Source organism: Rhamphochromis longiceps, linkage group LG12 (assembly GCF_057381845.1).
Source record: "Rhamphochromis longiceps isolate RC_006_pf linkage group LG12, R_longiceps_female_GT1.1, whole genome shotgun sequence".
Lineage (NCBI taxonomy): Eukaryota > Metazoa > Chordata > Actinopteri > Cichliformes > Cichlidae > Rhamphochromis > Rhamphochromis longiceps.
This window is the reverse complement of record NC_140568.1, coordinates 19,730,379-19,797,617: the sequence shown is the minus strand read 5'-3', so window position 1 is coordinate 19,797,617 and position 67,239 is coordinate 19,730,379. Positions and strand designations below refer to the sequence as shown.

The window sequence follows — 67,239 nt, the reverse complement described above, 5'->3', positions numbered from 1 at the left end:
TGAGTGATCTCCCAGAGCAGCTCTCCTCGCCGCTCCCTCTGCCGTGGTCGGCCAGCCCATGTGAGTCAAATTATTGTAATTGAGCAGGGGTGTAGTCGGGTGTGAGGTGATCTCTCTCTTCACCCCCTCCCAGCCTCTTTTCTCTCTCTTTTTTTTTCTCTCAGTTATTTCGGCACATGTTGTGAAATGACCAGAAAGCATCTTTTTTTCTCTCCCCCCTCCCTTTCCTCTAACGCTGCCTGTAACACAGAAATCAATTAGCTCTTTTCAAGTCAGATCAAAGGCTCAATACACCGTCCAGAGCTTTCCAAAACCTCCCCGGGACAATTAAGTCTCCCTTTGGACAAGGACCAGACTGGACAGATGAAGGGAGGCTGCTGCCACTGTTCGTGTCAAGTAGACATAAACGGGCGGTTCTCTGGCCCTATTTCAATGAGCTTTCCTCTAATTGACCAGTTCGTTGTGCATTATTGTGGCAGTATGATGGTTTTAATTCTTCGTGGCAGAAGAAACACTTCATTTTAACATACTTGTGCTGTTTTTTGCCACGTGGCCAACACGGTACAGCCTCTTCATCCTGCATGGAGGCGAGGCACCCTGACTGGCTTTGACTGGGTCTCATTTGTAGTCATTTTGAGTCTGAAGACATTGCAAGGGATTATGATCATTATCTATCTTTTTGCATCTGTTTTGCACTTGGTTTTGTATCTGTTTGCTGCATTTTTTGGTCACTCTTTGCAGCACTTTTGAGTCGTCTTGCAGTTGCTTGCATCTCTTTGTGGTCGTCTGTTTGCCTTTCCGACAAGGAATGTTAAACCTCTGGGCCTGCGTCCCCCCCACCCCTCTACCCTGCGGGCCCAGTACTCTCACTCAGTAAACCACCGGTGCTGTGATGGCACAACATGCGACATCTAACTGATTGGACAAGGCAAAGTGGATGGAGTTTTCATCCACAGACAGGTGCACTGACCCTGTCCACCCTCGAAGGTGCCACTTGCATTTTATTGGACATTTATGGCCAGCCAGCATTTTTTAACAGCCACCTGGATGCAATAAAAGGCCAGCTCCTGAGCTCTGTGGCTGCCCAGAGGATTTCCCAGCAGCTCCCGCGGGACCTCTGGCTAGTTAAGATGTTTATTAAGCTGAAAGTGGTCCAGTGGGAAAACACAGCACTTCTGAGAGATTCGGGCCAGCAGTTTTCTTGTTAGTCGGAGCGCTCCCTGGAGGATTGGGTTTCTTTTCCTTTCAAACCTCGCAGGGAGGACAGGGTCAGTTCACAGGGCACGAGGTTGACCAACTGGTAACTAGGCACATGAACCCAGGAATGGAAATATCTAGAGAGCATCAAGGTCAGCTTGGAGTGATTCCCACAGTTCCAAACACCAAGTATGTCAGCTAAAAGCATCCGTGTTGTGTTTCTAGAAAGTTCAGCGAAAATACAAAGGGCTGCATCTATCTGTAACAGGTCTTAGCCTTATTGGCTGGATGAAGTTAAACTGCAAATGGCAAAGTGCACTGTACTTAAATATTAAAAAGAAAAAGCTTATATATGGCTTTTACAATGCACAACTGGGGTTATTGGACCAAATCCTCTTTCCAGAAGAGCACGGTGAAATTAGTTGTGCTTGCTGTTTGACAGATCTTGACCTCACTAAGCTCTGCTGGATCTCTAGTTCAAAGCCCCGGTCTTTAGCCTCAGGCACTCTGCCCTAATAACTTCATTTTGCCTCTGTTTTGCTTTTTGAAAATTTTTCAGCCAAATACACACACACACACACACACACACACACACACACACACACACACACACACACACACACACACACACACACACACACACACACAGGAGTTTATAATAACCCATACAGGAAAAGTAGTAGTTAAAATTTCTCCTTTACCACTCGCCTTGATAAATATATGTTTGGCTCATCTAATTTCAACTTTCTCTTCAGAGTCTCGGGTGAACACGTTGTGAACTGAGCCGCACAAGCAGGCAGTGATGGGTTTTTAGTGCTCTCTGCCTAATGTTCAAGACAGATTAGAAATGTTCGCCCGTGACAGATGCTGTCTAGATCTTCACTACCAGATCCACCCAGCTGCAAAACATCTGGCGGATTTCTACCTTTTTCTCTGAAGTGCAGCCTATTAATGACACACCCGCAATCATACATGTGCACGTGCACACACACGCGCACAGCGAACACATCCACCATGTTTGATTGTGACAGGGAAATAATCACACATATACAGATGTGTGATTGTAGGGAGTTTTTTATGGCTGCTGGCCTCGCCTGGAAGATTTCCTGCATATTTTGTTGCCATTGCTGTTTTTCACATTTTAGGTATCATTTCTTTGTATCTATTGTTGCTCATGCAGCAAAACATGGATGGAGTTCTCAAACTGTTGCCATTTAAAAAGGAGCCATTCATATGTAGGTCTATATCATGAGACAGTATCTTAGCCTAGTTTAGCCACAAAGTCTGCAGTTTATTTAACAGACACAGACTTTTTTAATATTCCACATGAAGTGCTATGGTTGCTGTTAATGGCACACATTCTAAAGTCATGCCCAAACATTTTTACGAAGACAATTCCACTGAATAACACGATGAAAGGAGCTGCAGTTCTTGCTTGGGCTGAGACGCTTCTGCAATAAAGATGAAAACAACCACGTGACAACAAATACCATGCATCCTGCTCCACCACGACAATATAACATCTGTTGCTTATGTTTTAAAGCCAAACTTTTAAAGTGTTTTTTTAAAGTGTTCTCATTGTTTTGTTCTGGTACTGCACACACTCTGCACCTCTGCATGGGAAATTTAATGGCCCTCGTTGGACGAAGGCTTAAGATTCTTTAGGAACTCATCAACAGAGAAAGTCACAAATACATGTGTGTGTGTGTGTGTGTGTGTGTGTGTGTGTGTGTGTGTGCGTCAGATGGAGACATTTGGAGACCATGGTTTAATTTAGTTTGAAATTGCTATGCAGTAAGTTGTTCCTCATGTGTCTCAACAGCTTAGGCTCACATGAAGACTTTTTGGCCATCGCCTGTGTGTGAAGTTAAACAGAAAGGGAAGAGGGAGATCCCCACATCACAGAATAGAAAGATGTTGTTATTGCTGGGCTTCATAATGTTCATCTGTTGCCATCTGTGGTCCAACTTTGACCAGCCTTTTAAAATGTTTTGGAGGTAATCCGTTCGAAAATGAAAAGTAATCATTAGGCTTTCATGAAACATTTTGATATTTGTTTTTTATTATTTTGCATAACCCAGTGCAGAAGAGGCCTTATTCAATTTGCATTTTTGTAAAAGAAAAGAAGAAAAACTATGAATCTATGATGTGCAAGTGATAGTAATTATATTGATGTTGAAAGGAAACGTTTATTTTCTTCTTTACTTTGGCATCAATGCAGCCAAATTACAATAAGTTTAAAAAAAATATATATTAATTATATTTAGAAAAGAAAAAGATGATCACAGAAATTTTAATGGAAATAATTCAATAACTTTATGTAAATTCATGAATTAATTACATATAGTTATATGCTCCTATTATACTCTTAATCTTTAGAGAAGATTGCCATTTTTGCTTTGGTAATTAAATGCTCGGTGCGACATTAACTCGCAAGTGAGAGGTCCTTGACTTCTGCAAAAGTACACAGAAGGTGTGCATGCTTTTTGTTGTGTCTCGTGAACTGTGATTGAATAATACAAACAAAAACTCTATCAAAACAATATGTAGGATGAGGCAAAATTTGAAAAGTAATGCATAAAACACAAATAATACAATAATATGGTAATAATACAATAAGAAACATGCTTTCAGTACTTATTTATAATATATAAGTAGTAAAATAGTTTAAAAAATTATATTTATTGTTAAAACAAACAAAAAAACAGCTGGCTTTCTTTGCTGTTATAGTTATATAGTTATAGTTATAAGTTACATGTTTTTTATTCAGACTGAACTGAATAATATATTTTAGATTTGTTTTTAAAATGATGATGTTATATTATATATATATATATATATATATATATATATATATATATATATATATATATATATATATATATATATATATATATATATATATATATATATATAAAACACCCAGCACGCCCCTGCGGGCGGTTTATCCTTCAAGCTCGGGTCCTCTACCAGAGGCCTGGGAGCTTGAGGGTCCTGCGCAGTATCTTAGCTGTTCCCAGGACTGCGCTCTTCTGGACAGAGATCTCCGATGTTGTTCCTGGGATCTGCTGGAGCCACTCGCCTAGCTTGGGAGTCACCGCACCTAGTGCTCCGATTACCACGGGGACCACTGTTACCTTCACCCTCCACATCCTCTCGAGCTCTTCTCTGAGCCCTTGGTATTTCTCCAGCTTCTCGTGTTCCTTCTTCCTGATATTGCTGTCATTCGGAACCGCTACATCGATCACTACGGCCGTCTTCTTCTGTTTGTCTACCACCACTATGTCCGGTTGGTTAGCCACCACCATATATATATATATATATATATATATATATATATATATATATATATATATATATATATATATATATAAATTGATAGAAACAAAAGAAATGCAGAAATAATAATATAAGACATTGTAATTTTATTATTAGAAGTACGGACATTGAACTATACATTTAAATTTCTTTGTAAGAATTAAAGCAAGGACTTTTTAAACATTTTGGACGCCCATAATAAGTAAATAAATACATAAATAGAATAGAGTATACGGGTGAGAGTTCTTGTAGGACAAACATAAAGTTAAATAAATAAATAAATAAATAAATAAATAAATAAATAAATAAAAACTATATGTATATACTTCACTGAAAGCCAGACACAGTAATAACAAAATTAGTTAAAGCAAAATTAAAACGCTGTGCTCACTTGGTTTTACAGAAAACATTACATCACATTATCTTTTATTACTGTAGTGTATTTACAGTACATAAATAAATAATGTGTATTAACCTGTTCTTTTGCGTTCTCGTGTTAATGTACCTTTAAGAGACGATAAAACGTTGCCGTGGATGAGCAGCCACTGTTGTACTTGTTAGTTTTGTCCAGCAGGGGGTGCTGTTGTCATTGGGATAGTGTGTATTGTGGCTCTCTCTCCAGCGTCGCCTTATAGCTGTGAATTAATATGTGTCCGGACTGAGTCAGGAGACCAGGTGCATAAATCTGACTCGATCGTGGATCACTGTCATCAGATGAGCCGGTCCGTCACGAAAACCGACAGCGCTGCGTGTAAGTGCGCCTTAAAAATGACGGTGACTTATTAAAACGTTCTTAAACGATGCTTTTTGGCTAGCAGCGTACTTTTCACAAGATTTGCTTCCTATTTTAGGAAATGTAGACAAATACAGATAGTAATAATCTCAACTTTGAATTACTGTTCATAAAAATTACATCCAGTATATCATTAGAAGTGCTACAGGTATACGCGTGTGGCTAGAAAGTGGGACTATATTTTTTACATATTAGCTTAATTCGATTACAGCTTTAATTTGCTCACTGCGTCATAGCAAATGTAGCCTAAACGCAGGTAAACAGATTTCTACCGTAGTTTTTTGTTTTTTTGGGGGGGGGGGGGGGGGGTTTTAAGAAAGAAAGAAAAAAAAGTTGTATGTCAGCTTGCTGCCACGCGGGCCTGTCAGGCCATTTGTCAGGAACTCAATAAATTTGTCAGTGGAGGAGGAAGAGAAAAAAAGCAGAATTCAATAAATCATAACATAAACAAATCTAGCCATGAGTTGACAGTGCTGTATTATACTTTGGCTTAATCCTCGGGGAGCTGGGATTATCCTGCACTGGGCTATCATTTTTTGGGGGTGGTGGTGATGGCGGGGCTGCCTCAATAAAATAAGAAAGGCCGTGTGGTTCAATGTGGAGTAAAAAGCGGGAAAATGTGACAGAGTGGGTAGAAAGACAGTTCAAATGACTCCTTTGTTATCCTGCATGGTAACATATATGTAACTACACCAACGATTTGAAGAATAGTATTTAAAATAATGGCATGTAAAATACAAATAAATAACTAAATAAATATTTAAAAGCGAGGTAAATTTAGTAGTCCTATATCCCGGCTCTCACAGGCCGATGGGGCCCTGGGCTGTCTCACTGTTTGTTGTTGCAGTGGTTCACTGACTGTTCACTGTCTGAAATCACATTATAGCTGCATGAATTTTTTTAGCCCGTGAAACCAACGAAGAAGTGCAGAAAACATTCAGTATCCCAAATTAATTTACCGCTGATTGATCGGAAATTGACGCTCAAACCTTTATAATAATCCTCCCTGTTGATCCACGAGGCTCAGCCTGTCCGTTGACTTGATGGGGAGAAAAAACAACAATTTTTTTTAAGTGATCTCCCTCTGAAACTCTGTCACAGCCACAGTAATGGCCAAAAAGACAAAAGAAGAATATGACACATTTCTTCCCCAAGTTCGCTGAATCTCTCTAGGCTCAGAAACTGCCCGCTGCTGCTCAATGTGAAGGTTTTGTAGGTGTTGAAGTGCAGATCGGCAGCAACAACAAAAAAAATAAAGGAAGTGTGTGTGTGAGCGTTTGTTTTTTTCATTCGAGTTTAAAAAAAAAGGGGGCATCGTGGAGAGCTTAGACTCATTAAAAGATCAAAGTGAGTTAACTATCAAAGTCTTCAAGCCCTGCAATTTAGGGAGCCATTATGGCTTTGGTTTGCTACCTCTGAGGATGTGAAATGCTCGTCCCAATTTCGCTGAGGTGTTTTATTTATTTTTCTAAAGAAAAAAAAAATCTTATCGGCGAGCTTTGTTTTAGGAATAATTAATAATATGAGCGTTTTAGTATAAATGAGCCTATAATGGTAAAGAAAAGGGGGGATTAGATGAGGTGCAGCGCAGTATTACCGGCCCACACATGCGGGGTGATATGGATTATAGTTTTACGTTTTAAAGGTGAGACTTTGCGTCGCTGCATTGATTGTAGCCTCCGGGTTTAAGCAGAGCAGGCCGGGCACTGCTGGAGTTATCCTCTGAGCTGGAAACTGAATGAATTGTGAGCGCCTCCCAAAAACACACCGCAGTGTAAATGTAATTAAAGCAGAACGATTGTCCGTATTTTTTGTGCCCATATTTCATTTTTATTAAATTTAAAACGGTGTTTTAATTTAATGAAATTATCGTAATTATTTCGTTCCCTTTCCTGCAGTAGGCTTTCTCTTCTCTTTTTTTTAATCGGCCTACACTGATTAATTATGATACATTAATTTTACTCCTGCGAGTGGGCTGTATTTATTTCCTTTCTTCCTTATGCACTTTCCTTATATATATTTTTTAAATTCTGCCTTAATGAAATTGAAAAGTTTGACTTTAAAGAAGGCAAAAGTTTGCGCAAAAACCGCAGTTTTATTTTGCTTCAAAGAAGAAAAAAAACTTTCCTTCCGCGATAATTCCAGTGTGGAATCACGTTTTTGCTACTTCCCCAATTGAAATGAAAATTATTATTAAAATTATTATTTATTTATTTTTAATGTTTTTACTTTCAGAATTATTAAGTGAAGCCTGAAACCAGAATTACAGCGAACTCCTGCAGGAACGTTAGCCTCTCTGAGGGCGCATTATAATGATCTCTTACCTTTCCGATGGACGTAACAGTTCTGCTTAGCTTAAAGTAAATTGCCTAACTTTAGGGACCATTGCTTTCTGTTCTGCACACCTGCTGCAACGTTTTTTTCCGCCCTGGAAGGCGAGGGAGGGCTTGTCATGTAGTGCCTCATTAAAACACCGCAGGCTGAAAGTCGGCGGATTGATTTATTGAATGAATGTTTGATGTCCTCATTCACGCGAGTGACCTGGCCGATAACTGCTAAATGAATGGAGGGAGGAGAGGTATCACATGCTTTTCTTCCTTTCCTTTTCTTTAAATGTATTGATTATATTGTATTGGTAGTCCTCCGCTCCTAATGCTGCTTAGTGGTAAGATAATCCAATATAGTGGGCGGAGGTAATTGACCCCATGTTGATAGAAGCGCTGGAAGGAAACCAAGCAAACCGGGGGTGGATGACTTCATGAGTGGCAGGTATGTCCTCATTTTAGCAAGAACACGAGTCCTCCGATGAGAAATGCAACGAATTTAAATATTTATATTAGATTTCGGTGTGCTGTAAACATTTCTGCGATGGTTAAATCCATCTAAAACTGCCACTGTTGGTGAAATCTCCTCTCTGCGCCTGTGTTTTAGTGATCGGCAGCTGTTCTCTTGTTGAACAGCAGAGGGCAACGCCAACAATCTCTTCTCTGTTTCACCAAACTGGGCTACAGGTCATCGCCTTGATGCTTCACAAAGGCTGTAAGAAACAACACACAGCAGGCCTTTGGACTGAAGGTAAACACTGGCTGTGGAGATGTGATATACTGACATATGATTTTTTTTTTTAAGGGTCCATTTTTTTTTCCTGAGAGGAAATATTGCATTAAATTATGTAAAAACAAATACCTGTTTATTTGCACAGTTTACTTAAAAATATATTGTTATTATTATTATTACGTGGAACCGTTATGACACTTTAAATAAAGTCCACAAAAAGCTATAGCTCACCCCAGTATAATATAAATATAATATTTACTATAATATAATATTTACTGTTCCCCGGCCTTCTCCATGTGTCCACTCTTTTTTTTGCCTACCCGGGGTGTGTAGCTATAGAAGTATATTACATTGTGCCACGCAGCGTGTCACGGGACACAGTGGACGATCTCATTAGCAGCCCTGTAATTTCAGGCAGGCCTCAGTGCATTAGGGTACCCCTCCGCAGATTTTTAAACATCTTGATCGCACCTTGGATTTTTTTTCTGATAATGTCTGATTTTTTTTCTATTTGTGAAATCTGAATTCATGGGTTTTTATTAATGTACCTTAAAAAGCACGTGGATTTTTTTTTTAACTGATAATTTCAAGTATTTGTAATATGGGGGTTTGTTTTGTTTTGCTGTGGGATCCTCACATTAAATAATAATATTAATAATAATAAAATTAAAATAAAGATCAGTTCTTAAATAAGAAGGTTGTATTTATTGTCAGGAAGATCGTGTCAGTTATTATTTATTTATTTATTTATTATTTTTCCTCTCTGACCTTCCTTAAGATGAATAGCTGTGGTTGGCAGAGGCGACCTCCGTGCCGGACAGCCCGCTGTTATCGCCACTGATCGCCAGGTGCATCAGCTGAAAGGCAACAGCAGCTTCCACTGGAGACAATACACAAAAGAGCGTGGAAACACAAGCACACACATACACACACTGCCTAAATTCATATGCATTTTTTTTCACAGTATATAACAAATGTCCACTGAGTCCACGGAGGGCATTTTATGGCATCAAAAAGGCGCATTATTTAATCCACCACACAATGTAATAATACTTCAATTGTGTTATTATCTGTATTATTATTGTTGTTGTTGTTGTTATTATTGCTATGATGGCAGGTCAGGCCTCAGTAAAATATCACTTTGGGCTGTCTGCTTTAGGTTGCCTGTCTGTGTGTTGTTATTGGACTGTGTGGAGCTCACTGTACTCTGCTCCAATAGCATCCCAATAGCAGTGAATGGAGGACTGAAAAAAAAAGTGTAGCCATGCATGCAGGAGTGGGAGGATCTACTCGCTTCAATCTCGATCTCAGACTTTTGCAGCGACAGGGGCACAACCAACCAACCGTCTCTGTTACTTCCAAAGAGTTACTGCCGGGACATCCTACACACACACACTCATACACACACGCACACACACACACACACACACACACTCTATACTATCTTTGGATTTGTTCTCAACTTTTACTTCTGCGCTTTTTTCCTTGGCGAGACTGTAATCCCGTGAAGACATTTTTCCAGACTTCTCCCGTCGGCTTAGGGGCGAGAAGATAAAGCTTCCTCGGTCCTCTTATCATAACAGGTGACTGTTCAGAGTTTCCACAGTTTCTTATTAGCTTTGTCTTCCTGCACGCTTCTCTGACACATCAGGGATTTACATAGCCAGCTTTTAACTGCCTTTACCTTTTAGCCATTGCGAGCACAAAGTCGAGTTTTTCCTCCTCACAGTTTAGTTTATTTTCCCCTTTCCTCCTCCGAGCTGCAGGCTGTATCCCACACGGATCTCAGACGGCTTCCTACACAGCATTTTCCCCCCTCCGATCAGCACTGTGTGCCCGGGATTTTCGTGTCACGTCTGACCGTATTCTTATGGATATTGCAACAGGTCTGGTGTCACTGGAGCGCCTCTCCGCGGGTGAACAGTCCGAGACGTGCATCATGCTAGACGGCATTAAAATAGAAGATCACCCCCTGCGATCGGGACAAGCCACACTCGGAGTTATGCTCGGTGAGTCTTCTTTTTCTGTTGTGTAAATTACTGTGATCTGCGCGATCAAACGCTCGCTTGTGTTTGGATGTCATTATAATATTTCATTTTCTTTTCTCTGCATGCGCCCACACTGCTGTTTATTTCCTGATATCAGTTCAAAAGTATGCAAAATCGACGAAAGGTCGCACTCATGTGTGCAAATGGATATAATAACAGATCCAGATAAAGAGAAATAGCCCCTTTAAAAAATGTCTCTCTCTATATATTACTATTATTGTTGCAGTCTGGATGATGGCGTAATTCGGGCCTTATATGAAGAGTAAATAAAACCAATTACAACCCTGTTTCCTTTATAATAATATCTTAAACCTCAGCGGATTTCTTCAAACAGACTGGCAAAATCTGAAGTGATTTGGGGGCTTTTATCAGTTATCACTTATTGCAGTCCTTGATTCAGGCCTATTTCCTTTCTTTCTGACGGGAAACTCTTGTGCCTTTTCCCAGGGACTGAATGTCATCACAGATCCGTGTGTGAAGGATGCCAGCGTCCCATCTCCGACCGCTTCTTGATGAGAGTCAACGATTCCTCGTGGCATGAAGAGTGTTTGCAGTGCACCGTGTGTCAACAGCCCCTCACCAACAGCTGTTACTTCAGAGAAAGGAAACTTTACTGCAAACACGACTACCAACAGTAAGCACAGTTTCCGGGAAGGACTTTTCGCTTTCCCTCCCTCTCTGTCTCACTTTCTCTCTCTCCCTCTCTCTCTTTGTGTGCATTTATTCGCATTGTTTTGGTGATTCAGTGATTTTTTTTAAAATCATTTTTTTCAAAAATGGGTACATTGGGTGGTTTCTGTTGACCTGACCCAGAGGCCTCCTGTGCGCAAAAGTGCACCTGAAACGTCATTCAGCTGTAGTATGAAATGCTATTTGAATTTTTAAAAAGATGTAACCGTGGAAATAAGGAGACTTAAACTAACCTGTTGCCATCGCTTCTTCCTCCGTTGGTTTATATTTACTTCATGTAAAATGCATATTTAAAAAAGAGAAAACGGAATTAAACCAAATGTCTTTTCGTTGTTAAGAAAAAAAATATATATATTTAATATTATAAGAGTGCTCAGACTCGCACTCGGGCTGCTCGCATTAGCGGTCATATATTATTGTCGTGTACTTGGCTTTATTATTGTCACACTGGCCCACGATATTTCCACGTTTGTCTCTTCGCAGCGGATGCATTTATAGCAAAAAGATGCGATCCCACTCAGGCCCGAGAATATGCAGGCGTGGTGCAGTCTTGATTTTTATTTTTTCCGCTTATTGTCATACATTTTCACTTTACCAGCAGCCGCATCAGAGTTTTTCAAATATGGAAAACGTAGTCTGAGACTACGGCGCTCTTACGATTTATTTTCCGATCAGCTCCTTCATTCTTTAAATCACTTTTTTTTCATTGATGTAATCAGATTTTACTAGTTAAAATAATAATATAATAATAATATCATTATTACCGTTTTAAGTTATTCCAGCTCTTCTTATTCGTATTTGGTTTATTAGAAATGCGTGGCAGGCATTTAACAGTTTATTGAAAAGCAATATGCGCAAAATATTGCACAGAATTACACCAACCTGCAAAGCTGAGGTTATAATTAAAAGTTCGGCCATGTGCAAAAGCGCGATTCGAAGTGCATAGATAAAATTATATATAAATGCATGTATAAATCTGGTGTAGTCATTAAATTTTCAGCTTTTCCAAATATCTAAACAATAATGATAATAATAATAATAATAATGATTACAATAAAAAAAATGGCTGTAAGTTAAATTGCTATACTGCGGCATTACATCAGCAGACTGAGTGCAGATTGTTCATCTGGACATTTGCTTGAGAAAATAAAACACCATAATTATTATTACAGCTAATGCTCATATATATATTTTTTAAAACAAAGGAGAATTGTATTTATTTTTTGTGCAATTAGACTAGTACAGTCTTAAAACTACCCATTGTTTTTTTTTAATTAAAAGCTACAATAGCTTTATGTTTTAATTCAGGCATAAGACAGAAATCATTTTAAAAAATGTAAGTTAAATTGCAGGTGTTAAATTTTTCCCATGCAAACACTTAAAGCAGGACGAGCATTCACTGTGAAGCAGAATAAATTAGTGAATGGAATCAGTAAATTATAACAAACCAGCAGAGATGGCAGATATAGGGAAGCAAATAGTGAGCTTAAATAACACAAGTATTACAATAGTGAGGGTTGCTGTTTGGCCTATGAGGACCCTGGGGTGGCCTGTGTTTCTCATTGCATGAGCGCTTTTCATGCTTGTCACTAAATTTTCAGCTTTTTGTGTCCGGCCTTTTTAACAATTCTACTTCGATTACCGGGACATTATGGCTCTCTGTTAGATACCGTGCAAGCAACAAAGAGTTACATCTATTGCCATGCGTGCCATTCATCCAGCTCTGTGACAGGAGTGTAGTCGGCTGATAACAATGGAAAATTCATAGCAGTAACTAGGGGATACCAGAGTCACGGCGTCACGGCTCAGAGGTGCCTGGAAGTTGAGACAGTCCGGCAGGGAGCGAGAGGGAGAGAGAGAGGGAGAAGGGATCTCTTTCTCATGCCTGCTTCAGCGTTGTCCATTTGGAGAATTTCTGAAATGAATTCGGTGTGTGTAAAAAGAAGAGATAAAGACAGACGTGCCAAGACTGGCAGGCTCTGTCTGCCTGCCTGATAGTGTCTACTGCCTGGCGTTTAGTTTCTGATATGCTCTTGAGGAACCATATTTGGAATATAGCTGACCATTTCCCTCTTTTTCCCTCTCTGCCTGGTGAGCTTGTGTGGCAAAGCTGATCACTGCAGCCAAACGCAACAACCTGCTGGGCGCCGTCCTGCTCTCACACGCTATTATTCATCACGTCTTTTATTCTTCTCCCACCTCCTTTTTTGTTTGTTTGTTTGTTTGTTTTAACTCCTCCCAGGTTTGGTTTTGGTCTTTGACACCGACACAAGTATAGTCCCTGCCTTTTTTTTCTTTTTCTTTTTTTAACGTTGTTTATTCCATTTGCATTGATGGGATACTTAAAGATGTAATTGGCACCTTTTTGACTTTTATGACATCCATTTAAGATGCATTTCTCAGCCCACAAACTGCTTTGGGCTGCGAAGAGAGCTCCTAGCCATACAGAGGTCTACGTGCCTAATAACATTCCTACAGCAACTGATTCATGCCCCGTAATCAGCTCTCACTAGCTATAATAAATCAAGGAATTGGCAAGCAGTCTTTTTTCACACCTTTGGAACAGGTTTAAGTGCAGACAGGGGAAAACAATTGTGTACTGTATTATTAAAACTCCCACCAACCCAGTTCAACACAACCTGCTCCATATAGTGCAATTATATAGTAACAAGATTGGATTTTATTAGTCTTTTTCCCATATGTTGGCTTTGAGAGTGTATGCACGAGTGTGTGTAACTGACCTGTGCTCGCCATTATCTGTTTTGTTATTTCTTTTGAATGAGGAATATTTTTGATGGTATTAAAAGTCCTAAAGAGGCTGTCGCCATGTGAGGTAAAATGAAAAATTAAATGTAATGTATTTACGGTAAGAATATTTTGAGGGCAAAGAGCTGTCAGTTGGACGAGAGGTGTAGTCGTGGAGGAGCAACAAGCTCAAACGAGACACGCGGTATGTGAAAGGTAGTGTGGAATCGGGCCAATCCGACCGAGTTTGTTGTGCCCTGGTGTTCGGAAGTCAATTATACATCATTAGAAAGAGAGAGATCTTTTCCCCAAGGGGGGGGGGGGGGGGGGGGGGGGGGGGGGGGGGCTTTTCTTCTAGCCGAGCAGATGCTTTGAAAGCAGCCGTGTAATAAGGCTTATCATTTGAACCCAAGTGTTGGACAACACCCCTGTAATGGACTGTCTTGTTAGAAACTGCCATAGGCTCCATCTACAAAACATAACATTAACTAACTATATTATACACCACGCCGCCTACTTTTGGGTGCCGCTGATGCATAAAAAACCTCTCATTTCATAGTGGATTTTTTTTTCCTCATGCTCTATAAACTTTTATTGTCTAGCAACATGTTATTTTAAAATGTTCCATTTGTAAGCCATCCAAATACATCAGCCTGCATATTTCTTTTTTTTTAATCTTTTACCTCACGTGCTGGAGGCTAAATTTAATTCAGGTCACGGTAGTATGAGCAGTAGAAAAACACAGCGGTGATGAAGCCATAAAAGAAGAGCTCCCAAAACTGGTCTTACCTCCCATGTATTCCAGGACGATCCCCCGGTGTGCTGAGAGGTGCTTTTTAGAACAGTTTGGAGCGCCCTCCTGTGAAATTGTTGTTTTTTAATTAGCCGTGCTTGGGACGCAGCAGCGGCAGCAGTGTGTGTGTGTGTGTGTGTGTGTGTGCCGGATAGATGCTGACGGCTGGGTTTCTGTGTTAGCTCACCCATTTTGTGTGCGTGTGTGTGTTTTACACTCACAAGGACACTCCCGTGTGGCCTGGCACTTGTGAACACTCACTATATGGATAGCAAACATTTAAAAAATAAAGAAATAAAAATAATTTTTTGTGCTGCCAGCGCAGCTGGGTAGTTTTGCAGTTAAAGACTGTCCTTGTGTATTTTAAAGTGCTTCACAGGCAGCTCTGCAGGCAGATGCGAGTGTGTATTACTGTTTTTTGTGTGTGGAAGGCTTCCTTAACTTTCTATTCCTTAATTCTGCCTAAAAAGGATAAAAATGTGTCTTTAGCTGCTGCTCTTGGGTAAATAAGAGAGGACCTCTACGGAGAGACAATTCTAATGTTAGAAACACAAAACTGGATAATATTGCTTCAGCTTGCTGGGATTTTTTAGTGCTCGGCAAGGAGCTAGCTGAAGCTGGCCCGTTCCTCTGCAAGGAAGTATTGGGTTTTATGTCAACATGGCTCGGCCTGTCCCAGCAGCATACTAGGATGCATCATCTGTCATCTCATGGTTTACTAACTGTGCACCCCACCCCGCCCCCGAAACACATTTAGACCATTAAAAAGACCTGTTAAAGTGTGTTTATTTGCATCACTACCAGCATCTGTGGGTTTTTTCTTCTTCTTTTGTTGTCCTTTCTAGTTCCCATAAAGTGTGATATTTAATTTTTCCGTGAGCTCTACATGTTAAAAAACAAAGGTGTTGTACGTTTTTAAGTTACATCCATAAAGAGTTCACTGGCTTTGTCTGCCAGTGGCTTTCTGACATTATCAGTAAATATCAAGTTCAAGTATTTTGTTATCAAATCGAGTGATGTCATTGATCTTCCTGTTTCTAAAGGCATTTCCCCCCAGTGTTTTAGTCCTCCCTGGGTGCAGGGGATGAGTAGTGTGTGTGTATGTGTGTGTGTGTGTGTAGCAACAGTTGGAGCACAAAGCACTTTGCAGGACGCTATGGGAAGCCACAGAGGCTCAGCCACGGTAATGCCCATCACCACTTTAGAGGCCAGACTGGTGGCAAGGGATGTGGAAAGAGGTCTCTGTGGCTTTGTGTGGGGGGGCTGTTGTGCAGGGGAGGAGAAGGATCTGCAGAGGGATCTGCCTGGTGTGCTCACATTACACTGGATGATAGCAGAGGGGTGCAGAGGAACTCAGGCGTGCAATTTGTTGGTAGCCACAATTTAACCTCATCTCCTAAAGCCAGCAGTTAGGCAGCCAGTGGGACATGTCAGTCAGTCGGGAATGCTAATCAGCGACGGTCGAGAGAAAGCCCTCGACTCGGCGATGCAGGGATTTTCATTACCGGTTCCAAGTCCTCGGGCCTTCAGGTTTATTTTCACAGCGTGACAACTCTTCATAACAAAAAGTACGACAACCACGAACCATTAAATGCAATTTACAAATTAGATTTTGGCTAAATCAGTGAAATACTGTAATGGCCTCCTTAAAGTAGCCAGCCGAAAAAATACACACGCTCAGCAAATGTTTTCAATTTTGATTTCCCAGATTACATGTTTAAATCAGGACAGCAAGCATTTTCAGTAGCCGGATTTTTGCAGCTACTATAATGACTTATTTTTAAAGGACGCATCGTTTTCCACGTGCCACTGAGAGGGTGACAGTTCCTAATTATTAGCAACACTTCTGATTACATTTCAGATCTTTTCATCTTTTGTCTGGTTTTATAGCCTGGAAATAGGCCACACTTGTTCCTTCAGGCTGGCAGGTCGAACGGGCATGAGAAATTGAGACATGGCCTCTGCTGCTGGCTCGTGATATTGCCGCTGGCCCCAACTGTGTATATGTGATCCCACTCTGGAATGTTTTTCCAACACGTAGGCTTTTCACAGATACACTAGAGAGGACTGGCATCATAGTGGCAAGTGCTGCATTCAGACTGTTGTGTGCCCAAGGCTTACTCTCACACTCACATCACACATTCTAGCTCTACATGGGAATGGGCAGAGCAGTGTGTTTGTCTACATACACCCCACGTTTTTTTGTTTTTTTTTTGTGAGGGTGTGGGCGCATGTGCATGGGCACTTGCTTCCTCTCTCTCAGCCCCTTTCTGTCTTTTGTCTTTAATCTAAGCAAGATCCACTGCCTCTCATTCACACTGCGTTGTAAAAGACACATTTCAGCACCTCGTCATGTTATGTTGGTCCTTTGAATTACAGCAGTGTAGATTTATTTATTTATTTTTATTTATTTATTTGCACAGATGCATCATAACACATTTCATTGTCTTCTTTTTAACCCTTTTAATCTTCATCAAATGAGATTAGCCCCCAAATACCGGTATTCCTGCCCAAAGTGACTGACAGAGATTTGCACTTTTATCATTAAGTGTGACACTAAGCTGGTCGGAGCTTTGTTTTGAATGGAGGGCCTGACGGAAACGGGGGCTCCTAATCCTTTTATTTGTGTCAGGCCTAGAAAAAGGGAAGAATGGGGCCGGGGTGGGATTGGGCTACAGAATGCCGTGGCCCTTAGTCCCCTCAAGACCCGAGCTACACAGCCAAGTGAGCATGAGAGTCATCTTATGTGGTCTGTGCACTCGAGTAGACACACACTCACACACAGGGGCACGCATTTTTGCATCTGCAGGACAGCATGTTTCAAAGTTTGCACCAGCATCTGCGCACAGTACAAACCACACGCGGGATTTTCTCCTACCTATGCACACAATCAGAGATAGATACACACAGACACGTACCTGCGTGTGTACCTATCTCTGTGAATCTGAGCAGATACACACACGGAGCGTGTACCTGCTCAGATTCACAGCAAGCATGAGTCCTGCCTACAAGTGCATAAATTCCAGTAGCAGGAGGTTCAGTCTAGGATGAGATTAATAAAGTTTGCCAGTTCCCTGGTCGAGGTCCAGTGCAAGGCTTTTGTCTGCAGCTCACATCGGGTTGTGGGGCTTCGGCTCCTTTTGTGTGTGCACCCTTGTGGTAATCCATCTCCAGCAGGAGTCCCCTGGGGCACTTTATTTACTCATTCAACTGTTTGGAAGTCTGTTAGACTGCAGATCAGATGCAGTGAGACCAATGTGATTACTTTAACCAGCACTTGCAGATTCCTGCCCAGCATCTTCTCTCACCCTGAACTGGTTTTGCTCTGCAGGTGGGAGGGAAGGTCCACACTGGCTCATCCTCCCCTGTCTGTCCTGTTTACCGGCATGGTTTTAGGGCCTGTCCAATATCGTCTGTTATGAAAATCCTGCATTAGATATTGAACCTCCTGTGCCCACACACCGTACAGCTGATAAATCCTTTATTATCTTTATGTATCTGACTTTGCTTTTCCTTTTTTTCTCTCCCTTGCATCTCAAAAATACAACCTTTAAAAACTGATGGCTTCCTGAATTTTTTTTGCTCTCTCAGTACGTCGTAATTCAGCACCCATAGCAAGTGTGGTGTCACAGTGTAAAAACTAACATCTATGTTTTATTGCAAACAGTGAAATGGATTTGGTTATCCATCCATCAACATAAACCCAGAGCTATGTATTTGGGGCTAACCCCCATGTTAAACCACTGCAGGCTGTCAGGGCTCTCTGAATTTACTCCTCGTGTCTTCCCCTTGGCGTGGCTGGGGAATATGGTTGCGATCAGCTGCCAGCACCGGCATCTAGAGCGAGAGCTCCCTAAACTTGCTGTTTAGAACCGGCCGCTGATTGGTGATGGCTGTCTTGGCAAGAAAAATAACTCCGTATGAAAACAGTGCAGATTGGATTTCTATGCGTCTGACTCACTCCCGTCCTCTCTGACTGGCCCCCCCACGGCAAGCCAGCATGATTTGTGCATGAGGTCCCGTGACCTATAGAAGCTTCAAAAAGCAGCGAGGGGAAATATTTGGATGATCCTGATGGGGGAGTGGAGACACGGGAGGGAGGCAGAGATGATGGGGGGGCTTGGTAAGAGCAGGGTTAAGCGATGTAAGGCAAGGCAGATGTGGAGAATCTGCAGTGCAGCCGTTATGAAAAGGGAGTGTGTGTGTGTGTGTGGGGGGGGGGGGATGATTCTGGGCTCTTAGCACCCATTAAAATCTCCACTGTCCTTTAGGAGAGAGCCAGTGTGTTCTGCTTAAAAAAACGTGTCAAACAGGGAGGTAAAAGTGCACAGTGGGTTGGAAAGGGCTGAATAGACGAGGCGTTTTATGATCAGGTACCGTGCCGTGATACTGATCGTTTGTAACCCCCCACCCCCCCGCTGTACACCCCCGATCCCTTCTCTTCTCCCTTTACCTTTCCTCTGCTGGTTGGATATTAATATTTCCCAGAAAGTTGCTACAATACATCTTCCTGGGAATTTCCATGTCTCCAAAGCGCTGAAAAATGATCCGGTGTCTATGAAAGAGATGGATAAGGGGATACAACATTTTTTTTTAAAAATAAGATAGTTGTCTTTGTCTTTTTTTTTGCACGTGTGATTTTCTAGTTGTGTCTGAATGGAAATTTCTATATTGCCACCTCGATAAGAAAAATGCGTTGCTGCAGGTGAAGGCCGAGTTGTTTGCTCGATTCATCTAAATTTTCCTCCTCTGGCGCGCGGTATTGTTTGATTCCACCTCTTGGCCTCATAGCACATTATTTATGCGCAGAATTTGCCTCTGGGGGCAGCTCGCTGGAAACCCCGTTGAACAGAAATAGCTGTAGTAGGCTGAGGCTCAAACCCAAACTCAGCAGTTAAAAAAGCAAATCTGTGCTCCAAGGCCGCCCCAATCAGTCTTTGGCCTCTGTGCTTGTCGCTGCCTCCTCCTGAGAGTAGGTGGGTTGACTGACCACCCCCCCCCCCCCCCCCCCCCCCCCCCAGGGTTTCTGTCTGCCTTAACGCTGGCCCTGCAGGCCCAGCATCACAGGGGGAGCGCTGTCCCAGCCCCCAGGCCAGATTTGTGATCTGAAACCAGAGCTCCATCGTTGTGTTGTGATCCCAGCTGGAGAGACAGCGCCGGGTCTGAGTTGGAGCCCTCTCGCAGTGTGCAGCCGGGGTCACTGGTGGCCTCTCGGCCTTCAGCACTCATCAATCCACCGTGCTTCTGCAAAGCACCAAGCGAGACTGAAATATTTATTGACCCCTCGTCTTTCAGTTATTCTAAGTTTCTGTCTCACAACAAATACTGCAGAAAAGAATTATTGATGAGGTCATGTAACTAATTGCATCTAGCTTAAGACAGACTGTGAATAGTAGATGAATGCTGCAAATGACTTGTAGCATCAGTAGCATCACACTGTTAAAATTCCTTCCTTTATGTCCATGTAACCGTAGCTGCTTTCACTCAAAGTCTTTATTATGGGAAGAAACCAGAAAAATTACGACTTAAGAAAAATGCCACTTTGAGTGTTTGTGGTGTGAAATGTTTATCTCATTGTATCTGATGGGTTCCAGCTCTATAGTGCATTTAGTGATGTTTCTTTGTATTCCTGTTTGAAAGTGCTTGCATGTGTGTAGCTGTACGTGCGCATCCCATGCCTGAGTCTGTCTGTCAGCCAATCACCGGACATGCTGTTGGCAGGCGATCCACTCTTTGGATTCTCCTTTTTGGTCGTGCAGCTCTGGAGGTGCAAAAAGTGGTGCATGCCACCCAAACCACCAGCTACTTACGCCCCCCCCCCCCCCCCAATTCTCTATCATCAGCCGAGCAGCCCTCTCTCTGCTCTCCAAGCTCTCCTTTTCCTGGGCCCCAGAATCTGGGCTGTGGCCTGTGGATGAGTGCTACATCCTGGCTGTCAGCACAGGGGTTAGCTGGGGATTGGCCTGTGGTGGAAGTGCAGTATCAGGCCCTGTCTGTCAGCTCCTCGTTCGACTTCCTCCCGCCCCTCGGCACAGGCCGCCGTCAGTGGCACAAACATACGTTGAGCTGTGACTGACTCGGATCTCAGGCTTGAAAATGAAAGCATCACCCTCAGAATAGGCATATTCATAGCCCTGCCAATGAAAAAGGGGCTGTTTAAGTGCTCGGGTGTTGTGTTTTTAAACAGACCACGAAAAGCTTTGACAGATGGTTTACCATTTCACCCAGGATTTGATTTCAGGTACTTTCAACCGTTTCTCTCCGACTTCCGAAGAATGACCGCTCACCCACGGCATGCATGCGAATACAGATGCAACTTCAATGCAACCATTTTCTTCCCAGAAAGGTCCGTTCCCTTTTGTCAGACTGATTTAAGAAAAAAATAAGTTCGCGCTGGATTTTTGTGTAAGTCCTGCGAGTTTTGTGCGTGGACTCTTAACTTCACTCTGTCTTTGCATCCCATTATCTCATACGCACACAGGTACGTGCATGCTTCCACACACATGGACACACATCTGTAGCACACATGGTCGCAGATGGGCCTACACATGTCAGAGGATTTGCGACTATAATCAGATTAATTGGTCCATCTCTCCTTGGAAACATCACATATACACTTTGAGGCTCTGGTAGCTTTCAGCTGGATGCTGCTTACACTAACCAGAAGCCAGGCAGCATGCACAAGGTTAGAGAGGTCACAGCACACTCTCTGGCATCAACATCGCTTTATGGCTTACATGTTAGAAAAATTATTATGGCACTTACAGCCTTGTTCTGTCTGACAGAGAAGGAATTTCTATCTAATACTCTTGAGGGTTCCAGACTTTCTTTACTCTCTTTTAGTTAAATTTGACTCGGAGAAACCTTTTTTTTTTTAACAACATAAACATCAAGGTTTGTGTTGCTTGGCAGAACCTTCAACCTCCACAAAGACAGTGGCAAAACATGTTTGGCCATTGGAACGAATACTATAAGTGCATTAACCATAATCCTTATTAACATTCGCCAAGCTGCATGCAGTTTCACCTCCTCAGTACACTGTGTATGTTTTTCTTGTTTCCCACAAGTATGTCTATGTGAGGGTCTATCTACACACAGCCATTCATGATTTTATTATAGGTTTTAGCTTCACCACAATTTATACATTGGAATAAGTAGTTCTCACTGTGTCTCTTTCTCCATTTCAAATTTCGCCATCTCCTCGGAACTACATAGACTTGTGCTCACGTGTATTTTAGTCGTCATTATTGTGTCTGTGGGCAACTTGGGTCATCTTTCCTGGCAAAAAAATACTGTCATGTCATTGTGCTGTAGGGTGGTGATGTCCATCCAGTGATTAAAAAGATCAACATACTGAATCATCAATACTTAATAGAGGTTTGATGTTAACACAAACACAAAAAAACATATCTTAAGTACGGTGGCCTCAATGTGCAAAACTGACCACAGGATACCATTTTAGAATAAGAATTTGTTTTCCTAACAAAAGATATTTGCAAAACTACACAATGTTTGCATTGCAAGGCTGTTTCACTAAACAAAAACAAAAAAAACAATAAAATTTCGGCATGCCAAAAGGCTTCATCTTTTTTATTTTCTACTTCCTTGCGTTTTCCAAAATGCCAACATTTCTAGATTAACATGTGAGAAAGCTGATTTCATTTCTGTTGTTTTTTAGCTTAAAAATATCAAAATATGTCATTTGTTTGAATCATTGCAGTCTGATGATAATGCAAATGGATACAAATTCACTTGTAGCACTTTTGTAACTGATTAACTTTCACCTGTATCATTGGAAGAGGGCGGGGCAAATTTCCCTGCCTGGATTGGTCGAGTTGAACCACCTCCAGGCATGCATCCTTGTTAGACAGGGATGTGGGGCACAGTATATGCATCAGAAACAGTTTGTTAAACTACATATTATCAGGTATATAATTTTGTCAGATATTCCAGACAGCAAAGTTAAGACAACAAACACTGGGAATACTGGAAATTCCAGCTGTTCTAGATTGCGTCATTGGTGTTTTTGTGCTCAGCTGGGATTCTCAGTCTGTCTTTGGCAGATTTTTCCTGTGCCGAGTCACATATTTTTAAATAAAACAATGATTTTTAGTTTGATGATATTTATTTTTCTTTTTATTTATTTATTTTTATCTGTGTTTTTGTTGTGTTTTGCATCTAAGGGCTGCTGTAGGACAAATGACTAGAATCAGTGATGATGACTGGCACAAATTTCTCAAAGGTATGAATAAATCATTTTAAAGTTAGCTAAAGGTAACCATAAAATTGGTTGGAAAGCTAATGCTAATGGATGCAAAGTCGTAATAGGGAGCTAAAATGGAAAAACGGTTAAAATACTTGGTAAAAGCAGTAATTAAATTGCTGAAATGACCACATATCCAGTTTAAAGGTAATTCAAACGAACATATTTAGAATGGGGCAGGTTCATCTTGAAGTTCATCTAACAGGCTGTGTGAGTAGAACAGAAAACCAGTCATAACTGCTGCTTTTGTAGTAGAAACAGTGTTTATGCACATGCACGCTGACTTCCAGCCAAAAGTCAGAATCGTGCATGAATTTTCTTTCGTGTTATTTATATTATCCAGCCTTAAATATCAGCGGGATGAGGTTAACCAAATCACAAACACAAAGACGGTGTTAGGTAAGCCGTCAGTCACGAACAGAGTAAATTAACCTTCACATACTTCCCTGCAATTGTCCAAATTCTGCCCGTCTGCTCCGCTTTATGTGGTAAACCTAGCTCTGCTGGCACTTAAAATGAGCGAAGCAACCCATAAAAAAAGTATTTTGCAAATTCTGTTTCGCCCGGCTCTGTTTTTTTCACACATTCTGGCATTAATAAGTTCTGACACACCCTAAACAATCACCCTCTCAAAGAGTACATCTAGCGGGGAGCGGTGGTTTGGTGTCCAGGGGAAGCCTGTGGTTCTGGAGCCAGAGAAGGAGTCGTGCCCTGCCGTCCCACAGAGATGACAGGAAGATAAGAAAGAGAGGTGGCCTCTCCACACAAAAACATCCCACCAGGAACTAACCTAACCTGGGGCAGAGATGGAGGGCTTCAGGACTCATGTCAAAATCTATCCATACTGCAAGAAAAGTTGCAGGAAAAAAAAACAAAACATTCACTTCTTTGGCAAAATCAGGATTCCTTGAAGAATGTTGACTCAGACTGTTAGTCATCCAGAAGAATCTGAATCTCCTCTAAGAGCTTCTTGCGGTATCAAAATATCTATTCTACAACAGCATGCCTCTGTATGTCACAACTTTGGCTTTGCGGTATGACTTCCCTTAACCAACAGCCACAGAACTAAAGAGGGGAGAAAAAACTAAGCACAAGCGACAGACTCTTGGCAGACACGGGCCCTGCAGTTATAACTTAGAAAACTGCTTATAGTTTGCAATATTTGAGAAGGTGAAGTGAAGAGGTAGCCGTTTCTCCTAGACGATGCGTAATGAGGGAACCGTAGGGAAGGAGAAGCAGTGAGCGGTTTCTGGAAGCGGCACTAACACAGGGATCAGGAGCATTAAAAGAGATTTACACTCTCAGCTCTTAAACAGTTTTCTTTTGCTCAATGGTTTCTCTTTCACAGATATTTCAAGGAAGTAATAAACTGCACTGACAAGCATTCGAGTGTCTTTGAAACATCCCTCATGGGCAACAGAGCTCTATGACTTCCATCACAGTGACTTGGCTCTGCGTTGTTGTTTCTGTAGCAGTCAGCTTGTTTCTGTCTGTTAACAGCATTTGGCCTCTCTCGGATATTATGATCAGCTTGTTGTTGTTTATATCGAAGAAATGTTGCGACAACCAAGTATGATACCTCAAGCGCCGTGCTTTCCCCCCCGAGGGTAACCCGGTTCAACATTTATCTCATTGTGAGTGGTGCTTTTTTGCCGTGTGGTTTCAGCCTACAGACTGTTTGTCTTGACAGTTAAATTCTTTTGAAGCTGACTGCATGGTCCAGAATGAGGCCCTGCACAGTGTAAGATGTCATACTCCCACTGTGCTGACCAACATGCTCTGTGGGCCTTGATGTGCCCATAACATTTAATGGTACTTTGGCAAATGCTAATGGAAACTCTTACGTTGCAGAGTAATCACATTTCCCTTCACTCTGGTTGTGCTTTTTTTTTTACCATAATTATTTGTTTGCATCTTCGATATAGTTTGAACTCATGGTGGAGAGAGAAAAGTGGGGAAAAATATGAATTATCTGCTAATTATTAAGAATAAAGGTGGGGATGAATAAACTTGCAGCAGGTACGTAGAGCCGCTGTCTTAATGTCGCTCTGGCTTTGATGCTGGGAGCCAGCGAGGCACTGTGAGGGAGGAAGAGCGGGGAAGGTCATGCCGTGGCACGTACATGTCTCAGTTTGGGATGAGGAAACATCTCGACCTCGCACAGGTTCAAGAAGAAAGAGCCTGCTTTTGATTAGTTACTCTGATCTACAGCGATAAACAATTCCTGTGGTCTCCTGCGCACAGAGACATCACTGGCAACAATTGCGTATTCACGGGTGGTTTGTGTTTTTGCATGTATGCTCAGACATGCAGGGTTCAAATGTGTGTGCTTTTGTGTTTAAAATGACCCCCCACGCCCACCCTTGCTTCAACAACGAAAAAATCTGTATCTTACCAAAAATGGCATATAATTTGGTTTTCCTAGTCAGATATGGAAATGGAGTAATGGGATGTTCTGATGGTCTAGAACAGGGATGTCAAAGTCATTGTACAACCCACTGTGATCTTAAGTGGGCAGGGCGAGTGAAATTCCCTTCACTATCAGTGTAAAGTTTGATTACACATTTAATCCCTGGGCTAACACAAAAAGAAGAAGTGCAATTTCAACAACTGTCTTTCATTTATTTTAATGCATGATAAGAAATGCTGCTTTGGGTTTAAAATGTAACAAAAAAGTAAGAAATGTGTAAAATTACAGAAAAGTTTTGTCTGTCCCGTAATTATAAAATGGAATTTTTTTGACAGTATTTTTTTTTTACTGTGAACCCACAGTAAAAGTCATAAAGTTCTATAGTATATAGTAAAAAAACCTAGAAGCCTTCTGTTATTTAATTATATATTACTCACTGATATTGCTGTAGTATGAATGGGAGCTTTTTAACAATAGGAAAAGCTGTAAAATGTATAAAAACACAGTTAAAATTGAAAAGTCTTCAGATATTTCAAAGCCGTCCAGTGGGCCAGATTGGAGTATTTGATGGGCAAATTTTGGCCCCCAGGCCGTATGTTTGACACCCCTGATCTAGAAGGGCATGGGAGCTGTGATTTGCAATCCAGAGGTTTTGTGGTTATTTTGCTAAGTGTATAGATAGTCACATGTTTACATAGTGGGGTAGATTTAAAAAAACAAAACAGAACAAAAACATGCAAGATGTCGTTTAACGCCAGATCTACAGTCCACAAGAATCCAAAGCTATCAGCAGAAACCAGAAGGTTTCAAACATTTCACTAAGAGAGTCTGTTGTCCTCTTTGCCCTTGCTGGTAACTGTCAAGTTTATCTGTTGCTGTACTTCCGCGCAGAGGCCTGGCATCGAGCCTCAGCGTGATAAAAACGTCTTCAGGAGGTAAGTGTTTATGGTGAGAATCCATAAGGTTAGCAGGATCAAAGCTTCGCTGTAAGAACATTAAGCGAAGAAACAAGAATAATAAACAAAACAGTCGGTTAGTCATCCAATCAGATTTATGATATGCAGAAACCATGTCAGTGAGAGGCAGATTTCTATTAGTCTCTTCTTTATTGCTGAGAAAAAAAAACACACAACAAAAACAGGCCGCTCGAGTAAATTGTAGAACAATTGCACCGTGGAGGAGAGGAAAGCATTTGAGATTTCACACCACAAATATACATAAGATCCTTTTTTGGCCATTTATACTGCTCTTGGGTTATTTTCTTTCTCTTTGCCAGGGATTGAAATGAGACACTGATTGGATGAAAACTGTGTTTGACTTTTTCAATCTCTATGAATTTCTGAGTATGCTGGGAGGGAAATGCTCACCAGCCCTCTGCCTGTCTTACGAGGAAGAGTATTTTAGCGTCAGACAAGAACCTTGTGTGTGACTCAGCGCAGGCTCCGGCTCTTTCTTTCGTCGACGGGGAATGGCTGATTGGGTTGACTGTTGTAGCTGGATTTCTTCCCCTTGAATCCCCCACCTCGGTGCACGCTTTAGTGCCAGATTATACTTAGGGTAAAGTAAAAGTAAATAAATATCACTTTTTTTTAGACCTATAGGGAGTTAAATGACAGGGTGTTTTTCTTTTTATGCTTTTTTTTTTTTTTTTTTTACTTGCTCACATTCAAACTGGGTTTTGGAGTTTAGCTGTGTTGCGAGGACTTGCTGCAGTGGCCACGGACACGTCTTTATTTGTGTTCCCTTTGGTAGCTTCTGCCTCACTGAAACCTGTCAGACTCTCGAAGGAATGGGAGTGGTGTACCACTCGGGCCTGCCATTCTCGTCCTGCCGAGTCATTTGCTTGCGGCTAAAGCTTTAAGTGGGAATTATTACAGGGAAGATAAGTATGGAGATAAGCCGGTCCTTGCCTGCAAGATGTATGAGGTGTCTGGACATGGCGAGAGGTGCACCTGACCTGGAAATGAATGGTGCGAAGGTGCAAGTGCAGCACATGAACCTCTTTTTTCACTCAGTCCCTGTTTTGTATGTACATACCCCCAGATCATGACACAGGCACTAGGAGGTGCAGGCAGTTATATTTTGAGGGGATTATGAGACTTTATGTGGTGTTTAGGTTAAAATAATAAAGCTATAGGGAATGTATAATTATTATTAATGTGGAAAAGAAGGAGAAGGGGGTTTAAGCTTCAGAGTCATCATTTTTTTTATTGTTAATATTTTATTAGGATCCTCCCTTTGACTGAGAATAAAACTGCAGTCCTCTCCCTGCAATATCTCCTGTTAATATCAGTACAGCTTGATTCATAAGAGCAGGTTATGAATCAAGCTGAATCAAGAATCAAGAATATTAACTTCAGGAAACAAAGCATAGTAAGTTTGATATGATAGCATTTACCTGACTATAAATAGACTAATGTTTTGGTCAGTACTGAGTTTAATTTAGGGGACACTGGAATAAGATGTGCAGCAAGTAAAAAAAAAAACATTTACATTTCCAGTCCTGGGTGGAACTCACGTCTAAAAATGTATTTTCGCTAAACTCTGAACAAATCACACTCTCACAATTGTAGGTTTCACTCCTCTGCTCGCTCTCTTTTTTCAGAAAAAAAGTGATTAGGTTGCAGCTTCGCAGAGGTGTGTGTGTGTGGGAGAAACATTCCTCCTGCTTGGTATGATAATTCACAGCTCCGGGGTCTCTACCAGCCTTTGTGTTTTCTTTTTTTTTTCTCCCCCCAAGTTTCTATCTAGCGTTGCCTTCCCTCCGTCAGGTGAACCCGCGGCCTCTCACGATTTTTATTTATTAGACGACCCCTCACATGTAAAAAATGACAACGCTGACATGTTACAGTCGGCCGGCGCTTTCACGCATCGAGGAGAGGGCTTTGTTAAACACCCCAGCAAATTTGAGCTTTAAATTTGATGACACTTTACATGCCAGAGGAGCTCGCTCATTGGACAGCTGCCAAGACACTAAAGAGAATCCAGGCCAGATGATTATGATCAAAGCAAAGTACTCAGAGGATGATTTTATATTTACCTATCTCTATCACTTTTTTTTCTTTACAAATCCCTTCAATCCGTGGTGAAACTTGTTGTGTGCAGCACTTCACTACTTGGATCATTTTCTCTTACTCATCTGCCAATATTGCCTTTTTTCTTCTTCTCCGTCTTCTTCTTCTCTAAATCTCTTTGCTAAGAATCATTGTCAGGTAGCCAGCTGATGTCCAGAAGTGATCACCTGCTGTTATGATTGAAGCGAGTAGTAATGGTTGGACTCGCCACACAAAGAGTTATAGGTGGTCGGTCAGCTTGTCAGTCAGGCTGGGTGGTTTTTTAATCATTTCATCTTTGCCGAGGGGCTCTCCCGAGACCCCTGCAACGTTTAGCACACTGCGGCTCAGGACCCGAGGGCTTGTCTAAGCCCTGCCTGTATCCGAGCTGCCATTATTAGCTCTGCTCTCCAGAGCACAGCGCTCATCTCTCCCCTGAGAGGGCGGCTGAGAAATGAAGCGCGCTGGCTAGGCGCGGCAGCGGAGGGCCAATAGCCCGACATGGAACAGTAATTACTCCATTGATATTCCGCACACAATAACACTGTCATCTCTCATTTGCATAACCCCGCTCAGCTCGCCACAGCAGATGAATGCATATGATCTTGTCAGGAGGCTGCAAGAGTTTAGACGCTGTGCGATTGGAGGGGTTTCTTCACATCCTTTTAGGTGCCCGTTTTGTTTCAAACACACAGGATAAACTGTTTGATTATGATTAAGTTTGCAGATTGAAAGAGGAAACCACCTTTCTATCGCTCTGTGTAAACAGAGCTTTGTGGCTCAGCTGTCTTTGTGTTACCAGAACATAAACAACAAAACGGGGAGAAGAGGCAGCGGCGTATCACGTTTGCAACAGTGTGTTCGCGGATGCCAGTCTGCCGGGGGAGAATGAGAGCGTGTCGAGGGGGTGGGGTGTCAGTGGATGTCATAGGGCCCTGTCTCAGTTCTTGGTTAATGGCCATTGGTCATAGGCTGTCTCCCCTTTATTTCTTTTGCTCTCCTGCTCTATCCTCCCAGGTCTCCCACTGGAGCAGCGCCCTCAGGCACCGCATCATTTATTGCTGTCAGGAGTCACAGTGGAGAGGAGGTGGGGGAGAGAAGCGGGGCGAGTGGAAGGGGGGTGGCGGTGGGTTGCAGGAGGAAAGGGAGACAGGGAGAAGATGTGCTGCAGAGAGAATCCAGTGGAGGCAACGGGTAGAGGCAGGCACGCTAGACTGTCAAATCTCAGCCTTTGAATATTTAATGGAGCCTGGAGTGTTTATTTAGTTAGCCTGTCGATTTTTACCGCTCTGTCAATAGCGGCTCCCGTGTAGCCTGCTGATGATCTTTAGTGTCTCTTCCCCCAGGAGAGGCCAGGCACTAAATGCAATTATGGATTTTCCTGCACCGCAATGTGTTTGATATTTTTACTGATCTAATTTGCAATCTGGTAGTTTATTGTTTGGCATTTTAGTGGCGCTCAAGTGGCGAGGCAAATTTGATTTCCCCTCATAATTCTTTATAACTTCATTAATGCTGTTAGCACATTGGCACAGATCTTAAATAAAGCTAGAGAATCATCCCATGGATGAATGCATTCCTCATTTTATTGTCTCCGTGCCCCATTCTTTTTACAGATTCGGGTCCTAATTAAAAATCATCCTAGTGGTGTACTGTCTGTGTGAAATATGAAATCATAATCGGATTTGAATGGCTCCCTTCACAGAGCCCTGCGCGTTCAACCGTGTGCCTAGATCTGTTGTGGGCAGAAGGAAACAGAATCAAAACAACTTACTTTTGGTGGCGTTCAGCATCTTCTGAGACAAATGAGGGTATTAGCTACAGAGCAACAAAACTAACCGAGGCAAAATAATGTGGGTGATTGTCTCCGAGAGACAGTGCGGCTCCGCGGCTTTTCTGTAGAGCCGTAGGATTTCTAGGCCTATGACGGATGTGTTAGTTAGAGGGGGCAGCATTAGCTGTAATGCTGTTAGCATGTAGCCGTGTGAGTGATGTGCTAGTTAGATGCCCAGCAGTAGCGCTAATGGTGTTACCGTGTTGAGCCTTCAGAGGGATGCAATCGGTTAGGCTGTGATGGATGAGTGTCGTGCTGCAGAGGCCTGCAAGCCTCCTCATTCGCCAGCCTGTCAGCTTCTTAAGTGGACGTGCACAATTAGCGCTGAAATCAGAGACTACTTAATCTGATAGCAGGCTTAACGTTCAGTAGGAGAAATTGCTCATCTAGCTCGTGAGTGAATGGTGAGTGAATGATGGGCTCTAAAGGAAAAAAAAAAGAAGAAGACTCAAAGCAGTGTAAGCGAGAAGGGGGCTGATATGCATCTCTCTCATTCAGAATTCCTGCAAATGTACAGTAAGCTGTGCATTGCACTGAAACCCGGTCTCACCCAGGAAAACATTGATACCGGAGAGCTTAGAAGCGCTTCACTTTAGAATTTAGCAATCTGTTATCACTGTTCTTCGTCCCTGTTGATTGACTGACAAACAGACGCCGTTTGGTGTCGTCGGAAGCACAAGACACATTCCACTTCACAGGTAATGAACAGGGCACATATTGTAGTCAAATACACTTAAGCGTGGGACACGGTCATACATCAGTGAGTTTCCAAAACAAACATGGGGAATTATCAAAGGTAGCTCTCCCCCTATCAGTCATTTTATATCAACAGAACTTGTTCTCACTTGGCCCCGTGCTGTGCACAGAAACATATAGCTGTCATTACCGGCCAGATTATTAGCTAGACTCAGCTGTTCCTGTGATTAAAGCAACCGCATATTAGATTATTATATATTTGTTATACAGTATTCGATCTCATTTCAGACAATGACGTCTCAAAAAGAAATGTGTTTGAAAATTTCTTTATTGGATTAGAAAACTGTTGTTTTTGGCCAAGCGCGGCTCTTGCCCTCTCGTCAATCTGCCCGATTTTTTTTTCTCACTTATTTACAAATGTCACATTTATATATATTTACGTGATTTTTTTTCCAGATAACATGAATGTGCTCTACCTGCTAGCTATAAATTGCTGCCAGCGTTTCCTATGATTGACAAAATCATTTGGGTGAAACTCTTAACATGTGTAACCTTTATACACCAACTTAGACACAGTTCTTGTGGAATCACTCCAATTGCACAGACTTTTATTTTGAAAAAGAATTTACCAACCCCCCCCCCCCCCCCCCCCCCCCCCCCCCCAAGTCTCTAACTGAGAATTGTCATCAAATCTATTGTGACTTTTGCACTTCCCCGCTTGCATCACTTGTAGTTTCAGAGGAACACAGACCCCCTCGGCCAGATCTTAATGACACAAGCACACATGAGAGATGTTTGTACTCCAGCCGTGTATAGAATTCATTGTCCTTATCAGCTCAGATGAGACAGGGAGCGAGACTAAGGAGGATTTCTCTCGGAGCAGAAAATGTCATTTCTCTGTAATAGTTTATGATTCATCCTCCACCTTTGACTAAATAATGAGGGATGACAATTAGAGCAGGCCATGGGAGTAGAAATCAAAGGGCTTAGATTCCCCTTGGCAGAGTCAGGCCTGTCTGAGTGTGCTCCGAGCAAACAGGATCCAGATGTCGGCGTCTGTGCTGCCATAGGCTGCTGCTGCTGCTGCCATAGCCACACAACGGGGTCTTTCTGCCAGCTAGCTAGTCGGCCAATCTCTCAACCTCCATGCTTGCAAACATGACAGGAGACTCTCCCAGTGAGAGCCTGGGACAGAGGCCCCCACTCCAAATAAAAGAATTCCAGCTCACAGAGCCAAGGGCTGCAAAGTATCATTTCTTCACGCTGTGATTTATCTAACCTTCAGTTTGTGTCTCTATCCCCTCTTTGTCTTTCCTTGTTCTTTAGTTTGTGTCTCTCCCTGCCTACTGTGCATCAGGGTGGAGGCAAAATTTAAAAAAAGGTCATGGACATAAACAGGCGCATTTTAGTAGGTGCACTTTAGCTGTTGTGAATCTGCTGAAAGAGTGCCAATTTTGTGCTTTAATCCTCAGACTTTTATTTTCCCCCATTCCCTTAAAAAATAATCAAATAAAAGCAAAACAAACAGCCAAGAGATAGTAAGGTGATTTAATGTGTCTGTTTGTGGACAGGAGGGAGTGAAATCAAGGGGCAGCGTGTTGTCACTCAGCGCGGACGCTGAATCAATGGTTCGATGCGGCAGAGAAAAGGCCGGCCGAGCACTATTGATATGTTTAACAAATTAGTCCTGATGACGGCAGGTGTGATTGTGAGCGCGGTCCTGGGGTCAGCTCGTCATATGGTGGCTAACAGACACGATATTGCCGCGTGTCCTGATCTCTCCATTCCCTCACAATGGCATTAGGGGCACCCCAGGGAAATAAAGAGTCCCACTCCCCTATCCCCAGTGCTCTTCAAATTAACTCCCCAGAAGGTTAAGCTCCCTGATTCATAATTATTCAAGCCCACCACCGCCACCAACAGCCCTCTCCACAGCCACTTCACAACCCTTCTCTTTATTTCTCTCTCTCTTTCTCTCCCTGACACTTCTCCTGAGTGGCACTTGGGTTTTTTTTCTTTCTTTTTTTTTGTGGGAAAGCCCAGGAATTAGATTAACTAAGCCTGACCTGTGAAACGCACAGCCAGATGACGGGAGCAGGATTGGACTTGATCTCTGCCTGTCTAGCTGTCTCTCTATTCAATCTAGCTGTCTGTCTCTCATATAGTGTGTTATTGCTTGTGAGCGTCCCTATGGATGAGACATTTTCAGCCGCAGCTTTTCTGCAATTGCATATATGGCTCTCGGAGGAGCGGCCAGTGTCAAGAGTACATCTCACTTGCATGGGCTTGATTTGAATGATGTGAAGTGCGATTGGCTTTCAGCTCTCCCTTTGTGGGCTTGTGACAGTCTCGGCGCTGGTCTGCTCATTAAATAAGTGCCAGCGTAGAGAACAAAACACAGCACAGAAAGGAGGGTGTTTCCACCAACTGGAAATAGAACGGCGAAACCGCCCACTCTATTATTGCAGTTGAAGGTTCTCTGCTCTGAGAGTACTATTTTATTAATATCGGCGATCATGAGAGGAATGTTGGCAGTCAAAAGTGATACACTTCCCCACACACATGCTGATATATATCAATATACACGCAATGAAATTGCTCCATGGTTTTTGATGTATTTGCTTGTTCTGAGTTCACTTAGGCCCCAAAACCCTCAATGTTGTATAGCTAACAAATTTTGTTCCAATGATTCGCCTCACCTCTGCAATTTGATTGGCTCGACACAGCTTCTGAGGCCATGCAGATATCAACTGTTGATAGTTGCCACAGTTCTCAATCAGTGTAGATCCTCTGTGGAGGAGCTGCCTGCCTCTAAAGTCAATTGGGTTCCTGTGGAGGACGAGGTAACGTAATGAGGGACCTCTCTGACTGAGAGCTTTGCTTCTTTTTTCTACAATCACGTAATTAATCTCCTGATTCTACTACTCATCATGTCACGACAGATAGGTTTGTGGCTGGTGTATAATGGTGAAGTGCTTCCTGCGTGCCTTTTGTTTTGGACAGCGGTTAGAAAAACCCATTCTTTTACAGCCTGCAGAGGGTTATGTGCAAAACAACACTCCCTTTGGGCTCTATTAGGAGACAAAAAGGAAACACACACACACACTTCTCAAGCAGGTACCCTAATAATATGTTGGCAATTTAGATAATGACTGGGAGTGAGATAAACTGAAGTGTGTGTTACAGGTAATTGGATCTGTGGTGGTGGCTACCTAAATATCTATGGTGTTCTATACTGTGAGCTGGTTCTTCAGCCTACAAGTGAGCACTAGGTGATAGATTGCCAGTGATAAGTACTATAAGGTTTTCCAGCATACTGTAGGCGCTAATAATGGCTGATTTAGGATATTTTAGTTGCCCACACCTATCGTCATCATGAGAGCCTCAAGAAAATCAGAGCTGACTCTGGAAATCCGGCTCTGAGTGAGGCAGGCTCTACATCATTTCTCCTCAGATCCCCGGCTCTTGTGAGCACTTCCAGTTAGTCGGAGGATGACAAATACAACAACCGGGACTGTCAGAATGATCAAGTTGAGAGAGTTTGTTTCTCCGAGGTGAAGCCTAGAAAAGTTGGAGCCATAATGAGAGTTGTCAAGCTTGTGAGGTGAAGCGTGAGAGTATAGAAGGCGGTGGGAGCGTCACAAGGGTGCCTTTGGGGGAATGGTGGGCTGGATCTCCTTGGCCTTTAAAGAGATTACCTTGGCAGTGTAAGGAGCAAGTCTACCCAAAGGGTTTAGGGAGCGATAGGCCAACCAGCCCATTACCAATACTGCAGAGGACCCTCACAAGCTTCATTAATAATCTGATGATGAATCACTACTTTAATTGGGCATTTATAGCTGTTGCCTGATCCCCAGTCCTATCTTCTCATCTCAGTTCTTAATGGGCTGGTAGTTTGTTTTTATTTCATGCGATATTTTTTTTTTTCAATTCATTCATTAAGTTTTCTTATTTCATGCAAAGCGGGATGGATAAATAGGAGTCATGACTAATGTGATGCCTCTTTATAGAAGCATTCTTTTAGCTCAAAATTGTTCAATTACAACCTTTGTTTGGATACGTCCATATGGTTCAAAGTAGTGTCTGTTTTTAAGACTACACGCAGGGTCAGATTTCTCCCACTCTTAATTAGATGAGGGGATGGTGTAATTAAATCAAATTCATTATCCTCAGCTCTAGAAATCAAGAGGCTCTATTGGAAATAAGGTTAGGCTCCCCCTCATCCATCATGCCCTAACTAACCAATTTACAGGCCAGCCTTTTGCATGAGGCATTATTACCTTGTCATAAACACTTACCTTTAAAATCCTCGAATCAAGCCGTGATATGCTAAGCTTTTATCGCATTAGTTTGTGCTACTGTGTCAGCCTCTTTCTGCCTAAGATAAAGTAGGCTCCCAATAATTGTATTAGCCACATAAGGCGAAGACAGTGCAAACGACTGCTATTTAAAGCTGGCTGATAATTCCGTATAATTAAGACATAGTACAGTTCCTCACTCAGAAGAGGGACTGAGGGCTTTTCTGTGGTGAAACAATGAAAAACAGAACAGGGCTCTTTGTGAGGTGTTTTTTTTTTTTTTTAGGTTTAAAGCAAAAGAGGCTCCACCACCAGAAAAAAAAATCAGTCCAGCCTCACATTTATCTGTGAAGAATTTTACCTTTAGTCGAGTCTGCTGCTTCAGTTGCATGCAGAGTCTAATATTGTTAACTTGGCCACAGCGCCTCACTCCTGCAGCTGCGAGTCGCTCCGCATCCATTGTCTAGAAAACACAAAAAGCCACCATCACGATTATTCCGATGAGCCATACATCATACGGGCCGTCTTTCATAACGCCGATGTGGAAAAATGATTAAAACGCTCTCTTTTAATAAACTGTCGCGGCGCTGTTTCCCGGCTGATGTCTTTGCATATTCACACCAGATTAGCTCAGGTTTAGCATGTGAATGGTATCTTAAGGATGTGAGAATGCTGTTACTTAAAATTTATAACAGTCCACCATAGGGCCACAAGTCCTTTTAAATGCCACTCAGTGGTGGAGCCATATTCTGAAACACATGAGGCCTGTCCTCTGATCTGTGTTGGAAAGTGAATTAGTAAGCTCCATTCTAAAGCTGGTGATAGCAACGGGCTGAGAGCAGTGATTTGTTGGCAGCGTATATTACAGCCCACGGTCAGGGAGGGAGGGATCAGAAAAAGTGTGTGTGTGTGTGTGAAGGATAGGACAGGGGGCCTTATCACTCAGTGTTTACTCACAGTAAATTGAGTTGAAATAATAGTCTTTCTCTGAGGCCAAACAATGGTGCAGGCTGCAGGCCGAGGACCCAGGCTGGTGCAGAGCTGGCCCGCGCCACTTCAAAATGAAAGGCTGAGCCTGGGGCCATGGGGAGAAGAAGGGGTAGGGTGGGTGGCGGGGGGGAAGCAGGGGTGGATCTCCTTTATGTGGACAGCTACACCAGTCGCAGAGCAGGCACCCTCTGACAGGCACCTGGGTAGGACAACAGGGAGAACTGAGAGAAGCGTGGAGCTGGGAGGAGATGTGGAGGGAGGGATGCAGGAGGAAGGGGAGGGTGAAGGTGGAGTGATGAGGCCTCGGGGCTCTGTCATTAGGTCGGTGGCGGAAAGGAAGATGACTGCCCCGAGGACAGAGGAGCGACAGGTCCCGGTGGGACAGCGACCGCGACCTCCCACTCCCCTGGGTCTGTACGGAGACTGGTGGGACGTGTCAGTTCTGTTAGCCCACCCCCCAGCCTCCCCCCTTGCTTCAACACGCTCTCATAACCTCTGGCTATGGCTGAGCTCGAGAGTCTAACCTACAGAGAGAGAGAGTGAATGCGTGTGTGTGGGTAAGCAAGAGTGAAGTTGAGACTGAAAGAGAAAGGCGCACAGAGCATATCCATGTAGCGCACGGGTCTTCCTCCGCCATTGTTTCTGCATGCTTCAGCTGCACCTCAGCTCTGCCTCGTCCCCTTCATTTATCATTCTGCAACATAAAGTGCTGCCACAGCGTTATAGAAACAGCTGCTTTTTTCAGGCAGCCACGGAGAATGGGCTGCTCCCCAGCACACAAAGACACTCCTGGACCCAAAGAGAGTGTAAAATTGGTTGGTGAATGCAAACCTTTTTCCATGCTGAGAGGGCTGACCACGGGTGTCACTGTCGCGGGAGACATTGTCATCACTTCTGAAGACAAATAAGGATCCATATCAGCCGAATTGGGTGTACAATGAGTGGCTGGGGCACCGGTGAGATTGGCCTTGTTCGCAGTCAAATATGCATAACTACAGCTGCTGCGCATCATACTCTCTTGAGAATTCATATCAAGCTGTTTAAGCGGGCCTTATATGTATGAATCATCCGAGTCGAGGCATCTGTAGCTCTGTGCTCTACGGCACAATGCATTGTCAATTTGCCGAGTCCAGAGCCAAAGCAAAGGGAAAATAAACCATGTCAGTGCTCTATTAGGGGTCATAATGCAGTCACTAAGAGGCTGTGGTAAGGCCACTGAGTTGACTCGAGGTAAGCGCCGCGGGGCCATGCAGATACACTGCCGGTCGGTTCAGGGAGAGGACCAGATGTGCCGTGCCATGCTTTGCCATTCCGTTCCATGCCTTAGAGGCTCCACGTGAAGAAAAGGGAATTTTGTAGAACCGGTTCTCTTCCAGCTGGAGAGATGAGATTTTACACTCCACCAACCACATGACAGAGAAATGTTTGTTGTGCGTGTGTGGGTGGGTGGGTGTGTGGGAAAAAAACAGTGGAAAGTAGACAGAAAGAAGCAGTGAGGGCATCAGACAACTCCTCTGCCAGACCTCCCAGGGCAAAATGCATGCTTGAGTACTTTAAGTCATGAACAAAATAGTTTCGCAGTAACATTAGCTGCTACAATGGAGAGAGAATTTCCCTTTCAAGATTAAATACACAAACACCCACGTACACAACGCATGTTGCAGCCTGTACAGACAATTCCTATATTGTTCTTCTAGAGTTATTTGTATCTTGTGTGGAAGGTAGAGCTAAAAAAGAAAGAAAAGAAAATAGCGTAGGGACTAATACTGCAGGATTGCACGCAGGTATACATACTGATTCTCAAAGTAGCTGCTTCAATATGTTTGCTGTAAACTGGCTAATTATATGGCTGGTAGAGGAACTTAGACCCTTAGAATGACTAAAATTAACAAAATCTCTCATATCGGCATGGACAGTTACTTATGATAGTACACTGAAAAAGTTCTGTGACTGTGGTTACATATGCAGCTCGTTTGTTATTTTACTGTAGTCGGTAAAATAAAGGCTTTGTGATGTATTATACAGTGTCCTGATATGTTTTTGTATTCATAAAACATGTCTTTAAAGGTTTGTTTTTAACTGTAGCTCAAATGAATTTAGTTACATTTTGTCCTTTGACACTTTTCTGGATACATTATTTTAATTTTAAGTGCACATTTCGCATGTAATGTCATAAAACATCACACATTTGCATCTTGCATACAGTGAGGAATTTGGTTTCATTTATCTATTTTTTTTTTTACATATTTTAACACACATCTCACCTACTTGACTGATGAACATGAGGTGAAATATGTCACGTGTGTTATGTGGATATGTGTAGCCTTATGCAGAGCAAATAAAGTCTTTTCGCGGGAGGCGTGCAGTGGGCATTTCAATCTACTTTCAGCCTATACAAATGTAAAGTCCACAGAGATTTAGAAAATATTATTAACTGCATTGCTGCTGATAGTGTAGCTCTTGAAATATAACATAAACTGTGGTAACATTACACTGCTTTATATACTGTGATATAAAGGGACATGTGTTAGGGAAAAAGGATAGCAGATTTTGTTTCAGTTCATCTTTCTGTGGAAACCAGACAAGCATGAATTCATCATTTTTCACATCTGACTCCCTTGGCTGGACCAGGCATCCTTAAATCAAACCAATTGGAAAAGAATATATTTTAAAAATATATCTAAATATATTTATATGATGATGCAAAATGACCTTTCTTTCGCTCTCGACCTGAATCTCCTGGGAATTTGTAGGTGGTCTCAATAATGTAGCCGATGGTCTTTAGTGAAACAGCAGGTTTTTGGTTTGCTCTGCGGTGTGTGTGCGCCCCTCTGTCTGTTTGACACATTCCAACACTGCAGCTTTCTCCAGGGCTCCTAACTACCAGTCAGTCGCCATGGTTACAACCATATCCATGCCAGCTCTTCACACTCAAAGACATATTTGTTTGGCTAGTGTAGCTACGTTCCCGACACAAAAAAAAAAAGGAAAAAAAAAAACACAGCTTTTTAGCATAACACCTGCTAATCTTGGGATTTAGCTCTTTGAAGAGGATTGCTGATCAGAAATTCAAATATATTATTTGAATGCTAATCTGAATGCTAATCCGCAGCCCCCGGGTCTTAGAGCATCCTGTCTTTCAATAACAATGTTTATTTTTCATTTGCTTTTTTTTCCTTTCTTTTCTTTTTTATCTCCTCTCACCCCTGCGCCACCTCAATCCCACTGCACGTTTAGCTCTGCAGTCCATTCCCTCAAGGAATACCGCGCTCATCTTTTAAAGTATGTGACAATTTGAGAGTATCAATGATTCGGAGTCCCCTGGAGAGGAGGATTATTATCATTCGTTCTGATGAGAATTTGAGTTGACCGGTAAAGTGCTTGCTATTGATCCTGCTCTGCTGATCTATCCTGCTGCGATCGTTCAGCCGCCACTGTCTTCTGATATCAGTGAACAATGTTATACAGTAATTAAAATCCCCAACTAGCTCTTTAAAAAACACTCTTATGAAATTATGTGAGCCATATTTTCATCCATCTTCCTTTCATTGTGTGTTTTTTGTCTGTGTCTCCCCCCCCCCCCCCCCCCCCCCCCCCTTGCATTTCTTGGCTTTTTTCCTAGATCTTATCTGCATGTCTGTGTATCTGTGAGGCCACATGATAGCACGTAAAGCAGATGAGTGGGCGTTCTTTAAATTATCTTTAAGTTCAGATAAATAAATGCAAAGGAGGAGGAAAAAAACAGAAAAGATAATGAAAGATAGACAAGCCTAAAATGTATACATCCTTATAAAAACTCTCACTGCTTATTGACCCTTCTAAGTAGTTAACATCTTTGCTATCACTGTATACGCTTGTGCAGTCAGCAGACTCATTCATGTTTGGTGTTCTTTAGACATCTGTTTCTATGGTGCTGACTTTTGTCTCGGTTGAGACGCGGACACAGAGAATCAAGGGCAGAGGGATCACAAACACATGGATCCGGATCTTGTGAACGACGTCTAATTCCCGGTTGCCTCACATTCACTCGCTCCAAAGTAATTTTGGGCTTAGGCCGAATCTCTGATAAGTAAACAGAGACCCCCTTATGCAACCATCCTCAGTCACAATGATCTCCAGATCATCTCTGTCCATTAAAACCTGGGCAAACACTTTACTCCACACCAATATACTAAAGACTGGAGGAAGAAAAGGATGGGAAGCACATAAGGGCTTTTTTTTCTAGACTTTCCCAGATTGTCTCTCTTTCTCCTTTTTCTACCTTTTAATCTAGTATCTTTGAGCCCTAGTAAACTCCTCAAGATGGACATTGCTTGGTTTAGGGTGGAAAGGGGTCAAGCTCCACTGGCCTCCGCACAGAGCTGTGGAATTTTTCATTAGTGCACAGCTGGGTCACAAGTGGCTCCAAAGCCGTCTTAATATTGTGTAGGCCCACAGATTAGGAGCCGGAGAAAAGAAGCCGAAGCGCGATGCTCTCCACCAGACCCTGTCTTTGCATATTTGCAGACTTGTGCTTTTGAACACCTCATATTACTGTTTGTTTTATTTCTTAGACCCAGAACCTCTGGGTCAATAGTAATTATAAAGCCCTCCAATCCAAATGTTGTTTTTTAACCATTCCAGCGCTGAATCTGAAAGCCGAGTCCATTTATTTTCTTATAATGAAGAAAGTAAAGTGTCTTAGACCGTGTTTCAAACCTCTTGTAATTATGCACATCATGATTTAATCTAATCTGTGTTATTTTACTGGACGTGAGATGCAAATTGTTTTCGCTGCTGCAACTTTTTCAAATTGACTGTTGCTTACAAAGAAAAAAAAAGCTAAACTGTAGTCATATAACATCTGATAGCCATTACACTCACTAGCCATCGCTCTCGCCGTTCTGCTCGCTCCCTCAGAAGCAGCAGTCGATCGCAGTCCTGCATAAGCACTATAGTCCCCTTCACCTCACGCAGATCAGCCTGGAAGGAGGACGGACAAACAGCGCTATTAAAACATATACAAAAAGGGTGCGAGTGATTTTTACGGGTGTCTCAGCAGGAGCAGTCCAGACTTGCTTCTCGTGTCTGTGTCGTAAAGCTGTCAAATCTATCAGTGATGGCTTCTTACAGGAGGCGGAATAAACCGCCTTTTAAATTACTGTCTTTTTAAAAAAAAATGTTTTTAAAGAATAAGTAAAAGAATAAATCTCCAAATCTCCAGTGTCATAATTTCTTCACTGACACTGTCACTCGGGGGCGTGTGACCATATTGTTTGCTCTGAGCTCTAAAAACCATACTTAAATGCGATGTTGCACTCATTTTACATACTCAGGAAGACCAGCTGTCCAAACAGCATCGTGTGTGCTCGCCTGCTTACTCTTGTATTTAGATGTGTACTTAGCCTCCTCTGCTGCCCAATACACTGTCCTTTTCACTCCATGAGCTTTGTTCTACCTGTGTGGCAGCGGAGGATTATTTCCACGCTGTTTTCCTAGTGACTCATTAGCAGATCGGTGTAAAGGAGAGAGGCACTGGGTAAACTGATGCTGCAAGACAGAGCTTGAACACGGCATGGCACTGACTCTGTCGTATGCCATATAGCTTGATACCACACAGCAGAAACGCTCGTTTTCAACGAGAGCATAGTCGAGGAAAACTGAGACGTGGTCTGCATGTTTAGAGGCAGTCTGTTCGAACAACACGTTCTCTCTTAACTGTATTTCGGGATTTGCGTAATCTGTGAAGAGCACGGCGCATGGAATGAGATCATTTGAATAATGACTTAAGGGTTAGGATTTCTTTTTGCAGCTGTGCAGTATAGCCTCACACACAGATATGCCTGGGATGTCCGTCTAGTCATGGGGGGGTGCGGGGAGACTCGTCTGAGGAGCCGTACATTCCAGCACATAGGAGCTCATGCTGCCATAGAAATAAAGTGGCCGTATTTATTTTCACAATAGTGGACATGTGGGATAGATGATCCTGGAAACATTTGACTCCACATTCACTGTAAGATCCGCCTTTTTTTTTTTACAGATTTAGTGTAGCTCTGTTCAGCAGCTATTATCGCGCACGCTCCCTCTGAGATGCAGGGCAGGTGCATATATGCATACTCGAACACATCGAACACCTCTTCCTGCTATTATCTTTGCTATGCCAAGTGCAATCAGCTTGTCTCATTCCTCCCCTGTGAGCTCGCAGGCTGCCGGTGCTGCGCTTCGGTGCAGGAAACAAGCAGAACCCTGTGGCCAGAGCTACGTGATGAAGAAGGCACCTTTGGGCCATTAGTGGTGTACACATTTCCCGTTAATGTGTTTTACTTTTACCTGCTGGGAGTTTAATTAAAAAACAAAGAGCCTCAATTTAAAGGCCATTATTATGCTAATGTAGTAAGCACGGGATGGTGATTAAGCAGCTTTTAGAGCTGACTGGAGCTGGCCTTTGGGAGCAGAAGCATGGCACTTTTTATTTGGCTTCATTACTCTCCATGAATCTATGCTCCAAAGAGAAATGCTGATACTATGAAACAAGGTCAGCCACAGAGGTTGTTTATGCAGACGGCATCATCGCTACTACTTTTTAACACTTTACTGCTCACGCAGGCCGAAAGTTTGTTTCAGGCTCCTTTCATGGTGAAAGAATCAATGACACTTTATCTGCTTTACACACAAAAATATGGTGCGTTAATGTACAGGCTCCCCCTTATTCGAATCTGCTTTTATCATTAGGCCCCTCTGCAAGCAATCAAACACTCGTATCAGCCAAATTCAGATTATTTTTAGGCTTGTGTGTCTGCCACGTGCAGAGGTCAGCGTAAATGTACATAGCAAAGTAATTTTCACAATGCTGAGACGAAGTTGAAAAGGTTTGCCGTCCTCCCTTTCACATGTAGCTAAACATCTGGGGATCAAATGTTTTCTTCTATGGCCAAAGCTCTTGATACAGTTGCTACAAAACCAATTATCCCTTATTAAGGCGTGTCTTGTGAAAAAAAAAAACTAAAATAGTGGCTGTTCAACAGTTTGGAAAGTCTCTGCTGTGACGGATTAGTTTGGTGCTTTTCAGACAGCAAACAGGACAGAATATAATCTGAAAACGTGAAGGAGAAACAAGCTTTTCGTTTGATACACTAGCTGTTTGTCAAGATAATTCTTTGAGATCCGCGAGAAAATAAATATTAGATAAAACAGGGCTACAGCATGTTACTGTAGCATTAGCACATCAAAAACAGATAAGCTCTGTCCTTTTGACTCATGTTTGGTGGATTTTAAATTTGGTTGAACCAAGCTAACCATTTCCACAGGTAACTGACTTCTCCTGCATTTAAACAGAAATCAGAGTCTGACCTACAAACCTTGGTCAGTGTAAAATGTTATTGCTAGTAACTTTTTCCATATCCATTTCATTCACTGTGATGGAAAAGCCAGTGGAGCGGCAACTTGCAACAAACTTGCATTCTTTCTTATTGCCAGCAGGGGGCAACTCCACTGTTTTTAAATAGAAGTCTGATTCTGTGGAAGTGAGTGAGAAAAGGACTCTACTTATCACTTGATTTATGACCTAAGGAAAGACTTCCTCAATGATTTTATCACCTCAATCGCTAGTTGCAGCTGTGTTTGAATACATCACGACGTTTGTTTTTTATATTATGAGCCCCATTAGATCAAAAGACAACGAATATCATGTTTCGCTGGGAGAGGTCACAAAGGCTACTGCTATCTTTTATATATTCTCTGGTTTTATCCTGGTTTGTGCTGTAGTATTTCTGCTAATGTAGTCTGCCTGGACACTGGTTCTACTCACATACTTCGCTTTAAAGTAAAAAAAAAAAGAAGAAAAAAAAAGACTTATTAGCAAGAATGTGAATGAGCATAACCACCAAAATATCTAAGTGAACTAGTCTGCCTTGAAAGTAAAAAGTCCTGGAAACATGCTCATCAGCTGTGTCAGGCAGTCTGTGAAATGACTGACTTGAGCTTTAGCCAGTAAGTCATTTTCTCCATCCCGTCCGGAGGGCCCTTTCCTGACCTGGCTCACAGGCCTCATCTCTCACCTCTGCATGATTGGCATGGCCACAGGTTTCCTGCCCAAACACGAGAGCCCATCTTCAAAGTAATAGCTTACAGCTGCTGCCGGGATAATCCTCATCCCCTCTGTCTTTGAAGGGCTGTGGTGACATAATAGCTCTGGCTGTTCTTTCCTAAATTCTTCTGCTGTCTCTCAGAGTGTTGTTCAATAGCAAAAGGGGAGTTAGGTGAGACTATTGCACGTGTTGCTAAATGTAGCGTGATTATCAAGCAGCATAAACAGCTCCATACTCATCCCCTCTGCCCCCCTCCAACCTTCTCTCTTATTCTTCTGGTTTCCTTTTATCCCATCCAGTCCTCCTGATGCTTATCACTGCAGCAGAAGCATTAAATGTAATGTCTGTAGAAGGGCAATCACTGGCAACATGTGGTGAGAGCTTAAGATGTTGTCACACTTTAAGTTGCCCATAATCTGCTCAAAGGGAGCGTGGATAGTTCTCCAAAGCGCTTGCAAAAACAGAAAGGATAGAAGATGAACGACACAGAGGCCGACGTTTCTCAGCTGCACTTTACTCACTTTAAGTGTTCACTTGTTTCTGGCCTTTGCCCACTTTATAATTGTTCTTTTTGTGTGTGTGTGGAGGGGTTGGGGGGTTGGGTCCTATCTGCTGTTGTTGATGCTGCATTTTGTGCATTTTCTTGCAAGCCTTACAAGCCTCAGCAGTGTGATAATCTGTCACGGAGAGAGAGCGACATCCTTAGAAAAAAAAAAAGAACAGACAAGGGATTACAGGTATGTGGACACAGGATTAAAAAGAGGGATGTAATGATTCCTCCGGGAGTGAGGTATGTGCTGAGATGGCCTCTTCTTTTCATTTATGAGTCCCGTCCCGGGGAGGCCTGGGTAAATATTGACAGTTCTCTTGGCTTGAGATGCAGCCATTGATCCACACGGGAGGGTCTCATCACTTGATCTGTGCGCTCAGGTGTGGGAGGAGGAAAGGCGAGAGCCGGGACGCGACTGTCGCGCTGGTGGTCCCCTTTGTGGTGTCTTTTTATACTGATGCTGGTTCACCTCTGCAACACTGGGAGTCAAGTTACCGAAAGCAGCTCAACGTCCAGAAAGTGGATTTTAGGTGGATACAAGCTTTAATGTGATTGGTCACTGGGATCAGCTAGAGGGACAAAGTGGTAATTGATCACTTAAATCAGTTCAGGTCTGATTTTCAGTCGCAGCTACATCTTCTTTGATATCTTTAATATCCCTGTAGATCAGTGCAGGGAGCGGTGTCTCTTTCTTGGTGCAGTTTCCAGTTAAATACCGCCTGTTGATATGTTTTTCTCTATATATATAAAATAATCATTTACATCTCCCTCTCTGTCTCCTGTTGGCAGCGGCCTGTTCCTCAAACCACTAATCAGGTAATGTTAGGGAGGTTGAATGGCGTGCCTCCCTCTGGTCAACCTTCACTGCTCACACAGTGGTGTTGTTTTAAAGAGCATTCTTTAGCAGCTGAACTTGGAAAGGTATTAAAGTGGGATTAGGCTCCTCCACAATCCACTGCTTGTGTCATTCAGGGAGTTTGTGTTCTCCGCTGCCACCTCCCCACTCCTCCTCTGTTTGATTGTGGCTAGCCGCAGGAGTGGGACTGACTGTGCCTTTCAAAGGAGAGGGGTAGGGTTAAATCCCTAGTCCACTGCTCCCTGCTAATTCTCCTTGTTCCTTAGAGAAGGATTTACTTCTGCTGCCAGCTTCTCAAAGGCCTTCTCTGCCCATCCGAAAAGTCGGCGTTGCCTTCCTGTGGAGGTGTGGTTGCCATAGAAGGGGCGTCATGCATGGCTTTTCCATCTGAACCCCACTGAGAAAGGGGACCGGGGACTGAAAACAGGCAGAAAGTCCGGATTAGACCCGAGGACAAAGCAGGACAGGAAGATTCCAGAAGGGACGAATGGGAATTACAGCAGCAAAAATAATGCAAAGTGACAGAGAGGGGAAATAGAAAAATAATGGCTTACAAGATTAGACTCGGCAAAGGAGAAAGAAGAAAGGAAAGAGGGCTGAATGAGAATGTTTTCATCTAGATGAGAAGATTTTAGAGAGCGGTCGTAGGTGAATACGGAGTGCTGGACATATCAAAACCGCGCTAATAAGTCATTTCCTCAACTTTTTGCGCTCTCTCTGAGCCTAAGCTGGCAACCTTTAGCCAAACAGACTTAGAGCTGGGAACTTTGTCTTGACAAACCCATCGCCTCCTTAAGATGAGCCCAGCCTATAACGATCCTTCTAAAACCTAGAAACTGGCCTATTAATGCGCCGTTTGCGGGAATAAGTCAGTGTTTAAAATGTTTTCTAATGTTCTAAATGTTTTTTCTAATTTATTTTTTATAAGCCAAACTGGGTAGTTTGTTTAGAAAACCGATCCAGGTTGGCAGGTCAGTTAAACAAGATCCATGTTTGTTTGAGAAACATGCCGAAATTTCTTTTTCAGGGGATTATCCTAGAGGTTTTTCCATAGTTCAATAATAATCTTTTTAACTTATTGTAATAAATGAAAGATTAAAGGATTTTATGAACCCAGAGAGTGCCTGGGCTGACATCTCTGTTGTTTTATAAAGAAAAGAAGATGCTCTGTCTAACCATCCTTAGTTTATGGATCCAGGTTGTAATGCTCATTATGATGAATAGATGGATGGATATCTCGAAACTAGTAAAATAGGCTATTAATTGTTGTGAAGTGATTACGATGTTATAAAATGTAGCTCTCCCGATTGCGATCTGATGAGCAGCAGTGAAGCAATTATTTTAGAAAGCTGCAGAGGCAACAACAAAAACCAAACTTGCTACCAGCGTGCACACAGCTGTTCATACAAATGCATTTACATGTGTGAACACACACACGCACGCACACACCATATCACTACTCAATCAGTACCTATAACACCATTACCATAACAAAACCACCCTTTGGTTTCCCCTCTTCTCATATTTACACATTATATTCATCACTATCGCTCAACCCCGTCCCGAACCAGCAGATGATGTCAATTGCTCCTCTCACTACCTCCCTGCCTTGCACAATGAAATAGATGTTCACCACAAATAGATAGGCGGTTGCCAGCTGTCTTCCAGACCAGGGCAAACAAAGAGGCCACTAATAAATCCAGCTTTACGGCTGGACAAGATCAACCACACTCCCTGCCTCCTTGCTCCATTTAATGTGGCTTCTTCTAAACAACGGAGGGCAAATTAAATGCCACTCAGTCACCAATAAAACAATGCAAACATCTTCCTGAAAGCACATAAAAGAAGATGGAAGTGTTGTCTAGGAAATGGTGATAGAGGCAGTGTTGCGCCACAGAGGCACGATATTAGACGGTAAGATGAGATACAGACAGACCAGGCCCACTAACCAGCAATGAATCATGATATGATATCTGATGCATATAGAGCATTGTGTGGATATGAAAGAAATGCATAAACTGCCAACAAAGGCTTGATTAAGATCATCAGGGTTTAGTAGTTGCTGCACTGGAGCATGATCTAGCCTGTTTTTTTTTTTTTTTTTTGGGGGGGGGGGGGTTTGGTCAGGCTTGTGAGGGGGTTGGGGTCAGTCCCCATGACTGAGCTCACTTGGAATGATGCAAGGCTGGGCTCAGCCTAAAATTTTAACAGATGACTAGCTGCCAAAGGAGGCACCTCTTTCGCTGCACGGCAAACACTGTAACCCTGGACAATTAGCAGATAGGCAGAGATGTAAGTTGGTAAGACCTGTTGAACATTCAGGTCCCCGAGGAAGAATAGCTTCAACTCTCATCGTGCACGTAATTACTGTCGGGTGAGAGAGGTCCCTGCAATATTTTCAGTTTCCGAATTTAAATTATGTTTGTTGAGATAACTTGAAGTGGCACATAAATACTTTCAAATAAATCTTAAGATATAAGGAACGGTGGAGGGAAACCAACGCTTAGAAATTACATTCAAATTAAAGATGATTACAATGCAGAAAAATCTAATTAACACCGAATGCAAAAGTTAAGAAGTAGAACTTTACAATTGGCAATTAAAGTAGGCAGATATATAAAGCAGTGTCTATTTCTTTTTTTATGTTGGTGTTGCCGAGGATGGATTACATTTTGTGTTTCATTGTCCTTTGCGCAGTGATTAGACAAACTATTCGTTTGATAAGATCCAATTGAAGAAGCCTGATTTGTTATGTTTGGTTTCGAGCCTTTGTTTTGGTGAGGTTTATAGAAGTTCCCTGGCAGTTGAAATAACTACATCCAAAACACCAAAACGGGCTAGATGGGACTATGCTTATGGAAGTGTGAATAATAATTTGTCGTAAAGCCTTCCAGGCTATTGTTAAATATTTTGTAAGGCCAAATGAGCTGGACACTACACAGGACCAAGATACTGAAACAGTCATAATCAAACCAGATATAAGTATACAGTGGTGTGAAATAGTGTTTGCCCCCTCACTGATTTCCTAGTGTTTTGCATATTTGTCACACTTTAGATGTTTCCGGTCATCCAACAAAATTTAATGATAGACAAAGGTAACCAAAACACACCAGCAAGTCCACCTCTGAATGGCTTAAAAAAAACTTTGGAGTGACCTAAGCCCTAACCTGAATCCGATTGAGGTGCTGTGGCACGACCTTAAAAAGCCGGTTAATGCTCAGAAACCCTTCAATGTGGCTGAATTACAACAATTCTGCAAAGAAGAGTGGGTCAAAATTCCTGCACAACGCTGTAAAAGATGCTTGACTACATCCAGTTATTAGGCTTATGGGGCAATCACTTTTTAACACAGGGTCGCGTAGCTTTGGATTTTCTTTCCCCCTTAACAATAAATACCTCCATTTAGAAAATGCATGTTTTTTTACTTGTGTTATTTTTATCTTTTTCACAAGTGCTGCTTTGAACAGCAAAATTCGGTTTGGGTGTTCTGTTTAAATCACCACACTTCCTACCATATTCTCTTTTATTTCTTTATAGGTTGTTTGCAACCAAGTGCAGCGGCTGCATGGAGAAAATCGCCCCCACAGAGTTTGTGATGCGTGCTCTGGAGTGCGTCTACCACCTGAACTGCTTTTGCTGCTGCGTGTGCGACCGCCAGCTGAGGAAGGGCGATGAGTTTGTTCTGAAGGAGGGTCAGCTGCTTTGCAAGATTGACTACGAGAGGGAGAAAGACTTACTCAGCTCGGTCAGCCCGGATGACTCAGACTCAGGTGAGCCTTCTGCACCCTCTCACACAAGAGTGAGAACGACACTGTGGTGCGATCGTCAAATGGCACCAGGGTGTTGTATTCTGTATGCTCTGTCCCATCACAGCTGTGGCCACCTAAGACGTCCTCCACGAGGAACCTGGTTCTGAATCTTACTGGATTTAGTTTTAGTTTTGTTAATAGCAAAGGAATAAAGCAGTTCTAGATACTAGATGTATTGACATCTGAGGTCTTGCTTACAGCCCAGGCCGTAAAAGGTCTAGCGTAGCTCCATCTGCAGCTTTTCAGTGGCTGATTTTGTAGCATTCATTCGAGCAGGGAGCGTAAGTTTATGATACAGTAGGAAGTGGAAGCAGGACAAAGCCAAGCCACCCTGTATTAATGGTGCTCCATGCGTGGGCAGGATCTGGTGCTGGAAAGAATTAAATCACTGTATCACGGTGAGTGACAGAGGGATTTGAGGCCTTTCTGCAGAAAGCCTGCACCTCCACTCTTATCAGCTCTAGTGTTCCTCTCCTATAGCCTCCATACACATTGAGGCATCTTGCCAAGCCTCGCTGTTCACTACCATCTGGCTCGCATTTAAACATGCACAAAAGCAGGGAATTTGTCAAATACATCTGTGCCTGTGTCAACTTTTGTCAACTTGTGGGAATATTTGCTCCACGTCTTCCTCGTTTGCTTGTATCCCAGTGTATCGCACAGGCATGTCTTTTGTGCATGTCTCAGAATTTAAAGATGGAGAAAATGTTGACATGAATAGAGGTTAACCTCGGCATGTGGCAGATGAAATGTAGGTTTTCATTGGTTACATATCAGAACCAGATGACAGGAGACAATAAGCCATCAAGCATGCGCCTGCGCCCTGAAGTCATTGGGGTTTGTTAACAGCAATTGTAGTTTTGATTTGTAAACACTTTCTTTTAGCCTCATATGAAAAAAAAAAATTAAATGTAATAACTGAATAATAAAAATTCTATCGTCATTTGTTTTTTGTTTTTTCAGCATCTACTAGCAATCAGCTAAAGGATGTGACCAGCCCAAACCAGTTTATGTATAAAGCATTATGTGGTGTTACATTATATAATATTGCATCATGTGCAGATATTTAGCCTATTACAACTTGCAATTCAGTAAATTAGCTTTCAAACTACTGTCTTATTTGAGTTGGTCTGATACTCTGTTCAAACCATGCTTGCTGGCTTCACAGTTTAGCTTAGCTTGATGGAAATGCTTCTTTACTCAGTGGGCCTGCCTCTTTTTAAATAGCATTTAGTATAATTAACTCATAGGTTGTGGAAGCAGATTAGCAGGTCAATTATTTTCAGTTATTAAACAAAATCAGGTCTCAGGAAACGGAAAACTCTATGAAACATTAATTATTTATCCATCCATCCATCCATTCGCTACCGCTTATCCTTTTCAGGGTCGCGGGGGGCGCTGGAGCCAATCCCAGCTGTCATAGGGCGAGAGGCGGGGTACACCCTGGACAGGTCGCCAGTCTGTCGCAGGGCTAACACATTAATTATTTATATTTTGCTCAATTTTAATTACTCTAAATCCAGATAGAGCTAATGGTGTAAATAAATTAGTGATGAAATTGTTGCTATTCTTTAAAGAATTAGACAGAAAAATACAAATTCAAGTTCTGTGAAATATAGTCCTTCTTTTTGTTCCATTATGTTTACAGTTGTTCATGTTGCATTTTATTTAAACAACTGTTATATTATTATATAGTCTGCGACACCATGAGTGCAGTGGGTTGCTGCATCAGAAAGATAGGTGACTTCACTGAAACAAGTAAAAACTGTGAAGCAAAATGGACATTATCTCGCCTAAGCAATATCAATATCAGTGGGTGCTTGTCATAATATTCCCTGATAACAGTGAAAAGTGAATATGGTGGGGCTTCCCAACAGACAGCTCTGTCCCAATTTAACGTCTGAACACACACACACACATATATATATATATATATATATATATATATATATATATATATATATATATATATATATATATATATATATATATATATATATATAAATATATATATATATATATATATATTATATATATATATATATATATATATATATATATATATATATATATATATATATATATATAAATATATATATATATATATATATATATATATTTATATATATATATATATATATATATATATATATATATATATATATATATATATATATATATATATATAGATATATATATATATAAATGACAGCAATTTTACTGACCCAGATTTTAATATCCTGCCCTTGACAGTTAAAGTTTAGCAAAGTGTATAAATTCCGTCATTATTTTAAGGTTAAGTTTGAATCGAGACTATCTTACATATTGTGTTGCAGGAGATGCATTTCCCATATGTACTCATTGCCTGTTTCATGTTGCACTTGATGTAGTACTCTTATCAGAGATTGATTCTGTGTAAATCAGAGAAAGCTGAGAGTAATAATTTACTAGTGACATTGTGTCCAGTTCAGTGACAAATGTGCATATTTCACTGTGCTTTCCATAGATGTCTGTAGGTCTAATCATACATGAGGCCTTTTCCTTTTGTAATAAATTGATAATGTATCAAAAACACATGTGTCTCCTTTGATTAGGCACTTGTGGTGTGTGAATCTCTTGAAATAGGGAAGAATGAAAATATATTTATCAGCAGACTGTCATAGACAAAAAAAATAAGGGTGTAGGCAGTTCAAGCTTGTGCTCATGATACAGAGAACTGATTCTCTTTACAGAGAAAAGTGACGATGAGGAGTTGGACATCAAGCCAGAGAAAGGCATAGGGAGCCAGGGGAAGGGGGATGACAGCAAGGATCCAAGGAGGCCCAAAAGACCACGAACCATTCTGACCACTCAACAGAGACGGGCCTTTAAGGCTTCTTTTGAGGTCTCTTCAAAGCCCTGCAGAAAGGTAAGACAAAGCTTTAATAACCAGCTGCAACTGAGTAAAGAAAATCTGAGATTTATGTTTTTTTAATTCCCTGGTAAGGGTTTAGATAGAAGTTGAGATGCGAACCACGAGCCCTACAGTAGTTTGACAAATAAAATTCTCAAATTAAAAAATCTCCCCCACCTCAAAGCTGAGCTTTGAAGTGGCAAGCAGCATTCTGTTCTGTGTTAACCGAGGCAGTCTGGTGTAACGCACTCCGTCTGCACCAAATGTCACACTGAGATAGGAGAACTCCCTCCATAGCCCGGGCCCTAAAACAGGCGCTGCACTTGGTCCGAACTTTGAAGCGGCAATAACCAGTAGGTCCAAAAAGACCACTGCATTCAGTCAGCATTGACTTAAAAGTAAATCAAAGAAGCAGTGCGGCTGTTAGGAACTGTGGCAGTTATGTTAAGGCGGAACGGGATTTCAGAGGGCTGTGAAGCGTTTCGGTTTTTTGTGTGATGCTCACAGTATTTTGTTTGGATTTTCAGGTGAGGGAGACTCTGGCTGCAGAGACAGGACTCAGTGTTCGGGTGGTCCAGGTGTGGTTTCAGAACCAGAGAGCTAAGGTGAGAGCAAATACCACAAAACAAATTGCATTTTGTGTCCTTACCCTACCCACTCCCAAAAAAAGCAGCTTCGGTCCATTTTAGAGTTCAGCTAGTAAATCACCACAACTATGTGTGTTAAACTTATCACTGCATTCCTTTTGCAAATGCAAAAGAGCAAGGAGCTGCAAATCTAGCTCACTCTTGCATTAAATGTCTACGCCCTCCTCTTTTCTGATGATTATCTTGTGAAAACCTTTGATATTTGACAATGAAGTGCGCTCAGATACAGATTTTACGCAGTTCATTCAAGGGTGAAGAGCGAGGAGCATCCTTTTTAAATTAAAGAGAGCATGTTAGTTTTGGGAGTTCCTCACAACTTTGACTCCTTCGTTTCAGATGAAGAAGTTGGCAAGAAGACAGCAGCAACAACAAGAACAACAGAATTCTCAAAGACTTGGCCAAGGTACGATGCTCCACATACCCTGCAAACACAATGGAGGCCCATTGTCTCCGGCAGCCCCAAGCTTAAAGTGATATTTGTACATATCTCCAAGTAGGTCAAGAGTGTTTGTATCGCGGCAATAGTTTGTTGTTGATGTTGACATCGGAATAGGGAGAAGGTGTACCAATTGCTTAATCTCAAAACAGGAACTTTTCTTCTCTCGCTTACGCTGCGCTCTAATCAAAGCTGTATTTGCTACTGATGCTGAATTACAAATTACAAATATGTCACTGTGTAAACAAGGGCACTTCACATGAAGGGTAAAATGGAAATTCAGTTTGGAAGCCAAATGAAATGAATCATCATCATTTCACCTAACCACTATAAAGGAAAGCGAATGGGGATGGGCTCCAGTGATGAAGCCACAAGAACTTTGCGTCCCACATTCAGTTAGCCAAGAGCATTGTTTGTAGAGGGAAATGGGAGAGAAGCCACAGCGAGGACTACCGTATGTTTCCATAAAAACAACAAGGGCGAGCAATCCACATATTTGGGGTACAAATAGGAATCTATCAGGAAGTACCTACTCTGTAGTTTTCTCTTGGTCAGCGTCACCGGCTCTCTGTTTGCGTAGTGGCATTTAATATTTTGCAGACTCATCTGAAGTCTTCTTGTTGGCTGTATTAACTTTGCCCCTTTGCTTTCATTGCCTTGCAGAGGTGATGTCTAATCGAATGGAAGGGATGATGAACTCCTTCACACCGCTGGCTCCGCCGCAGCAGCAGCTGGTCGCCATGGATCAGAATGGTTACAGCACAGACCCGTTCCAACAGGGGCTCACCCCCCCACAGATGCCCGGGGACCATATGAACCCATATGGTGAGCATCTACCCCACCCCCCACCCCTCCCTTACACACACACACACACACACACACACACACTACTACACCCCCCAAAAACCCCACTGCTGCTTACAAAGCGCACACATGCCTATCCCTTGATCAACCTCAAAGCTCCCCAGTGTGGGACATGTGCTCAGGCCACAGCCCCCTGATTTAAGTTGCTCACAGAGAAGAACGAGCAGCTTCTCCTCCCACATGAGATAACACAAGTGTTCTCATAAGCCGTTGGGTTTTGAAGTGTAATTTCAAATCTGTTTAATATGGTTTTAACTCCTTGCCCCCAGCCCCGTTACTGATGATGTTTCCGAATGTTGGTAAAAACATGTGGTCTATGTGGGCAGCTTAAGATAAAATGCACTGCAAATAATGATTGAAGACCGTGTGAGCTAATGAATCAGAATTGGAAAACAACAAGTCTCAGATTTCTGTTTGATAAAGGAAGGAATTAGAGCGCAAACAAAGGCGGGAGGGGGGAAAAGAAAAAAGAAAAAATCAGTCAATCAAGTGTTAGTCCACAGGATGTAACTGGAATAACACATTTTCGAGCGATGTCCTCAACATGTCCCAGAGGGACCATTTCCTGAAGTTCATAACTTCCTTATAATTTGCCTCCATTTAGTTCTCTTCGGTAGTAAGAACCATATCCCCAGTCTCATCACTCTCCTTTGGTTTGGGGAAAAGAACAATATTGGCAAGGCATTAAAAGATATGTCTCAAAACACTGTCCCCATTTTGTGCAACACTATCATTAAGATCCAGAGTGTAATAAAGTTAACTATTCCCTCCAGAGAAATAACATGTTGAGGTTTTATGAAAGGCGTAAACAGTTGCTATTAACCAGATCTTTTAGGAGGATGCCCCTTGTTTACATGCTCCCTCACAGACTGCAATTGTCCCAGTGAGCGCAGCAAAAAGTGAGCTTTGATGATATCTAACAAAACAGTTCTCACATTTGTGATGACACATAACAGCAGTTTCTCAAAGGGACTATTAGTAATTATAATTTCCCAACGCTGCTATAAATCTCAAATACAAGATTACACCGATTTCACAGCCAGAGTAGGGTGTTGTGCTCTTTGAATGACGCCTTTGCCTCTGAATCCTGACGGCTTTTTCCATATCCGCTCTCTGCAGGTAATGATTCTGCATTCCATGACATAGACAGTGACACGTCCTTAACCAGCCTCAGTGACTGCTTCATGGCATCGTCAGAAGTCAACTCCTTGCAGGCCCGCGTGGGGAACCCCATCGACCGCCTCTACTCCATGCAGAACTCTTATTTTGCGTCATGAAAACAGAAGAGGAAGCTAACATTAGCGCAGAATAAACTGCCCATCTCAACCTGAAGAGCGATGGATGGCCAGGACCTACGCTAACATGGACATGACAGAAGAAACACCTCCTTGCAGTAGCTCCTGGTTATGTGTGGAAGCTTACTGAAAAGATAGTAAAACCACTTATTGTAGGACAGTGACGATTCCTGGGGGAAAGACTTAAATATTGTTAGAGATTATTTGGTAGGATTGCTTATTTGTCACAGGAAATATTACTCTTTTCTTTGTTCACTTAAAGGAAATAAGTAGATATTGAAGCCACTGATTACACACTCTCAAGCCAAATAACACAAAGAATTTATACAGTGCATGATCAATTGTAAACAAAAAGTTTTTGTAAGCTCCCCCCTCCCTCCCTTCCTCCCCCAGTTAAGATGTGGTGTTTGGACTGTTTCTTCTTTCACACTACATGGGATTCCATGTTCACCGTTAGCATTTTGATCACTTTCCATAGGTTTAGATATTGTGTTAATAGTAAATAGGTGCAGCATGTCTGCAAGAGTGACTGTACATTTGTGTATGTATGAGAGAAAGAACTGTTTAGCTGAGACAAAAGTGGAGAATTTGGTGGACAAGTAGGATCAGTGAAGTGTAAATACTTTCCCCAGGCAAATTGGATGTGCATGTTAAAAATGGAAAGCATTCTATTTATTTAACTATAACAGGCTCTTGAAGGTACATATTAAAACTGAAAAGCTTTATTTAAAAAGGAGAGCATTTTTGTTGAGGAATTAGTGAGTTCATGAGTATCACAGCTCATCTGTATACCTTTTTAATATGAAGATTAACCCTCTTGTTTTTGTTTTATTCAGCCAAGCTGTAAATGGGCAAAGTTGCTATTTATTTCATACAGACCATAAACCTTTTGTTGTCATTGTCCTATGTGCATTATCAAAATGTTAAAGTTGCTAATTGACCAAAGTCGACTGGTTTGATGAATAAACAATGTCTTTCTCCTGATAATGTTAAATAAATACCATCAGTGACAAGTCATCAAGTATTACCAACTTTTGGGGCTCAAAAATTAAGCCAGTGTGGGAGTGCCAAAAACTGCAGTTGCTCAAATGACAACTTGAGGCTAATTCCAAAAGAAAGTCAGTCCTTTTGATGTTTTGCAGACATGTGATTAACCCTCTGATGTTAACTTGTCTATCATTTTGGACATGTGACAGTCATGGTATGAATAAGGCCCCAATCACACCGGCCTAGAGAACTGTCTGTGACCATCCAGTAATCTTTCGTCGTGAGGGGAAAATTAGTATTGCCTGACTGGTTATTGGTAGTTGCTGGAGGTTGATGGCAGTCGCTGGCAAAATGATTGTTAAAGCCCCAGTCACGCAGGCCAACAGACCTGCCAGTGACCCCCTTTCAAACAATGGTTGCTAGCAAAAAATGTGTATTCCCCAACTGGTTGGCAAGCATACTAGCATACTGCTGCAATCGTGGTTTGAATGGAAGTGGCAGAATTGTCTACACACACCGGCCAGCTAGTCCCTGAGCTGCAGTTAAACTGTGAAAAGTTTTTCATGTTTGTCTACAAACACTTGTAAACTACTAGCTGAGCTGTAGTAAAACCTGAAAAAGTGCAACACAAACCAGAAATGGAGACCATCTGTCTTCAAAGTAAAAATTGAAACATGTTGGCTGCAGCACTGAGGCTCAACTTTTACTTTGAAGATGAATCTTCTTTCATTTCTGGTTTGTGTTACAGTTTTTCAAGTTTTTATATTGCTCAGCTAGTAGTTAACAAGTGTTTGTAGACACAGGAAAAAACTATAGGCAACTGTGGAAATAACAACCGAAGCTATCCCCAGGACCCAGAACTAATCTCTCTCAGCAACAGCCACTGTTGCTGCTGCCATCTAGTCAGGGTAAAACACATTTCCCTAGCAACCATGGTTGTAACATGTGTAATACAACTGACAACTCTTGATCAATGTGTGTAGGATGTCACTCGAGAAACTTTAATAGACTTTGAATCATGGTATTAACTTGGTTAGGCATCAAACACCTAGATCTAGAGACCAGTAAGTGAACCTCTAGAAATCTCCAATCACTAGGGAAAAATTTGGTATATTGCCCAATTCGTTGGCTGCTGCTAGTTGAAATTGGTCCCAACAAAGGTGCTGCACCAAAGCCCTTTTTGTGATTGTTTTGGTCACTAGCATTTTGCTGGGGTCACCTGTAGTTTCCATGGAGGACGTCAGCTTGTCTACAAATATCCACCATTTATTCTCCAACCTGTTCAGAAAATTGAAGAAGTGCAATGCAAACTGGAAACAGAGACTGTTCACCTTCAGAGTAAAGGTTGGGCCTCACTGCTACAACTAACACATTTCAAAGGCCCAATTTTGACTTTGAAGATGAACAGTCTCCATTTATGGTTTCCATCATACTTTACCCAGTTATACTAGAATTTGGTGAATACTTTGCCAGTGTTTGCAGACAAGTTGCTGTCTTCCTTACAAAGTGCTAGTGACCAAAGCAAGAAGGTTTTCAGTGCAGCCCCGTATACCTCTCACAAATTGCACAGACTTTTCCCTAGCAACTAGTGGGGGTTACTGACTGGTCCATAGTCCTGCATGAATAAGGCCTTAGCAAGGTGAATCCATGACTGTATGGGTGCATCATGCAGACACAGATATCTCCAAGTTGGTGCAAACATAACATAGAACCCCCCCCCCCCCCAAAAAAAAAAAAATAATAATAATACCACAGTGGAGCAAGTATGGAGAGTTAGTGCAGTATCTGTATATCATATGTTTGTTACTTTCACTAATGTGCAGGTATCTGTGTATCCCAAGGAAAACATCTAGCTGACCAAGCTAGCTAGCCTTAGCTTATAACTCTGTGCTACATATCCTTAGTTTTTCAGTTCTGTGAGAACAGTACTCTATATTCACACTATTCTCAGCACGTGTGAGCTACTTCAGTTAATGGCCTTTATGCACAATTCATTAAATTCATCTTTAATTTTTAGCAGCATTATCAATGGTTCTCGAAAAATAATAGACATTATTGGTCCCAAAAAGTTCAATCCTAATAAAACTGGTGGTCACTTGACTTTTCTTTTAGCACCAATACTTAATTTAAATGCTTCTGTATTTAGTAAACATTATACTGTACTAAAATTGTGAAAACAGTAAAGATAACTACTTTACATTAGCGTGTTAGAGTTTTTTTGTGAACATTTTATAACACTGGCATTAGTTAGAACTTATGTAAGTCCTTTACAACTCATTGACTACATTTACAACTCAACTGTAACCTAGCTAATTTGTCCAACATCAGTAGCAGACCTGAGTAAGCATGAAAACATTCCAGTTTATGACTTGTCTGTAAGAGAATGCGGACGTTAAGGCATAAACACCTATGTGGGCTGAGGGTGAGGTCGGAGAAAAGTTCAGGTGACATACCAGTACAGCTGCACGACTACAGCGCAAACCCCACCTATAACCTCAGGGCTGTCGGGCGGTTGCTTGGAAGTACCATCTGGGTGCTCCTTCATCTCACCGACAGTTCTCAGTGCTGCCAGGCAGTCTTCCACCCACAGTCTGTTTAGTCATGTGACCAAACAGATTAATCAACACACGCATGATCTTGTGTCTTATTGTGTCTCGGTATGCTTCGCAAAATGTAACTAGCTAGAACATAACAGAAGATGACTGCACTATCTTCTCTCCATCTACCTATATATAACATTTACTGTCGATGGCTATCTTGTCTTCAATCTGACAGCCAGGTGTTGGACTTTTACACTGCCATTTATCTTCGCTTGTCATTCCACAAGGAGGAAACGCCCTACAGTGACATCATCTTAGTCTTAGACTGGGTACTCATTGGACGGGTGAGATTTTGGTTTTAAAACACCCCAAATATTCGTCAAACCCAGCTGTGAATAAAAGGCACGGTCAGCTTAAGTTGCCATGCAGCAGATAAACTAAAGCATAGCAAACATGATAAACTGTCAGGCTGAACAGTGTGTGCGTCTGTTTGCGACTGTCTGCTTGACTTAGTGTGTGTCTGTTTTCAGGTTTAATGAGAACAACGAACATGTTAGCGTCAGGTTTCTAATATATATGTGGATTCAAGTGTGAAAGATGTGAAAGACTGAGTAAACAGACATGACAAAGACTTCCACTTACAGTAAACATGAATGAGGCTGTTACGCACACACTGTGTTTGCACGGGGGCCACGGTACAGTTGGTTCAAGCGCTCTCCTTTCAGGCCAGGCCAGGTGAGCTTACAGAAAGGTGTTTAGGTGTGGAGGAGGACAGAAGGTCCTACTGCTGACATTGTAGTGGAAAAGATGAGAGTAAACCTCAAAAACCATAAATCCTACGACATATTTTGAACATTGGCTGCTTTTTCACTCATTTTCAGACCTGTGAAACATTCAAAAGAGACTTAACTTAAGGGATGAACCAGTGTTCTGTCTAATTCTCCTTTTTGGAAAAAAAAAACCAAAATCAACCATTCAACATGTTTGTCCAGAATGTCCTGAATTTTGGTTTAGAACTAGATTGGTCTTGTTGAATAACTTCTGAAAATAATCATTTAGCTAAATTGTGGTGATGTGCTTTCATCACAGCACTCTCTCCTGTCAAGATTTAGAAGGCAATATGCCTGGATGGTAAACATGTAGCTGTCGCCACTACCCTGTTAGCTTATCTTGACTGAATTTAAATTCTAATCTAGCTCAAACAAAGGAAAGGGATAGCTTCCATTTTTTATTATTTCCTATGATAAAACTCTTTCCTGTCATAAACTGTCATAATCTTTATAATATAAATATCTACTCTATCCAATCTCCTCCAGGTGTGGAGTAGACTAGACTTAAAAACAAAAACACAAGCAAATACATGTGTTTCATCAACTATCTCCCTACAGTTTTACTTTTCGTTTGCCAAAAAAGTCACGGTAATGAGCAAACATAATCCATGTCACTGCTTGTTCACTGGCACTTGGTTGTGAATTGGCCAAAAGAGACCGTCAGAGGTTGAGGTAAGCGTGGCCCCGATATAAAAACAGTCACCCTGAAACCTGAGCTGGAGACACAAACTCACCAAGAGTTAAAGAGTCAACCCTCAGTATACTGTTAACACATTTTCTCTTCTACCTTTCTGGCACCACGTAGGAAATGAGTCTAGTGACAATATTTTCATTAGATAACCAAAATCCTGAAATTTTCTACCTGAGACGTAATTGGACGTTTGTGGTTCATTTAGTCTCCTTAACTGTTAGCTTTTCTTTCCCGGCCCATCAAAAACACATGGAGCTCGATTTGTTATTCGGGGTAATTTAAAGCAAGTTTCTGACCAGCTGCCCCATAAAAGCACAACGTGACCCGAGACAGTAGCTGAAGAGTGAACAACAGGGCCGCACATCCAACCCTTACTTCATCGCACTCACTCAGTCAGGGAGGGGCTCATTCAAACCATTTTTTTTTTCAATTTTATTTTGAAATGCCCATTGTTTAAAATTTACTGTTCTTCTAATTGGCATTCCCAGTTGTCATTTCTGAGCGTCACAGTTACATTTTCTTTCCAACCAAATCCAATTAATTGTTGCTTTGCCAGGCCAAAGACACTCAGACGTTTGTGGGTTTTAGCACTGTCTAGATTTCTTCTCATGATTTCCCAGGGTTCGCAGGAGTTCACAGCGAGTCCCCAGTTGAGACGGTTGGGGGAGGTTTTGGGGGTGTTTTTGTTGGGCATTTTCCATGGCGTGTGGTTAATTGTTCAGGGAGACTTTTAAGCAGCGTCTGACACATATTCTTTGAGCCTTGAGGGCTTGTGCATAATCAAATAAAAGGCTATAGTGTGGTTTTTTTTACCAGAGTGAGAGGTCATAGCCAAACCTCCGAGCATGCCCTCACAGCAGTGTGTTGCCCTGTTGTGTCAGTCAGCGGCGCAAGACATTGGTGCCTCTGTATGACACATTATATGCAAGTTACATGTCCAACATACAGTACTTCTTGGTTTCACTGTAACCAACTAGTGTACTGTAGCACCATAAACTGCGTGCCATAGATATGTGAACAGTGTTCATAGAGGTCAGCATATTTGTAGTATGTAAGACTTTAAAATAAAATACAAAAGCCACAATTCGAAGGAGGGTTCAGTGAAAATCCAGTCCTATCCTCTCACATCTAAAAAGAAATTATTGGAACCTTGCCATAAACATTTCTGGCACACGTAAACATATTGCTGCAACTGTTTTATTCACCTCCTGCCTTTGTTTTATGCTGAGAAAAAAACAGCTCGGGATTCACATCTCAGCGCCCAGGGGTGTAGATAGAGCCCTGGATAGGGCTGAGTAATCCCCACCTCTATTGGAGCCCATCTGTTTTGGTTTTCATTTTTCTGCATTATTAGTGCTTATTGGTACATGGTCTAGGAGCGTAGCCAGGGTGTTTGAAGTCAAGGAGGAAGGTGATGCCAGGGGCATTAGCCGAAGGAATGGTGACCTTAAGGTCCGACACAAGGCAGCACTCTCACCCTCCGGGAGCCTCTCCCTTGATGTTGGAATCTAAGTCCTGCACTCTCTCCAACCCCAGGCTCCAGGGACATTACAAATTTGCCACATCATCTGACAATTGGGTAATATCTTAAGCATAACATTTTATTATTTGTGCCTTAGTCATAGTGTGCAGAGTCATGCATATTGCAGTTATAATTCTATTAAAAAGGGAAAAGTGGAGCTACATAACTCCCATATGATATGCACTACATAATTAAGGCACAACAAAGTTTTGAATTAGATGTGAATGCCAGTATAGCAGTAGACATGCACACTGATGAAGTTAAAATGTCAGTTTTAGTCTATGTGATAATCTCACAGGGGTACCATGTGGGTTGGCTCTAAAAGTCAACTCTTATGTTAAAAAGGATAGTTTAAAAAAAAAAAAAGGCTTTTGATAGTTCCCAACAGTTATGGGCGTATTCACCTTGACAGCCAATCACTGTCTGTCCGTCTGCCTCGTTCCAGTAACTGCATTGGATCTCTTCACCATGTGTGTGCTTTAGAGCATTTCTATTGGATTACCTGGTTAGCATTATAGCTCGCCCTGTGGTACAGACCATCCAAGAAGTTTGTACTTCCGTTCTGGTGAGGAACGTTCTAGTATTTTATCAGCCTGTTATTGCAGCACTAATTAGCAAACATGTGTGCCTGTACATTTCACCCACACAGTTTATTGATGCAGCTGCTAACCAAGCTGGCTAGCGTTAGCTCTCCACCCTCTCATCCGGCTTGTGGTGACTTCTGGCTCTGAAAGTCAGTATAAAAATTTTCAAGGTTGAAGCTTCAAAATGTGGGTTGTAAAACCAAGGGGTGACATCACGGTGCTTACATTAGTCTTTTACCATGGACTGTCTATTGTCTTCACCTGCCCACACATAAATACATGAACCTCTCAGCTTTGTTTGCGGAGCAATTTTAATGCAATTATTTAACAAATAATATGGCGGGCTGTGCGGCAGATGTGCTAACTGTGGGGAGTAAAACTCCACTAGGTTATTTGTGCGTGTGGTTATTTAGTGTAGCCAAGCAAGTTAACTTTAATCGACTTAAACTTCAACCTTCATGTCCAAATATAGTCACTTTTGGCTCCAAAGATGGCAGCCGTCACAATGATTGACTCATATGAGGCCTCGTTTCTCCCTTCAGATGTTTTAAGAAGTAATACTAAGCACTAATAAGGCCTTCAAAGAAATTAAAGTTCAGGCAAATATTCTAATTGTCCACAAAGTGAATTTTGCTTTTATGATCAGTGTACCAGCTCCAGGCTGTGCGGCGGTGTAATAATGCAGATTACAATCCCCATGCTGTCTTTCAACTCTAGCTCTAGCAGAGGATAGTTTATGCTCCCACATTACACTTGTAATTTTGGCATTCTCTTGAGGACTAAATGACAAGCTAGGTCAATCAAATTTCACTCACATGAAGAGCGATTGGTAATTAGTACTGATATGTTTTCCAAATCATCACGTGCGCAGCCAGCTGATACCTGTGTTTATGATTACTCCTTGTGTTAAGTTACCTTCCGGAAAATAGACACCGGCACAGTTCAAGCAAACCTTTGTCCAACAGGGTGTGTCGTGGATGCGCTGTGCATTTGTCAAACTGGGAGCAGAGAATTAAGTTCGTCACTCTGGCAGATAAATGCAGCAATCATATTAAACACATTAGGAGGAAGAGTGTGTGTGCAGTGCAATACAGTTCAGGTTTCTCGGGCAATTTATTAAGAGAGCCTTAAAAAAAAGAAAGAAAGACTTTTACTTGAGTTACTCCTATTCCCAAAGTACGTGTGCATATAAAAGTAATCTGAAAGCTTGTTAAAGTCTGAATTCAGAGTAACTCCTTCACTCTTGTGTGGATGAAGTCAAACAGGAGAGGAGGAAGTCTCCCCTGGCTGTTCACAGCAGCTCACACAAACATTACCTCTGGGTGTAGGATACGATGCAGGAAAAGGTGAGCCCAGAGCTGTATATTTAAGCCCTGGATGTTTTGACAGAACTCACCTGTGAGGCTGATAAATCACTCGCAGTGTACACTCAGAGTTGAGCGTGGACAGTAAATCTGAAAGTCAACAGCCAGTGCGGGCTAAACCAAACTGTTAGGAATTCTGTATTTGGCACACCTCCTGTCATGTATACCCTATTTATTATATACCCTTAATGACTTTCTGGAGACCGTCAGTGAGTTAAAAGACATACGCTTGCTCTCAAAATAGAGCTTGACCCACGTCCTCCACCTAACTGGTTATAAAAGATGCTTTTCTGTTTGTTTAGATAAATTAAATCCGGCTAATTAGTAAGATGTTTTTAAAACTGTAAATCAGTATCTACTGAGTGCCATGCTAGCTATTGCACTGAGATCATCTAATGACCACTGGGCCACATTTGACTCCCACCGTTTGAACATTTGACCCACTGTAATTTAATAATTTGTGTTTTCAGAGGACAGAGGTCAGTGTGACTCTGCCCCAAACTGACCTTTTACATTGTAGCAAGAACCAGCACGATTATCACTACATCATGACAATTATAATCCATAGTGTTACATATGAATATCATTTGTCCGTCCTGTCTTTCTGTCCAATCCCCCTCCCGAGAGACAGCGCTCCTCTAATAGAGTTTTGATGTGGAGAGCATTGATTAGCCTCCTGCTCTCTTCCAGTTAACAGCATACAATCATCCTTTGTGCGCCACCCGACCTTTCGGTGTGTTTTTATTATATGGACTAAAACGGCCCCAAATAAACTGCGGATGAACTGCCTCCTCTTGCTAGCTTTTCAAAAGGTTAGTAAATTTCACCATATGGATTTTTTGGTGTCTCCCCCAAATGTCATGGCTTAATTATTAACTGTGGGGCCATTTTGGAGAGAGATTTGCACTTTTACAATATTGTTGTGCCTGGCGAGGTTAAGTGTTGGGAGTTCAAGGAAGGCCATTGTCCTCCCACTGTTTTAATGAAGATGGATTTAGAGATGAAATGTTGTGTGTAATAAAGACAGCGTGACCTTTAAGTCCTTGCCATAGGAAGCACGCCGATAGCTTGAACGGACAAATAATTAGCTTTAAGACTGTTATAACAGGTTTCCGCTGATGAATGAGTAAAGATATTTTATCACCAGCTCTTGTAATATGCATCATGACTGATAGCTGTAATGAAATTGTTCACTGAGCGTTCCAATAGATCAGGATCTACGAGCCCTAACTCAAGATTATAACCAGCCACCAACACCAAAGGTCGCGACCTCCCTGTGTGGCCGTTATGAGTAAATATTGATTACACTAGAGTCCGTCGGCTAACTAGAGCCACCCGAGCACAACACAGCTGTGTACTATGGTGTTTTTTTTTCTCAAAGTAACATGTGATCTAATCCGAGCCTCAGCCCTGCTTTTGCCCCAGCCGGTTCTTTCTGCTGTGCGTATCAGCATGCGTGCCTTTGCTCCAGGCTCGAGTTTCTCAGAGCTCCTGCTTAGTGCAGTCAGACCTTCGCATGGCGCTGCATCGGAACGGGCTGCCCCGAATCTTGAAGTCAGGGCTTCCTCGGGGGTAGAGGCGTCCCTGCTGCTAAGGAGGCACGTCAGTTTCTGAGTTCACATGTTCCTCATCCCCACCTTTATGCATGTCATCAGACTCGCTGTGCCCGCCTCGGTGAAAGCGCTCTGCTGACTTCCTGTGCTGACAAGCGGGACGTGACGAACTCCTTGGCGCTGAGCGCTAAGAACCTTGCAGGGCATTGAAATAAAATTAGTAAAACTTTGTTATTTAATGCGTAATGTTGCCAGGTTCGTGATACAGAATATGCAGCAGCTTTCTGTGTTAAACAGGCTCTTTTTGAGAACAGGAAGTGATGTTTGACTAATATGTGGCAGAGATCCCTATGTATTTCAGTGAGCTAGTTTTACCACTGAAAAAGGCAACAACAGGGGTTTTCCTTAGCTACACAGCTCTCTACTTCTGTCTATCTACATATCTACATATATATATATCTCGTTTGTTTCAAAACGTTGAGAACAAAAAGTTATGATTTTTCTGGTGTTAACGTTTTGAATGATTTCAGCACCATGAGGGTGCCAGGCATCGTGGACGTTGTTACCTTCAGGCTTGGCTTGTCTAACCGTTTCTCCCATTTTCCTGTCTTTCTTCCAAGCTTAACTAACCAACTGCTGGCAGTAGCTTTACAGCATGTCAGCACAGGAGGCATTTTTCGTCGCTTTTCTAAGGCCTCCATTCAATGCACATCGGAAGAAACAGATAAGTTTCTATTTTAACCAGTCCAACTGCCTAGAAAACATAGCTGCTCGTGTTTAGCACTGCCTTTAACACAGCTGCTCTGGGTCTATTTTCTATGTTTTGCATGTGTACCTGCATCTGTATTATAGGGCATTGTTAACCTTGTCAGAGTATTGATGCAATTTGTTCTTTTGAGTCTTTCTTGATACATAATTAAAAAGAGCTCACAAATCCAAACACAAAGGGAGGATTTTGAGCCACTCAGCAGCAGCAGCAGTGGTGTCAACTTTGCAGATTGACAGAATGGCCTCATTTTCTTCTTCGGGTGTTTGGGAACCGGAGGCTCGGGAGAAGGCAGCAAGCCCTGACAAAGAGCTGCCATTGCACAGAAACCTACCCACAAACCCTTGCCTGTGGCTTTCCCTTTGAAGGTGCATGTCTCTTCTTGACATTTCTTGTTGACTCGCCTTGGGAACATTGAATTCCATCTTCTCGGTCCAAAGTTTGTGTTTAAACTACGTGAAATGATGCAGAAGATAAAAACCACTTTGTTGCCATTCAACTGAGGGACAAAGTCATTAATCGTCTGAGTACCCAAAACAACACGCTGGCCGCAGTTTCTAACGTGCTGCCGTGACGCCTTGAAGTGAGGAACATCTTTGCACTTTGTAGTGGAAAACACAGATGAGGTCATGCAAAGCTGAGGCTGGTTTTGAAAGATACCCCTGCCTCCTGAATAGCACATCGCTCTGCTTCCTCTGCCGCATGCACACCAGAGCTGACGGGGAACATGGCATATTTGTGTCACTCCAGCAATTGGAACAGAGCAACATTAATAGACCGTGCGGGTTGCAATGCAATTAA

At 42.2% G+C, this 67,239-nt stretch overlaps 1 protein-coding gene across 2 annotated transcripts; it reads left to right on the top strand.

Moving 5' to 3' along the window:
* Window positions 1-7,919: 7,919 nt before the first annotated feature.
* On the top strand, window positions 7,920-56,026 carry lmx1bb (LIM homeobox transcription factor 1, beta b). 2 transcript variants are annotated; one of them, XM_085425102.1, is made up of 11 exons: window positions 7,920-8,077; window positions 8,240-8,383; window positions 9,144-9,948; window positions 10,132-10,374; window positions 10,861-11,047; window positions 49,195-49,427; window positions 52,199-52,374; window positions 52,887-52,964; window positions 53,343-53,409; window positions 54,106-54,267; window positions 55,426-56,026. In XM_085425102.1, exons 4-11 carry the CDS (start codon window positions 10,236-10,238, stop codon window positions 55,581-55,583), a joined length of 1,200 nt encoding a protein of 399 aa, XP_085281228.1. In that variant the 5' UTR covers window positions 7,920-8,077; window positions 8,240-8,383; window positions 9,144-9,948; window positions 10,132-10,235; the 3' UTR covers window positions 55,584-56,026. The 2 variants fall into 2 exon arrangements, with proteins under 2 accessions (XP_085281228.1, XP_085281230.1); XM_085425104.1 differs by having other exon boundaries at window positions 7,922-8,077; window positions 10,252-10,374.
* Window positions 56,027-67,239: the final 11,213 nt, after the last annotated feature.

What these genes read in the sequence shown, in the direction of transcription:
- lmx1bb (XM_085425102.1), top strand. Translation starts at nt 10,236, where the DNA reads ATGGATATTGCAACAGGTCTGGTGTCACTGGAGCGCCTCTCCGCGGGT. An exon ending in CTTCAAAGCCCTGCAGAAAG is followed by an intron (nt 52,375 to 52,886) that starts GTAAGACAAAGC and finishes TTGGATTTTCAG; the next exon opens with GTGAGGGAGACTCTGGCTGC. An exon ending in TTCTCAAAGACTTGGCCAAG is followed by an intron (nt 53,410 to 54,105) that starts GTACGATGCTCC and finishes ATTGCCTTGCAG; the next exon opens with AGGTGATGTCTAATCGAATG.